Here is a 72,089-nt window from a genome sequence, read left to right on the forward strand (position 1 = left end):
GAAATGATTCAAATGAATGACATAGTCAGTGATCTGACCTCAGAGTCTCCAGTCTGCAGTTTGGACTCTGCAGATAATCACACAGCAGCTTCACTCCTGAATCCTGCAGGTTCTGGTTCAAGTTCAGGTCCAGCTCTCTGAGATGGGAGGGGTTGGACTTCAGAGCTGAGGCCAGAGAAGAACAGCTGATCTCTGACAAACTGCAGCCCCTCAATCTGAATAAAGAATAAAAGAAGTAAATGTAGATGACAGTGAGCTTTATACATGAATGTGTGATGTTGTCCACATGAACACACTGATGTGATCATCATCTGTTCATTCACACATTGAAGGACTTCATAGTGATTCATTCATGTTTTTGTACTTCCTGATCATTCTTAGATTGAAACGTACAATATGTTGAATTTTATTAGAATCTTTACATTTAAATATCTGAATTCATTTCAAATGGACTAAACCCATGTTAAAATAACAGTCAACAATGAAGTCTTGAAGCATTGTGATGCTAAAGTGTTTGTTCAGCATGCTGGTAACTGTAAGAGTGGACTGAATCTATTTGACATTAATATGAGGCTGTGATAGAGCTGTCACCTTTCTCTCCTCCTTTCTTCTCTGAGGGAGAAACTCTTCATCCTTACATTTGGACTTTAGGAGCTCTCTTAAGGACTGACATGCTTTGTGAATAACCTTGATCTTTACCAGGATCTAGTCTTTAATCTAAGCAGAAATGTAGCTGCAGCGTGTTCCAGCTCCAGCTGTCTGCCACTGTGGCTGAAACTTCTCTTCTCCCTTCTGTTGTCCTCGTGCCCTGCTGTCACTCTCCACTCTTCTCAGGACTTTTTTCATTTCAATCTTGATTTGAACCCGTCTGTTGTCGGGATCTGATGCTTTTAAAGCCTTGAACCAAAAGTCTTTTTCATGACAGAAAGCCTGGGCTAAAACCTGTGTGCCAGTGCACAATTCAAGTGTAGCGAGCCCTCACAGGAGTGACAGCAGTGAAGCTGTCGGGTACGTTGACAACACGTCCAACTTATTAAAGCAGTCAAAAAGATAGCACGCCAACGTGAACATCACTGCAAGCAGGAACAAAGAGAGTGTGGAGCAAAGCCAAGTCTCCTTTGCATTTAAACAGCCTCTTGATAATAATTCTGAACGGGCCAAAGACATAACAAACACCACTGCTGTTTTTATTACAGTGGATTACATGCAGAATGGGACTTTGTGTTTTTACAGCTTCTTATATTGACAGAGGGAAATATGAATAGTTGTGAGATGAAACTGTCCCAGCTTTATTTTGTGCTCTAAAAAGTGCTGACTTCATAAACAGAAAGGTGTCAGTGTTTGTCTCTGTCATTGAAAACACATCTTTTTATATATACTATAGGCTATATGGATGATTTTATTTCATTCATTTCTTTTATTGATTGGAGACTCTTTTGGTTATAAGTAAATTTTATTTGATGTTATTTTTGAATGTTTCATTTAAAATGTCATGAAAAAGAAACCTGAGCAGGTGAAGTCTGAACTGTCCATGCTGAACTTAAGACAATGTGTAAAAGGGAAGTTGTAAATGTTCCTGATAAAGAAAAAGAAAGTGTTGCATCAGGTCCCTTACTGGACCCAAAATGTACCCAACCCAATCTTCAGAACTGAGAACCGTACCCAACCCAAATGTTTGTGTAGCGTTACAGCCCGAGTAGAGACACAGCTGATAGTAAAATCATTTCATCAAGTTCTCAACAACTCAAAATGTGAACCATGTTTGAACATCATCCCCCCCTTTTTAAAAGCAGGAATAAGACGGGGGTCCTTCATGTTGTAGCTCACCTCTTTTTATGTCTGATTATTTGATGTTTCTGTAAAAGTCTGACAGAGTTGACTCAAATCTGGGACACAACTTTAACAGGTCCAAATGTTCCTAAAAACAACATTTTAAATTGTCGATGACTATAATAGTATTTTACACCTTTAGTATCAGAAGGTTTTATAGTTTGAAGAGTTTGACTCTTTTTTAAATAGTTTAAAGTTTTAAATTGTTTTCTGCCATCGGGCAGGTTTAGACATGAAACAAAGAAATCAGAACCAACATTTGGGATTTCAAATTAGTTTCATCATAAAAATCTTTTAAAAGGATTTTCATTAAAAAGGGAACAAGTTCATTTGTAAGTGGTATTTTTAAGTTTGTTTGTCTGGGACATGATGTTTCCCAATTCTCAAGAATGGGTGAAATTCAAACACAGTCAACACAGTTTCTATTATATTCATATCTATATTACAGTCAGTGATCTGACCTCAGAGTCTCCAGTCTGCTGTTTGGACTCTGCAGATAATCACACAGCAGCTTCACTCCTGAATCCTGCAGCTTGTTCTCACTCAGATGCAGCTCTCTGAGATGGGAGGGGTTGGACTTCAGAGATGAGGCCACGACGTCACAGTGAGTCTTTGAGAGGTCACAGTTAGAAAGTCTGTAGTGACACATAAAATAGAAAATTAATAGTCATGAAAGAAGCGTTGAAATTCACGTCTCACATCTGATGATTGAAGTTTGACAGGTCCTGTTTGGTCTGATGTGATCATCTGTTCATTCACACATTGAAGGACTTCATAGTGATTCATTCATGTTTTTGTACTTCCTGATCATTCTTAGATTGAAACGTACAATATGTTGAATTTTATTAGACTCTTTACATTTAAATATCTGAATTCATTTCAAATCCATGTTATATATATTTTTATTGTTGAGTACTTACATTACATCAAATATTTCCAACCGTGATCAAAGTCAGAGAAATATCAGAGATGTAACTGGACGTGTCTTGTCTTGGTGGCAGATTAGAGCTGGGAGATATATCCAGTTTTTAAGATATATGGATATATATTCAAACATGATATAAGACAATATCTTTAATATGGATATAGTTCATGTTGCATTAAAATATAGTTCTACACGTCTTCTGTAGAGCTGACAGTTCAGCTATTTCTCATCTCACTGTGTCTCAATCTTCACCCTGCTCCCCTCTCTCTCTCTCAAAAAACTCAATGGATAACAAAGCACTGTGTTTATTGAGGACAGCCAGAATAGTAGATATTTAGCTGACTCTTACTCCCAGCATGCTCTGCAACAGCTAACACATGTTGGTGTGAAGTTTAGGGTGAATAAAAGCAGTCGTCTCCCATTGTTCTCTCTCTTCAAATGCTTCCAGCATCCAGAGACACAAGTCTACTCCTGCTTCACAGCACGCTGCTCTTTGTTTCAATGTTTTGGCGTGCAGGCAACCCGAGGCCTCAAGGAATGACAGTGTTCTGAATCCCCAGCTCGCATCATCCATTGAACGCATCTCGACGGAGATTCTCGGAGAGCGTCTTATTCACAGACCGAATTAAAAACGGTATTTAGAGAGTGTAAAGATCACGTCTGGTTCCATCCTGCAATGAACAGGACAACCACGGAGATCGCCTCGCTCCACAGAGAACACACCGATCCTGCTCATCCTCTGGGAACCGCCGCCGCCATCACAACTCATCTGCACGGAAACAGACTGGAGATCTGATTTCATGGTGGGACCTTTCCCCTCCTCAACCGCAGACAAACGCTTTACAAGTGAGGCTGAATCAGGTCTGAGCAGTGAGCTTTAGAGAGTGTGTTTAATAACTGAGTCATTCATGTGAAGTTGTGAAGATAATATTTGCTTCTTATCTGACCACTGCGTCTCTGGTTTGACTAGTTTAAAAGGTCTTTGTCCGCTGCGTCCCGTGTGTGTTTCTCTGTGAACTCTAGCGTTATATCCGGGTAATATCTTCATGTTCAGGAAGACCAGTGTAAACACTGTCTAACAGAAATTCAGCCTCTGGCTTCTAGTGTTCAACTTCATTATTCACAAGTTGTGCAGGAGTTTCAGAGTATGATCCAGCATCTTCAACACACACACACACACACACACACACACACACACAGACACACACACACACACACACACACACACACACACACACTGTAGTAAGTAAGCGCGCATGAGCTGAATATTATTAAGTGTGAAGCGGTCTGTCCTTGATTTTCAAAAGCACATCAATTTAGTCAGAATTGAGCACACGTCTTAACTGATTAAGATATATCTGAATGGCATCAAAAGTAGATTGTAGCTTTTGTCTGGCACCTGTTAATGATGAAGAACAGTACAAAATAGTGTCATCTGCATAAAAGTGAAATTTGGAGTCCAAACATTTAAATAAATATTAAATAAAGGGGGGGGGGACCATTTTGAGTCAACAAAGGTTTGTAGGATATACCATCAGCCTTAACACTTTGTGTTCTGCTGCACAAGTAGTTGCTAGACCACATGACAGCTTTTGTTTGTTTGTCTGGGACATGATGTTTCCCAATTCTCAAGAATGGGTGAAATTCAAACACAGTCAACACAGCTTCTATTATATTCATATCTATATTACAGTCAGTGATCTTACATCAGAGTCTCCAGTCTGCAGTTTGGACTCTGCAGATAATCACACAGCAGCTTCACTCCTGAATCCTGCAGCTCGTTGTCACTCAGGTTCAGCTCTCTGAGATGGGAGGGGTTGGACTTCAGAGCTGAGGCCAGAGAAGAACAGCTGATCTCTGACAAACTGCAGACACTCAATCTGAATAAAGAATAAAAGAAGTAAATGTAGATGACAGTGAGCTTTATACATGAATGTGTGATGTTGTCCACATGAACACACTGATGTGATCATCATCTGTTCATTCACACAGTGAAGGACTTCATAGTGATTCATTCATGTTTTTGTACTTCCTGATCATTCTTAGATTGAAACGTACAATATGTTGAATTTTATTAGAATCTTTACATTTAAATATCTGAATTCATTTCAAATGGACTAAACCCATGTTAAAATAACAGTCAACAATGAAGTCTTGAAGCACTGTGATGCTAAAGTGTTTGTTCAGCATGCTGGTAACTGTAAGAGTGGACTGAATCTATTTGATATTAATATGAGGCTGTGATAGAGCTGTCACCTTTCTCTCCTCCTTTCTTCTCTGAGGGAGAAACTCTTCATCCTTACATTTGGACTTTAGGAGCTCTCTTAAGGACTGACATGCTTTGTGAATAACCTTGATCTTTACCAGGATCTAGTCTTTAATCTAAGCAGAAATGTAGCTGCAGCGTGTTCCAGCTCCAGCTGTCTGCCACTGTGGCTGAAACTTCTCTTCTCCCTTCTGTTGTCCTCGTGCCCTGCTGTCACTCTCCACTCTTCTCAGGACTTTTTTCATTTCAATCTTGATTTAAACCCATCTGTTGTCGGGATCTGATGCTTTTAAAGCCTTTAACCAAAAGTCTTTTTCATGACAGAAAGCCTGGGCTAAAATCTGTGTGCCAGTGCACAATTCAAGTGTAGCGAGCGCTCACAGGAGTGACAGCAGGGAAGCTGTCGGGTACGTTGACAACACGTCCAACTTATTAAAGCAGTCAAACAGATAGCACGCCAACGTGAACATCACTGCAAGCAGGAACAAAGAGAGTGTGGAGCAAAGCCAAGTCTCCTTTGCATTTAAACAGCCTCTTGATAATAATTCTGAACGGGCCAAAGACATAACAAACACCACTGCTGTTTTTATTACAGTGGATTACATGCAGAATGGGACTTTGTGTTTTTACAGCTTCTTATATTGACAGAGGGAAATATGAATAGTTGTGAGATGAAACTGTCCCAGCTTTATTTTGTGCTCTAAAAAGTGCTGACTTCATAAACAGAAAGGTGTCAGTGTTTGTCTCTGTCATTTAAAACACATCTTTTTATATATACTATAGGCTATATGGATGATTTTATTTCAGTCATTTCTTTTATAGATTGGAGACTCTTTTGGTTATAAGTATATTTGATTTGATGTTATTTTTGAATGTTTCATTTAAAATGTCATGAAAAAGAAACCTGAGCAGGTGAAGTCTGAACTGTCCATGCTGAACTTAAGACAATGTGTAAAAGGGAAGTTGTAAATGTTCCTGATGAAGAAAAAGAAAGTGTTGCATCAGGTCCCTTACTGGACCCAAAATGGACCCAACCCAATCTTCAGAACTGAGAACCGTACCCAACCCAAATGTTTGTGTAGCGTTACAGCCCGAGTAGAGACACAGCTGATAGTAAAATCATTTCATCAAGTTCTCAACAAATCAAAATGTGAACCATGTTTGAACAGCATCCCCCCCTTTTTAAAAGCAGGAATAAGACGGGGGTCCTTCATGTTGTAGCTCACCTCTTTTTATGTCTGATTATTTGATGTTTCTGTAAAAGTCTGACAGAGTTGACTCAAATCTGGGACACAACTTTAACAGGTCCAAATGTTCCTAAAAACAACATTTTAAAGTGTCGATGACTATAATAGTATTTTACACCTTTAGTATCAGAAGGTTTTATAGTTTGAAGAGTTTGACTCTTTTTTAAATAGTTTAAAGTTTTTAAATTGTTTTCTGCCATCGGGCAGGTTTAGACATGAAAGAAAGAAATCAGAACCAACATTTGGGATTTCAAATTAGTTTCATCATAAAAATCTTTTAAAGGGATTTTCATTAAAAAAGGAATAAGTTCATTTGTAAGTGGTATTTTTAAGTTTGTTTGTCTGGGACATGATGTTTCCCAATTCTCAAGAATGGGTGAAATTCAAACACAGTCAACACAGTTTCTATTATATTCATATCTATATTACAGTCAGTGATCTGACCTCAGAGTCTCCAGTCTGCTGTTTGGACTCTGCAGTCCCTCACACAGCAGCTTCACTCCTGAATCCTGCAGCTTGTTGGAGCTCAGGTCCAGCTCTCTGAGATGGGAGGGGTTGGACTTCAGAGCTGAGGCCAGAGAAGAACAGCTGATCTCTGACAAACTGCAGCGCCTCAATCTGAATAAAGAATAAAAGAAGTAAATGTAGATGACAGTGAGCTTTATACATGAATGTGTGATGTTGTCCACATGAACACACTGATGTGATCATCATCTGTTCATTCACACAGTGAAGGACTTCATAGTGATTCATTCATGTTTTTGTACTTCCTGATCATTCTTAGATTGAAACGTACAATATGTTGAATTTTATTAGAATCTTTACATTTAAATTAGAGCTGCAGCTATCGAATATTTTAGTAATCGAGAATTCTGTCGAATATCCGAATCGATTAATCGAATAAATCATGCTTTTGCTTAATTAAGGTTTAACTCGTCTCGGGTCGTCCCTATAAACCTGCTTCTTTGCAGTTACCATGGTAACGCCTGCTTGTTACAACCAACCATGTTTTAATGGCTGAAATAACAAATAGTGTTTTGTGTAGCCTACACATCTGTTACATTTAATTGAGAAAGCATTATGTTCTGTTGAATCAATCACAGATTCAATCATTTTGTCAGATCAGGAAATTGAGAAAATGTGCTTGTGTGCATTCAGCGCGCTCACAGACTACAGAGACTACAGAGTAGTGATGTGTCGGCTCTAAGACTCGGCTCTTTGAAGTGAACGACAGGAGCTGGCTCGTCATTGGAAGCCAGATGGGAGCCGATTAGTTTTTGTCTTGTCTTTTTTCTGTTAAAGCCGGACATCATTGGTGAAGATGTGCGGTTGCGTCTGTGTCCTCATTGAGCAGGGGGAGGGGAGGGGTTATACACACAGCAGACGAACAGGAGAGAGAGACAGAGGTTGACACATCTGTTATGTCCTCCTCGTATTTTTCTTTAAGTTTCGTTTCATTAAAACTGAAAGTAAACACAGTCGCGAGTCTCCCGACGTGACTGCAGGTTTTTTTTTAGAGCGGCATTTAAATGAATCGGAGCAACGATGTAACGCAGTTTTAAGAGGCAGCGTCAATCAAGTTATTTGTTGCAGCAAGAAAGGCCGGGGATGATCAGGCAAAGAGGAGAGGAGAAATGTTTATTTTGAACTTGATTTTTTAGAGAGAGGATTTGATGCAGTGTTCCTTCATTTTGAGACATTGTCACCATTTAGTGTCTATGTGTTTAGGTGAGTGTATAAATAAAAGTGTGTTTATATCAAAAACATTTGATATAATGCATATTTTTACAAAGAATCTGAAGAGCCACTTGGGAGCCGAAAGAGCCGGCTCTTTTTGGTGAGCCGAGCCAAAAGAGCTGGTTCTCTAAAAAGAGGCTGAATTCCCATCACTACTACAGAGAGAAGTCTCTGTAGACAGTGACAGACAGTCTGTCATAGACGTATGTGTATGACAGAGACTGTGAGAGGACGTTGCTATCGTTATGTTAGCTGCAGACACGGAGAGAGTGAACGGAGAAAAGCCGACGGTTTGACCGGATCACGTGTTCCCGACTCGGTCGTATGGATCACGGATCAACTGTGTGCTGACTAAAAGTTAAAAGGGGCGCGCCGCGCTCGTGTGTGTGTGTGTGTGTGTGTTAGCGCTGAAATGTCTGTGTGTCAGAGAGAGGAGCAGGTAGCTGCAGCTACATTAAACATGTTTTATACTCATAGCAAAGTTTTGATGACGCAAAAAAACAAACTTAGCAAAGCCTCGAGGCAGCGAAAATTCCTCGATGAATTTTTGTAATCAAGTTATTGGAGGAATCGTTTCAGCTCTAATTTAAATATCTGAATTCATTTCAAATGGACTAAACCCATGTTATATATCTTTTTATTGTCGAGTATTTACATTACATCAAATATTTCCAACAGTGATCAGAGTCAGAGAAATATTAGAGATGTAACTGGGCGTGTCTTGTCTTGGCAGCAGATTAGGGCTGGGAGATATATCCAGTTTTTAAGATATATGGATATATATTCAAACATGATATAAGACAATATCTTTAATATGGATATAGTTCATGTTGCATTAAAATATAGTTCTCCACGTCTTCTGTAGAGCTGACAGTTCAGCTATTTCTAATCTCTCTGTGTCTCTCTCTCTCTGTGTCTCTCTCTCTCTCTCTCTCTCTCGTCTTATTCACAGACCGAATTAAAAACGGTATTTAGAGAGTGTAAAGATCACGTCTGGTTCCATCCTGCAATGAACAGGACAACCACGGAGATCGCCTCGCTCGACAGAGAACACACCGATGCTGCTCATCCTCTGGGAACCGCCGCCGCCATCACAACTCATCTGCACACAAACAGACTGGAGACCAGTGTAAACACTGTCTAACAGATATTCAGCCTCTGGCTTCTAGTGTTCAACTTCATTATTCACAAGTTGTGCACGAGTTTCAGACTGTGATCCAGCCTCTTCAGACCACACACACACACACACACACACACACACACACACACACACACACACACACACACACACACACACACACACACACACACACACACACACACACACACACACACGTCCATTCTCTACCAGTAACATCCAGTCATAACCATGCAGCTGAGTCAATTTTATAATCTGATACTGATCAACATTTACTCTGCTGGGAATAATCTGTATCAGCTGCACACTAACCTGAGAGAGTCCAGTCTACAGAGAGGACTCTTCAGTCCAGCAGACAGCAGCTTCACTCCTGAATCCTGCAGGTTGTTGTTGCTCAGGTTCAGCTCTCTCAGACTAGAGGACTGGGAGCTGAGGACTGAGGACAGAGCTTTACAGCTTCTCTCTGAGAGGTTACAGCCACTCAGCCTGAAGAGGATTCAGAAGAACACAAATGAAAACAATTACAAACCATAGTTGTTATTTCTGAATAAAGAGAACTACATTTAACCTGGATAGTTATGTGAGCACGTACAGAGCTTTGTTTGAAGCTTTGATCACAGGCAGCAGCCTCAGAAGAGCCTCCTCTGAAGCAGAGTATTTCTTCAGGTCAAACACATCCAGATCTTTTTCTGAGGACAGTAAGATGAAGACCAGAGCTGACCACTGAGCAGGAGACAGTTTATCTGTGGAGAGACGTCCTGATCTCAGGGACTGTTGGATCTCCTCCACTAGAGAACGATCATTCAGTTCATTCAGACAGTGGAACAGATTGATGCTTTTCTCTGCAGACAGATCCTCACTGATCTTCTTCTTGATGTACTCGGCTGTTTCCTGATTGGTCTGTGAGCCACTTCCTGTGTGTGTCAGCAGACCTCGTAGGTGACTCTGATTGGTCTCTAGAGAAAGACCGAGGAGGAAGCGGAGGAACAAGTCCAGGTGTCCATGTGGACTCTGTAAGGCCTGGTCCACAGCGCCCTGGTATAAAAGTGTTGGGTCAGGTTTTTCGCTGAATACTTTAGACCACCAGGATGTTGTTTGTTTCTCTGACATCAGATTGACTCCAGAGTTGATGAAGGTCAGATGGACATGAAGAGCAGCCAGAAACTCCTGAACACTCAGATGGATGAAGCAGAACACCGTGTCCTGGTACAGTCCTCTCTCCTCTTTAAAGATCTGTGTGAACACTCCTGAGTACACTGAGGCTGCTCTGATATCGATGCCACACTCTGTCAGGTCTGACTCATAGAAGATCAGGTTTCCTTTCTGCAGCTGCTCAAAAGCCAGTTTTCCCAGAGACTTAATCATCTTCCTGCTCTCTGGACTCCAGTGTGGATCTGTCTCAGCTCCTCCATCATACTTGAGGTTCTTCAGTTTGGACTGAACCACCAGGAAGTGGATGTACATCTCAGTCAGGGTCTTGGGCAGCTCTCCTCCCTCTCTGGTCTTCAGCACATCCTCCAGAACTGTAGCAGTGATCCAGCAGAAGACTGGGATGTGGCACATGATGTGGAGGCTTCTGGATGTCTTGATGTGGGAGATGATCCTGCTGGCCTGCTCCTCATCTCTGAATCTCTTCCTGAAGTACTCGTCCTTCTGTGGGTCAGTGAACCCTCTGACCTCTGTCACCATGTCAACACACTCAGGAGGGATCTGATTGGCTGCTGCAGGTCGTGTGGTTATCCAGAGGCGAGCAGAGGGAAGCAGTTTCCCCCTGATGAGGTTTGTCAGCAGCACATCCACTGAGGTGGACTCTGAGACATCGGTCAGGGTCTGGTTGTTTTTAAAGTCCAGAGGAAGTCGACACTCATCCAGACCGTCAAAGATGAACACCACCTGGAAGTCTTCAAACCTGCAGATTCCTGCTTCTTTGGTTTCAGGAAAGAAGTGATGAACAAGTTCCACCAAGCTGAACTTTTTCTCTTTCAGCACATTCAGTTCTCTGAAAGTGAATGGAAATGTGAAGTGTATGTCCTGGTTGGCTTTGTCTTCAGCCCAGTCCAGAGTGAACTTCTGTGTTAACACTGTTTTCCCGATGCCAGCCACTCCCTTTGTCATCACTCTTCTGATTGGTTGATCTCTTCCAGGTGGGGCTTTAAAGATGTCTTCTTGTCTGATGGTTGTTTCTGCTCTGTCTGATTTCCTGGATGCTGTTTCAATCTGTCTGACCTCGTGTTCCTCGTTGACCTCTCCAGTCCCTCCCTCTGTGATGAAGAGCTCTGTGTAGATCTGGTTCAGAAGGGTTGGGTTTCCTGCTTTAGCGATCCCCTCAAACACACACTGGAACTTCTCCTTCAGGTTAGATTTCAGTTTACGCCGGCACACTGCAGCGACTGTTCCTGAATAAAGACAGAACTGAGATCAATGAGCAGATCCTGATATAGATCACATGACTATCTGAGTTTAAACTTTAAACCTCTTTGTCCTTTTTCTAAAATATGAAATCTGTTCAGATGTTCTTACTGCTCTGCAGACAGTCAGCCAGCTCCTCCTGCTTCATTCTCCTCAGGAAGTGAAGAGTGATCTTCAAAAATGCCTCTTTACAGCTTCTCCTCTGCTCTTCATCCTCACTCTGACTCTCTAAGCATTCTGGGTAATCTGGACTCAGAACCCTCTGGACTCTCTTCAGCTCGTTCTTCACAAAGGTGACGATGTTCTCCTCCAGCAGCTGGAACAGAAGGAGACACTGGATATTTCCGATAAAGTGGGAGAACTCAACATGTGGTTCATGTGTCAGTCTGAAAGTCAGCTGCTCTAAACACAACAATAACTTAGCATTACATTCTTGTCATGGTAGTTTATGAAATAACACACCATAAAGATGGAGTCCAGGTCTGTTAGATCCTGCTGGTCTGATGGATCTCTGTGAACCTGGGAGCTCTCCTGTTGAACTCTGTGACAGGACATATTACACAAGAAAACAATGGGTCACATATGATGAAGCTCTGAGCCAAGATATGAGTCTTTGAACCACAGAGTCAGAACCTTCACTGGATTTTTAAATCTCACCTTCCATCAGCACCACGTCCATCTTTAAAGTGAATAAAACGACCCATAGACCAGTCACTCTTCATGGACACACAGCTGGGTCCAGGAGAGTCTGGTCTCTGGTCCTGCATCCTGATACAAACAAACAGCTGCTACATGAACAAAGATCATCTTTAATCAGATTGTTCCAGTTCAAACTAGCAGATGGATCATCAGTAATCAGGAGGCAGAGCTGAAGTTCTCCACAGTTCTGTTTCTATTAGAACAGTATCTCACTCAGAATACAGCCAACAGCTGCTGCGGCTACATGGACACAAATAATCTGAATAAAAACGCAGCATGTAAACATGCCAATCAGAACAGACTGATCCGATCAGGCTCATTCTGATGGAGAGGGGGGTTCATGCTGTTGTTGGGATCAGGATCCATGTACACACTGGATCTGATGGTGTCTGCCTGACTGGGGTCAAACGGTCCTGACTGTTGTTGGGATCAGGATCCATGTCCACACTGGATCTGATGGTGTCTGCCTGACTGGGGTCAAACGGTCCTGACTGTTATTGGGATCAGGATCCATGTACACACTGGATCTGATGGTGTCTGCCTGACTGGGGTCAAACGGTCCTGACTGTTGTTGGGATCAGGATCCATGTACACACTGGATCTGATGGTGTCTGCCTGACTGGGGTCAAACGGTCCTGACTGTACATGTCTGCCCCAGTAAAGTGACGTGTTTCCATCAGAGTCTGCTTACAGTCTGTGATCAGAGCTTCATCAATGATCTCTGAGTCATTATAAAGTTTAGTCTCCACTCTTGATCCATGAGGACGACTCTCTCTCACCGGTCTCATCTGGATCATATTTGTGTTTTATGTATTAAAGTGTCGTATTAAAGCCTTTCATACGATTTCATACAACCTTGTTTTATACAAATATTATATGACGGTAAAAAAGAGTCCACTTTGGAGCGATAGTTGGCGTCTTTCCCAGCGAGCTACAGGAACATCTCTGATATCAACAGATTCATTGTAAACTGTTCATTCATATATCAACGTTGTCGTGCTAGCATTAAAACTGATTCTGCTACGTCTGCCTAAAAACATGTTTACCATCAGCTGAGACAAAGGATAACGCAGAGTTAATAAAAGTCAGAGAAGAACTAATACAGCCTGATTTTAAAGAAGCAGCAACTCATGTTTAAATTTTTTAAAATTTTTAATTTTTACCTTCCATCAGCACCACGTCCATCTTTAAAGTGAATAAAACGACCCATAGACCGGTCACTCTTCATGGACACACAGCTGGGTCCAGGACAGTCTGCTCTCTGGTCCTGCATCCTGATACAAACACACTACATTATTAGTTACTGTGAGCAGCAGCTGAGACACTGATGATGATGATGATGGAGTGATGAAGGTGGAGGGATGCTGTGACATGGAGAAGAGTCATGGACAGTTAGAGATGGTGATCTCACCTCAGAGCTTCCTGTTCCTCACACAGAGAGGTTTTAGAGGGAGGGACTCCCTCCTCTGTGTCCTCACACTGATCCATAGCAGAGCGCCCCCTGCTGGAAGAGCTGACCTCTGTCACTATGGCAACACTGACCCAGTTCAGCTGCTGGAGTCACATCCAGTCAAAGACCTTCACCTGTGGAGGACGCACCTTCATCATCATCATCATCATCATCATCATCATCATCATCATCATCATCACTGTCAGTCTACAAACAGCACATCTAACTGCTTCACCTTCATCATCATACCTGCTTCTCCTACACTCTCAAATATTGCACACATACACTGTATGATAGATCAAACACATTCTTCTTTCCTTCCTTTGAGATCACTTTGTAGCTCCAACTGCTACCAACAACCAGCTGACTCTCTCTCTCTCTCCTCGATCGCCCCTAACTGCTACCAACAACCAGCTGACTGTGCTTTGGAACGCTCTCTCTCTCTCCTCGATCGCCCCTAACTGCTACCAACAACCAGCTGACTCTCTCTCTCTCTCTCTCCTCGATCGCCCCTAACTGCTACCAACAACCAACTGACTCTCTCTCTCTCTCTCCTCGATCGCCCCTAACTCGTACCAACAAACAGCTGACTTTGGTTTGGAGCTCTCTCTCTCTCTCTCTCGTTGATCGCCCCTAACTGGTACCAACAAACAGCTGACTGTGCTTTGTAGCTCTCTACCTCTCTCTCTCTCCTCGATCGCCCCTAACTGCTACCAACAACCAGCTGACTCTCTCTCTCTCTCTCCTCGATCGCCCCTCACTGCTACCAACAACCAGCTGACTCTCTCTCTCTCTCTCCTCGATCGCCCCTAACTGGTACTAACAAACAGCTGACTGTGGTTTGTAGCTCTGTCTCTCTCTCTCTCTTGTCGATCGCCCCTTTCCTCGAGAAACCACAACATATTTAGTCAAATTTTTCATTTAATCACAGAAAGTGTTCATATAGAAAAATATGTAAATGTGAAGGCCAAGTCTCCCATTGGTCAGCGTCCTGGGCCCTCCCCCTCTCTGCCCATGCTCTGATCCATCTATGAGCTGAAGCACTAAACTAGTTGTATCTTCTGAATGTCGTCACTGCACAGTCTGGAACTGGGACATGAATCACTGAGTGAAAAAGTCTGTCATCATCTTGTTGTCATTTGATGAATTCTATCATTTTTATTTGAACTCTTTTCTGTCTTTGTTCTGCTGAAACATTTGAATTAATCCTCGAGCATCAATAAAGTTTGATCTTATCAGAGGAGGCGTCACTGCAGGACTTTGAATCATAAAAGGATTAAAAACAACCTTCAAACACGTCCATCAAGTCACTGATTAACCAAGAACACAGTCAGCTGATTGACTTGCAACAACTTCTTATGGATTTGATCAGAATGAGTTTCACTGTAAAAAAGAAACTTTATTAAGAAAAGTATTTAAATCTAAATGATGTTCAGAACAACACTCAAATATTTCAATCACTGAAGATCAAGTGATGAACTCAGTGACAGAAACTTTCCAGAGCGGGCTCGTCTTCAGTCCACCTGTTAGCATGTTAGCATGGTTAGCATAGCCTGCATGGTGACTGAGGATCATTGTGTCTCCTTCACTTCTACTGTAGTCAGAGCAGCTAATGAACCTGGTGGCTAACTGTTAGCTTACAGCTCTTTAGACACTTAAACAAAGAGTCTTAAAAACAGGTAAAAGTGTCTCTTACCTTCAACAGAGAACAGATCTGCGTCACAACATCTGCATGGTTTGTAGCTCTCTCTCTATCTCACTCTCTCGTTGATCGCCCCTAACTGGTACTAACAAACAGCTGACTGTGGTTTGTAGCTCTCTCTCTCTCTCTCTCTGTCTCTCTCTCTCTCGTCGATTGCCCCGATTGCCCCTTTCATATAGAAATAAATCTAAATGTGAAGGCCAAGTCTCCCATTGGTCAGCGTCCTGGGCCCTCCCCCTCTCTGCCCAGGCTCTGATCCATCTATGAGCTGAAGTACTGAACTAGTTGTATCTTCTGAATGTCTTCACTGCACAGTCTGGAACTGGGACATGAATCACTGTGTGAAAAAGTCTGTCATCATCTTGTTGTCATTTGATGAATTCTATCATTTTTATTTGAACTCTTTTCTGTCTTTGTTCTGCTGAAACATTTGAATTAATCCTCGAGCATCAATAAAGTTTGATCTTATCAGAGGAGGCGTCACTGCAGGACTTTGAATCATAAAAGGATTAAAAACAACCTTCAAACCATCAAGTCATTGATTAACCAAGAACACAGTCAGCTGATTGACTTACAACAACTTCTTATGGATTTGATCAGAATGAGTTTCACTGTAAAAAAAAAACTTTACTAAGAAAAGTATTTAAATCAAAATGATGTTCAGAACAACATTCAAATATTTCAATCACTGAAGATCAAGTGATGAACTCAGTGACAGAAACTTTCCAGAGCGGGCTCGTCTTCAGTCCACCTGTTAGCATGGTTAGCATAGCCTGCATGGTGACTGAGGATCATTGTGTCTCCTTCACTTCTACTGTAGTCAGAGCAGCTAATGAACCTGGTGGCTAACTGTTAGCTTACAGCTCTTTAAACACTTAAACAAAGAGTCTTAAAAACAGGTTAAAGTGTCTCTTACCTTCAACAGAGAACAGATCTGCGTCACAACAGGACAGAGTCTCCTGACACCAGGAAATACCAAAGTCTAATAATCACCATAGCAACAGGGAGTCAAAGGTCACAGCTTGATACGTGTTTATTGAAGGAAGCTTGTTTATGGTGTCAGATTGATTCTTCACTGCTTTGATATCTGATATCCTGTGTGATGATAGAAGTTGATGACAGTGTAAGTAAGTAAATGTTATTTATATAGCACCTTTCACAGACAGAGGTCACAAAGTGCTTCACAACAAAGTTTAAAAAAAACATCACACGCAATATACAAAGCCAAGACAATCCAACAGTCCTAGCAGCCCTAAAAGGAGCTCATTAAAAGCCTGGACAAATAGAAGTGTCTTCAGTTCACTCTTGAAGTTGTCAACTGATTCAATAGAGCACAAAGACGGTGGAAGTTCATTCCAGAGCCTCGGAGCAACAACCTGGAAAGACCGGTCACCTCTAGTGCGATAAAGAGCTGGAGGGACCTTCATCAGGTTCTGATCCCTAGACCTCAGAGCTCGCATAGGAGTGTAAGGCTGGATCAGATCATTATATACCGTTCAACAGATGTCACAAATTCCTGTACATGGCATGAAGAATCACATCACCTTTACTCTTTAAATGTCAAACCTCTATTTGAGGAACAATTCCTCATTCTACTGTCACTGAGGCCATACATTATACTTTTGTGATACCTCATATATCGTGTTTCTCTTCAAATCTAGTCATATCTTCTCAGAATAAATCGTAGTCTGCTAACAGCAAAATCATCTCTACAAGATGCAACCAAACTGAACGTATTCACAGAAATTCGTACGATCAATTTGTCAGGATAATTGTTGACTTCTTACAAACAATACAGGCCTTCTTTTTAGCTTTATTTTCATTGAAAAAGATGTCGATAAGGACAATTCATAAGAAATTAAATTTTTATTTTATTTTTTATTTCAGTCTAGATATTGTTGTGTTTATAACCATGTTAATGCTCAATAGTGAATATTCTTGTTTCTTCCTCTAAGATTTTCATCAGTGTATTATTATTATCCAAATGCTTTGGGCATTTAGAAACTTCACCTGTTATGTTGAGTTCAAGTGAACTGGAGTGTTTGTTTCCCATGTTGGTTTGTGCTGCTGCTAAAGCTTTCAATGGAACCCTGCTGGGGAGAAAACAACTGTACCAGTCTTTTTTCTCTGGTGCACTTTGTTTGGACTCTAGTTACAATATGAACTACAGGATCTAAGACTATACTTAAAGCTACCGAGAGGCTACATACATAGACGGGCTAATTTATAAAGTGACATGCTCACCTCGGCTTTGGTCCTGAGCATCTTGTGAGATATGACAGTCCAGTATCTTCTTTGTTTAGCCTATAGGTATTATCATGCCCACTCTGAATTCAGACACCACTACAAACTGGAGAACTAAATGGTTCTCTTGAAAACAAAAATGTGTACTAGGAAAAACCCAAACTGCTTTTGATACACTTTTGATCATTTATCACATGAATATAACCCACATGCACAAATACTATAATATCAGACTATCTATTCTGAGTAAAAGATCCGTAATATCTGTCAATAGATACACATGTAAGTAATACATAATAACATCAATTATAATATAAAGTATACACACATTTTCTGTACACTATCAGCAGCAGAAGTCATATTATTTGAATAAAAACATGTTTACTTGTTTTTTCAGAATGTAACACTGACTGCTGGAACAGAACAAAACAGAAAGTCATAATGGTGATACTATGATGTCATAAGGAGATGATTGGAATGGTTCAAACCATATATTGAGAAGTTTAGCGGCTTGTGGTCAGTTCTTATTTATCACCGACAGAGAGAGACACATTTGAGGGGAGAGTTTCTTTCTGAATTTTCTAAACTTTGTGCTTGAAGTGTGCTTGAAGGGGCTGTAAAGATCTTTAAAGACATGGATTTGAGCATGGACACAGAGAGAGAGGGACTTTTCAAAAGTTTCTCTCTCTCTCGTGAAAAGGAAGACCAAGGAGAGTAGTCCACTGGAAGAGATCGAGTTTCTCTCTCTCTATCTCTGTCTCTCTCTCTCTCTCTCTCTCCCTCTCTCTCTCTTTCTCTCTCTCTCTGTGTCTCTCTCTCTCTCTGTCTCTCTCTCTCTCTTTCTCTCTCTCTCTCTCTTTCTCTCTCTCCCTCTCTCTCTCTCTCTCTTTCTCTGTTTCTCTCTCTCTCTCTCGGTGCATGCTGGGAGTGAGCGGTGTGAGTGAGACGCTGAGCGATTGAGATTTTTGAGTTTTCTTTCTTTCTTAATTTGATTTAATTTAATGTGATTTATTGGGTAAAGGGTTCACTTTAAGTTTATTGGTTAGTGTGTGTGTGTGTGTGTGTGTGTGTTTAATCTCCTGCCGGTGTCTCGCCGGTCGGCGTCTCCAGACGCCATGGTAAATGGAGTCACATTTAGCCACCTCACGAGGAAGCATGGCATTAAGATCAATGCCAGCTTCCCGTGCAGTGTGGAGGAGATCGGGCTGGCTGTGGGGGAGAAGGTCGGACACGGCAGCGTGAAGTCGGCGGCTCGGATGAACAGTGCCGTGGTCATCTTCCTGGATCAGGTGGAGAAGGTGAACCACGTGGTGGAGACAGGCATCATGGTGAAAGAAATGTTTGTTCAGGTGACCCCGCTGACACAGCCGTCCACCAGGGTCATCCTGTCCAACGTCCCTCCGTTCATAACCGACGAGTTTCTGAGCAGAGAGCTTTCCAGACATGGGAAGGTGGTGTCACCCATTAAAAAGATCCTGTCTGGATGTAAGTCTCCGCTGCTGAAGCACGTAGTGTCTCACCGCAGACAGCTGTTTATGATACTTAGGGATGCGGAGCTCAACCTCCGCTTCCGTGTTAAAGTAGATGATTATGACTACGTGATTTTTGCCTCCTCGTCGGCTATGAAGTGTTTCGGTTGTGGTGAGGAGGGACACACCGTGAGTGCCTGTCCGAAAGCCGGGGATCCGGCTCCGCCTGGCCGGGAGGTGACCCCCGGCCCTGTGGCGGGGTCTTCCGCTGCTCCGCCGGTGGCAGCGGAGCGGCGGGAGGCCGCTGCCCCACGGCCCGCGGCCGCAGCGGACACTTCATCTGCTGTGACCCGGGCCGTGGCGTCCGAGCGGCCGATAGAGGAGGCGCGCTCCACGCTGCCTCTCTCCGCTGCTGTGCCCGACCTGGAGCAGGGGGGGTGAGTATGAATGATGTGCACAGTGTGAGTGAAAGTGAGCAGAGAGGAGAGACACACGTTTCAGGTGATGTGGTGGAGGGGGAAAAAAGGGGGGAAAAAACTACAGAAAAAAATGAAGGTGAAGCACAGGGTGTCAGTGAGTCACAGGTAGAGGGGGGCACACAGGCAGAAGGGGACATACAAGCAGGGGGGGACACACGGGTAGAGGGGGACACACAGGCAGAAGGGGACATACAGGTAGAGGAGGCAGGTGGGGGGAGTACTAATCTTACATGGGGGGAGCAAGTTGAGGAGGCTGAAATGGAGGATGAGGAGGAGGAGGAGGAAGAGCCTCTTATAAAGAAACCTGCTCCTAAAAGGAGGAGTACAAGAAAATTAAAATTTGTGAAAAAAAGCAGTAAGAAGGAGGAGGACAGTGAAAGCGATGAGTGTGTCTCTGACAGCAGTGACATCCCTCCTCCTAAAGTCACAAACAACCAGAAGAAGAGATTATACACTCCGGAACATTTTTAATCAGAACATTTAATAAAAAAGTGAACATTGAAGATTATTTTCCAGATCTAAATATGTTCTCAATCTCAGTCTCGCACCACATGAGTAAGAAGGAGGAGCCTGTTTTTGATGACAAGGAGGTCTACAGATTACAAAAACTTGTGTATCGAGCCAACAAGCAACTGGAAGAAAGGAAAAAAAGTCAAAGCCAAGCTCTCCAATGTGTTTTTTAATTAATTTATTGGTTTTTATTTTATTTTTTAATCTCTCACTTATGGATAATTTTAAAGTAGGGAGTTTAAATGTAAACGGAGCCAGAGAGCCCAAAAAGAGAGCAGCCATTTACGAAACAGCCAGGATGAAACACATCGATGTTTTTTATTTACAAGAAACTCACAGCGATGATCGCAACGAGGCCGACTGGAGGAGAGAGTGGGAGGGGGAAGTCATTTTAAGTCACAACACTTCTCTTAGTGGAGGAGTTGGCTTCCTCCTCTCCAAGTCTTTTACTCCGGCCTCACTGGAGGTCGAGCATTTTATCGAGGGGAGGTTGCTTTTAATGAAGGCACGGTTCGACCTTTTTACTGCGGTTTTTATCAATGTGTACGCTCCAACAATCGGTGCAGAGAGGAAGCTGTTTTTACAAACAGTTAATGATGTTTTAAATGGCTGTGCCCCGGAGGATTTTTTATTCTTGGGGGGGGGGGTTTTAACTGTACTGAAAATGCGTCTTTAGATCGCAACCATGCAGAGCCGCATCCAGTGTCCCAACACGTGCTGAGGCAGCTGGTCTGCTCTCACGGCCTGGTGGATGTGTGGAGAAGGATGCATGCAGACTGCCGTTAGTACACATGGTCCCACCTCAGAGAGAGTAGGATCTCCTCAGCTAGGCTCGACCGTATTTATTGTTTTAAGCATCATTTTAATATTGTTAAGATGTGCAGTATTGTCCCTGCTGCTTTTACTGACCATGCTTTGCTTTTATGTCATGTTTTTATTCAGAACATTTTACATAGAAGCGCTTATTGGCATTTTAATTCAGTCTTAACGTTTGATAAACATTTTAGAGAGGTTCTTATTTATTTCTGGGATGTTTTTAGACAGAGGAAGGGAGAGTTTAGTTGTCTTAGGCAGTGGTGGGACCATGGTAAGACAGAGATTAAACTCTTATGTCAGCAGCACACCCTCAATGTCACCAGAGACATCACCAGATCTATGAAGGACCTGGAGACTGATATAGAGGAACTAGAAAGACTGAGCGAGTCCACAGCAAATCGAGGATATATTGAAATCCTCAAAGTCAAAAAGCTAGCTTTAGCAGACCTGTTGGACGGTAAAGTACAGGGTGCACTGGTCAGGTCCCGGTTCCAGGCCATCGCGGAGATGGATGCTCCCTCTAGTTTCTTCTTCGGCCTGGAGAAAAGGACCGGGCAGGGGCGAGTGGTCCACTCACTTTTAACAGACACAGGGCAAAATCTGACTGAGCCAAGCCAGATAAGAAGGCGAGCTGTGGAGTTTTACTCAAACCTCTACTCAAGCAAGTACGAGGAAGAGGAAACACTGATGGAGGAGTTTTGTGAAGGACTACCTCAGGTCTCTGAGGAGACAAACGAACAGCTCAACAGGCCGATCGACATGCAGGAGCTAAAGGCTGCACTGCAGGGCATGCAGGCGCGGCGTGCTCCCGGCATAGACGGCCTGTCTGTTGAATTCTATAAAGCCTTCTGGGACATCTTAGAAAAAGACTTAATAGAAGTCTTTAATGAAAGTCTGGCCTCTGGCTCAATGCCCATGTCCTGTAGGAGGGCCGTCATAACGTTGCTCCCTAAGAAGGGTAACCTACAAGACATAAAAAACTGGCGCCCTGTGTCTTTGATGAGTGTGGACTACAAGCTCCTGTCCAAGGTCCTGGCCTCCAGGCTGGGGAGGGCTATGGAGCAGGTCATCCACCGGGACCAGACCTACTGTGTGCCCGGCAGGTCCATGGTGGACAATGTCCACCTCATTCGTGATGTTTTGGACGTCTCCGGCTCATTGGGCTGTAACACTGGTCTGATTTCTCTAGATCAGGAAAAGGCTTTTGTCCGCGTTGAACACAGCTTCCTGTGGAAGGTTCTGGAGAGGTTTGGGTTCAGCGCTGGCTTCATAGCCCAGATCAAGGTGCTGTACAGGGATGTTGAGAGTGTGCTGAAGTTTAACGGTGGTCTGTGTGCTCCTTTTAGAGTGTGTCGAGGCGTCAGGCAGGGCTGTGCTCTGTCCGGCATGCTCTACACGCTCTCCCTGGAACCCCTCCTCCACAAGCTCCGCTGCAGCCTGCACAACTTGCTTTTACCTGCTTTTAACACTAACGTGGTTTTAAGTGCGTATGCGGACGACATTGTGTTTTTTTTTGACGACCAGAGGGATGCAGACCTTTTAATTAGCATAGTGAACAGTTTTAGCAAAGCATCGGCAGCGAGGGTGAATTGGTTAAAGAGCGAAGCCCTCGCTGTCGGTGAGTGGCGTGAAGGCCTCCCAGTTCTTCCCCAGGGTTTAGTCTGGAAGTAGGATGGTTTTAAGTACCTGGGGGTGTTCCTTGGAACAGAACAGATCATGAAGAAGAACTGGGAGGGCGTCACAGAGAAGCTGGAGGGGAAACTCTCCAAGTGGAGATGGCTGCTCCCTCAGATGTCTTTTAAAGGTCGAGTTTTGGTTTTAAACAACCTTGTAGCATCCCAACTGTGGCACCGCCTAACCTGTGTAGACCCCCCGTCAGGCCTGCTAGCCCAGATCCAGAGGAAGATGGTGGACTTCTTCTGGGACGGTCTACACTGGGTGCCACAGGGGGTGCTGTTTTTAACCAGAGAGGAGGGGGGACAGGGCCTCGTCCACCTGGCCAGCCGGACAGCCACTTTTAGACTCCAGTTTTTACAGAAGTACCTCACAGGGCCGGCTGATCTGGTGTGGAGAGATGTTGCCAGCTGCATTCTCAGACGTGTAGATTTCCTGGGGCTGGATGCTGCTCTGTTTTTTATTGATTCTAAACTTTTAAAACTAAGTGGGCTGCCTCCGTTTTATCAGGGTGTTTTTAAGTCTTGGGCCCTTTTTGACTGTAAAAAGTGCCCAAAGTCTGACTCTCTGCACTGGTTGTTGAGTGAACCATTGATTCACAGGGCCAGGCTGGACATCAGCAGCAGCGTGACCCCCGGCCTTAGGATGGCGCTGCTGAAAACAAAAACCCTGAGTCTGCAGCAGCTGGTGGATGCAGTGGGGCCGGCGCTAGGTGACGCCCGGGGTCTGGGTTCTCTTCTGGGTCTGCAATCCATCCGGGTAGCAGAGAGGCTCCTGGAGCTGTGGCGCCAGAGGCTCTCTGGGAAAGACAGAAGCCAGCTCACGGACTATGGGCAAGGAAAGGCCAGACCAGACCCTGCAGACCCCTTCCCTGACATCTCCCTGAGCCCAGCCCTGGGGGAACTGACCGGCCCCCTGCTGGCTACAGCACACAGTGACAAACTAACACTGCATATAGCAGACAAAAAAAACCTGTACATGAACTGTGTGAAAGCCATCCACAAGGTTGGACCGTCTTACAAAGCATGTGACCGCGCTGAGGAAAACTGGTGCTAAAGACATCAAAAAGAAAAAGAAATGATCATGCATCACAAGGTGTTCTTCTTCTACTGTTTCCTGTTTGCCTTTTCTCTCTTTCTTTTTTCTATGAGGACTCTTAAGATAGGAACTCTAAACATTAACGGTGGAAGAGACAGACAGAAAAGGGGCCTCATATCTGAGTACTCCAATCAGAAAAACATCCATGTTTTGTTTTTGCAAGAGACTCATACAACGCCATCAGATGAGACAGACTGGGGTTTATGGTGGGAGGGTTCTGTTAGGTTTTGTTTTAGCGGACCCCAAAATGCAGAGACAAGGAGAACCAAAATAGTTTTAACCAAAAGATATTTAATGTTCCCAAAAAACAAAAAGAGCAGGCAGTGAGGGCAGGCGGCTGGCTTGACGATCCAGGAGGCACTCTCTCAAAACTAGAAAAGAGACAAACAAGTCCAAAATGTTCACAAAGCGAGAGCACAAAAATCCAACTAGAGACTATCAATGATTAGCTGCATGCAAACATGCCACTACCGAACAAGACGGAATTATCTGGCACAGGAGTAGGGTGACAGCCAGGCTTATATGGAGGGGTTGATTTGATGGAAGACAGGTGCCTCGTCTGCTGCCTGGAGGAGCCAGCCACACCCCCTGCCACTCACATACCTGCAGAGGAGAAAAGACCAGAGAAGGGAGGGGGAGAAAGGACAACACAAACTCACACAGAAAACAATCAAACAGAACTGAAACCTCACAGGTTCCTCATACCTCAGCCACGGAACCAACTTTAGTGCAGGAGTTGCCTTTTTGTTTAAAACTTCTGCAAATGTAAAAATCCTATCTCATAGTGAAGTAGTGAAGGGCAGGTTTTTAATAGTGAGAGCAGAAATAGAAGACTCTGTTTTTGTTTTCATTAATATATACGCTCCGAATAACGGAGCTGAGAGGGTGGCTTTTTATACCCGCCTCCAGAAGGAGGTCATGATCTATAATCAGGATCACATCGTCATCGGGGGGGATTTTAACTGCACACTTGATTTCACTGTTGATAGAATAGGAGAGGAGCCACACCCACAATCATCACACACTGAGCACGGCCATCTCACATCTGGATCTGTTGGACACTTTCAGAGTGAAGCATTCACAGAGCAGACAGTACACATGGGTGAGGGTTCACAGTCACAGGGTGAGTGCAGCCAGACTGGACAGGTTTTATATCTCAAAGACTCTCAGCCCCAGGTTAGTGAACTGTCATATTCGGCCTGTTGGCTTTACTGACCACCATTTTGTGAGTGTAGAGATCATTATTTCACCTGGTGAAAGAGCGAAGTCCTTCTGGCATTTTAATAACAAGCTGCTCATGGACAACGTGTTCTGTAAAAACTTTGAGTCTTTTTGGCATCAGTGGCAGCTAAAGAAAGCAGAGTTTGACTCTTTGAAGATGTGGTGGGAGGTTGGCAAAGCTCAGATTCGTGTTTTCTGTCAGCAGTACACATCGCACTCTTCTGCTAGATTAAAAGCAGTTAAAAATCTAGAGGACAATATAAAAAACATTGAGGAGGGATTACATGGGACTGTAGATCCAACCACTGGGACCCTGCTGAAGGAGAAACGCATGGAGCTGAGCTCCTTCCTGCAGGAGAGGGTGAAGGGAGCTCTTGTCCTGAGTAGTTTTCTCCAACTCAAAGACATGGACGCTCCAACATCGTTCTTTTTTAATCTCAAGAGATCTGTAGCTCAAAAGAAGCTGCTGACCTGTTTTAAGCTGCCAGGAGGTCGAATCACAACAGATCCAAAGGAGATGAGCAGCCATGCCATGCAGTTTTACTCTGATCTGTTTGGGGCAGAAAGCTGCAGCCAGGACTGTTGCAGGGAGCTGCTGGAGGGTCTTCCTCAGCTCAAAGACTCTTCTGGAAGGGGAACTGACTCTAGAAGAGCTCACTGCTGCTGCCGCTCACATGACTTCAGGACGAGCACCTGGAATAGATAGATTATCCACAGACTTTTTTAAGAGGTTCTGGAATATTCTTGGTTCTGACCTGCATGGGGTTTTATTGGAGTGTTGCAGGACCGGATCTCTTCCTGGATCCTGTAAGAGAGCGGTTCTTTCCCTGCTCCCTAAGAAAGGTGACCTGGCGCTTTTAAAAAACTGGAGGCCGGTGGCTTTGCTCTGTGCGGATTATAAAATCCTCTCTCGAGCCCTGTCCAGCAGACTGAAGGACGTTCTGGCTAGTGTGGTGCACAAGGACCAAATGTACTTTGTTCCAGACAGGACTATTATGGACAATGTGTTTCTTGTGAGAGATGTCACTGATTTGTCAAAGGTCCACAATATGAACGTTGGCATTGTGTCGCTGGATCAGGAGAAGGCTTTTGATAGGGTGGATCACTCGTATTTGTTTTCTGCACTGAGGGCGTTTGGTTTTGGTGACGGGTTTGTGTCATTGGTTGGTTTGTTGTACGAGGGTGCACAGTGTTTGGTGAAGGTGGGGGCAGGGCTGAGCCGGCCAGTCCCTGTGCAGCGGGGGATCAGACAGGGTTGTCCCATCTTTGTCCGGGTCCTGCAGCATCGAATGTCCCCCTACAGTTTCGGCATATGCAGATGATGTCAATATTTTTATCTCTAATCAGGGGGATGTTGGGTGTCTGCAGGACACCCTGTCCCTGTGTGAAAGGGCAACATCTGCACGGGTGAACTGGGAGAAAAGTGGTGCCTTGTTGTTGGGGGAGTGGAGGGACCAGGCTGTGCCCAGTCTGACCTTACTGGATTATCTGGTTTTTATGTGTCTGTCCTGCAGGCATGGAGACTGTACAAATTCAAAAGAACAACTGAGACTCCTGCAATGTGAATCTTTGAGGAACCGTTGTTTTTTAACAAGTTCATCAGGACTCAGACTTTGCAGTCAGCCAGTCTCCGGGCCAGCTTCAGAGAGGCGGGCTGCAATAAGCTGGGTCACCTAGTGAGACTGACTGCTACATCTATAGAAGACCTACAAGAGAGGACTAATATCACGTCTAGCAGGTTGGTTAGACGAGTGGTGGAGGAGGTTTGTGCTGCACTTCCACAACCTCTCCAAACTTTTTTAAGAACTGAGAACCTGTGTGAGCAGTGGAGTGAGGACGCTCTCGGGGACGGTTTCTCTTTTCCTTTGTTTGTGTTTGGGCCGAAGTATTTGGCCAAGAAAAAAACGGTACACACACTGTTGAACTTCTTATCCGGCACAGCCAAGCTGGCCATTTGGCTGACCCGTAAAAACAGTGTGCTGGGTACTGGCTGTGTGGAACCAGTGCTGGTGCTGAAAGGACTTGTAAAAGCCAGACTGAAAGTTGAATTTGCTTTTCACCGGATGATGGACAGTGTGCAGGACTTTATTGATGTATGGTGTGTGAATGAAGTTTTGTGCTCTGTGGGGGGGGGGGGGGGGGGGGGGGGGGTATGGAGTCTTTAACCTGCAATATGCTCTTTAAAGGGATCAGATGATCCAGGATCAGATGATCCAGGATCAGGTGATCCGGCTCACTTTGATCCTGTTTGGAACACCCTGATCCAGGTTCAGATTTAAGGGTGATCAAATCCAGATGATCTTTTTTTGTCACTTCTTTTTGATTGGTGAGATCAGCACAATACAGACATTACAGAAGGAGGTCCATTATCCCCCCCCCCCCCTCCATTACCAGGCTCCCCAACCATGAAACAGAGCAGCTGGACAGAGTGAACAGAGTCAGCTGATCTTCAGTCAGCAGTGTTTCTCAGACCAACACATCACACAGAGACACTGAAGAACCAGGAGAGCAGAACCCAAACCCAGGATAGAGAGGTTCAGTGAATGTGGTGTTGAAGGTGTGGAGGTGGATCAGTGTGTCAGAGGAGACTCTGTAGAAGGACAGAGAGCCAGCAGGACAGTCCACATACACTGCTACTCTGTGAGAGACAGACCAGGAGGAGGAGGAGTAGGAGATCTTTGTATCTCTGTCTTTGTGTCTGACATAGTAACCTTCATCAGTGCAGAACAGACTCCAGGACTGATCATTAGATCCAAACACACATTCATTAATGTTTCCTCTCCTTCTGATTCCTCTGTAACTCACTGATACATAAACCCCTCCTCTCCACTCGACCTCCCAGTAACAGTGACCAGTCAGACCAGTCCTACACAGCAGCTGAGTCCAGTCTTCAAATCTGTCTGGATGATGAGGATATGACTGAAGCTCCTTCACACGTGTCACCTTCCTGTTGTTGTCAGACAGTTTCAGTCTTTTGCTCACTGTGTTTGTGTCCAGTTCCAGCTCACAGGCGTCTGATGGAGAGAAGGAGACACAACACAGCTGCAGGTTATCATCTGTTCATTCATCAACAACTTTACTGAGAGTCCATCAAACAGTTCATATTCAGCACTGAATGATGTTTGACACCACTGAAATGTAATCATCCACTTCTAATCAACTTCACATGGAGTTACCATGCTGTAATCAAATCCTCATTTTACACTCAATAACTGTCCATTTAAAAAGTCCTCTTCTGTTTTTAAATCCACTAAACTGTCAGATTACAGACATGATGTGTAAATGAACAAGCCCCTGTTATTTGATTGTTTTCAATCAGCTTTATTTGACTCTGTTTTCTAACATCACATCCATATGAGTGTAAAAATACAGTAATGATGTACATTCAATATGGATGTGGTTCATATAAAGGTGTATGTCCATAGTAACTGTGACTTTGATGTTTGTGTGTATGTTCACATGTAAACTCTGTCATTCTAAATGGAGCTTGTTATACAAAGGTTTCTGTCCATACCAACAATATGACGTGTTTCTCTCTCATTTCAACATCTATCTTCTGACTTGGATGTTTCTGTGGACCTGACATTCAAACTCTGTCATTCTGGATATGACTTTGATAACAACATGTCAGATTTGAACCATGTTTCAAACTTTCAACAGCTTTATGTGACATCTTTACATTCAACACTAACTAAGTACTGAGCCATCATGCCCAAGCACTAACACATGTGACATTCAAGTAGCCCAGCACATGACAGTCATGAAATCAAAGGAGTGAATGCATGAATCAATGTCCAACATCAGGGATGGCTAATGGCCAACAACTGTAGTCAACAGCTGGGCCCGAGCTGGGCCCAACACCAGAGACAAGAAGACAGGGCCTTGCTGGACTGACTCCCTACATGCACTTCAATCAAAGTTTCAATAGAAATGTTCTCACTGTCATGGAGGTATGGCCATGACACATTGCATTGTGGGAAGAAAAGGTGAGAAGGCAGAGACGTTACTCTTGTTGTGATATTCTCATCCCCAGGAATACCATGATTAACAGGATTTTCCAGTTAATGTTGAAAAGCATTAACTCAAACTTTTAAACTGGAAAAACAGATGTCAGAGAGCTCCCAAGGACTTGGGAGAAAGTGATAACAACAGGATGTTGATTAACAAGCTTTCCTACTTTCAGTCAAAGACCAAACCAAGTTATTTATGCTTTGAAAGCTTTCCACATTCCACACTTTGGACAACCTCTACCAATAGTAAAAAAGACAACCAGATACGCTTTGGTCCAGCAGACTGACAGTCTCGGCCTCCCTTTATGATGGTCAGGAGTTCGAGAGTTCCCATTAAACCTGTTGATGTCTTCAGGACTTCCCGGAAAACAGAATAGTTAAACCATTATCTGTCTATTTGATAAATGTATATGTTCGAGTGTCTAAGATTTGAAACCGTGCCTGTTGTTTGTCTAACTGTTTAACCTACTTTTTTAAACTGAGACTCACTGACTTTGGCTCATTTTCTGTGAAGAACATATATCAGAATACATATTTAATGACCACACACCATACACCCCCCCCTACACATTTCTATTACATATAAGATGTCCGGGTCCACTGGACCCGGGGCTAATAGAAGTGTGGAAGTTGATGTTCTGTGTACCACACACAGAACATCAGAGGGTCAAATGTGCGAGAAAAGGACAGCAGACAGTGTTGACAAACAATGTTGCAACTTTGTGTGGGAACCGAAGGTGCAGAAACACAAAAGAAACAGACCTGCAAATCTGCAAAGTATAGTATAAAGATCTGGGCTGCCTGTGATGCCACTTCCTCATATGCTTGGAACTTACAAGACTACACAGGGAAACCTGATGGAGGAGCCCCCGAGAAAAACCAAGGAATGAGAGTTGTCCTCGACATGTCTCAGGGACTCAGTGGACACAACATCACATGCGACAATTTTTTTTTTTTACCTCGCATTAAAAGCCACAAAATGCAACGGGTCCATCAGACCCACAAACACTGGCTGAGTTACAACAACATGAACATTACACAAGGGTTAAAAGGAAACTAACTCAACTTTCCCCTCCAAATGATTTTATGCTCTGTTGTAAAGCCATAAAACTAGACTGACCTTTCATCAGGTCAAGATGACCATCTGGGAGTGATTAAGAAAAACCTACAGTCAACGTCCAGGACATTGAAAAACTCCAATGGTGAAATCTGTATTAAAGGAACGCAGATGCATCTTTTCATATAGCTATTTGAAAATGTCATTTAGAAACAATTAGCATGACTCTTTTTTTTATCAAAATCCGATGTGTAATAAAGGGATTAATAATTACATATTACAATAATTACAATTACGTAATTACATTTTAATAGGAATTGGACGTGGAACAACATTGCCATCAAGTGGACGAAAACAATTGTGGGGTGTGTTAGCTGTGTATTGGTGTAGTTGTACTCTCATAATTATAGATTGTGTTACTTAGTTACAGAAAACGTTATTTAAAGACACTAAGTCTTCACATGTGATTAATCTGCTTTGTTAAAGGTTTTCTTTTACAAATACTATTTTTCAAAACTTCTTAATGAAATGTATCGACGGATGATAACCACTCCTTTAAACCTGATATATTAACCTAAAATATATGATGTAACCTACATTGATGTGAATCTGAAAACAACTGATATCAAATTGAATGTATGGTGATTTACATATGTTTAATCTTATTCTTAAACTTAGTGAGGAATCTAAAACCTTTTCAGTAAGACAACGTCTATACATTCAGGAGAAGGTCCTGAAACTCCCCCTTTTCTTGCCCTGATAAAATCCCTTTACAGAAGTCATACTTTAGGTTAGCAGGGTTTTGTTGGATCTTGGTGCTTGGGCTGGTGCTGTGTTTTTGCTTGTGAGCTGTTAAGCTCTTAAAGGGGCTGACTCTGTCCCATCAAGTCCAGCCAGGCCCAGCAGTTAGAACTCCTGCAGCAATTTTTCTGGAAGACGAACTCGTCTTGTCTTCATCTAATTTTTAACTTTTCCTTCAAGGCAAAGTTTATTTTATTTTTAAGGTTTTCGCCGTAAGAACAATTCCTACTGAATTAATTTTAATTGCAACTTTTCACGCGTAAATCTTTGGATTCAAATCTTTTCTTGCACAAGCAAGGCCTTTTCAAACTTTTCTTTGGCTCACCGCATGTTTGAACTACAATTTCCAGAACTGGATTAAAATCGAGATGGTCATGAGATTAATCTAAGAAGGAAATTGAACTTTCAAAGACTTTGTTTATATTCACTTGGGACGCTGAGACAACGCGAGCCAAATCACCATCCAGAATTCTCACCTTGAGCCCCAGACTCAACCTCCTATCTGGCTTACTACGGTAGCTGATGGACTTGCTGAAAACGGCTTATTGATCCAGCAGAGAGAATACCTGTGCAAGATCCATATGAAGTTGGGAAAGTCTTCAAAAAGTAAGATTTGCTCTGAGCTTGTGTTGAGAGAAATATTGGTTGTGTCTTCTTAAGTAATCCGAGTCCAAATTAAATCCCAGATTCTTTCATCCAGTTTATTCTTTATTCGTTTGATGTCTAAAATACTTCAAACAATATTGCGTTGTATTTCGTTACTAAACATATAATTTCACTATACGAGTGAAGTTTTATATATTGTGTTCGAGGTATAACATTCCATGCTCACAATACATCAGTATTGCATCTCCCTGCCATAACAATGTATTATTTTTATTTTGTTTTATATTTGTTTTGTTTCATTATTATCATTATAAACTTAACATAAAATTCAGTACTGTGTTCCGTGTCTCTCTTGATAAGAAAGTGCTCTAGAATTCACACTTATGATATGGGATTGATTTAATTAATAACTAAGAACTAATTAATTATTCATTATTAATATAGTTATTCCTGGAAAAGCCATGTGGTGCCCTATCAACGAAGAACGTATTAGACTTATGTTTAATGCACTTGTTAGACTTTTACATATTTCTGTAGCATCCTATGTGAGGCTAGGAAATATTGTCTAATCAATTAATATATGCAACACTCTCACATGGATTATGGATACTGCTGCTCCTCACTGAATCACTGAGTGACTGAGATGAAGAGCAGAGCTCTCCTTCAGTTAGCAGAGCTCTGCCTCCAAGTCTCTCTTCCTCTCAGTCACTCACTGATTTGTGTACTGAACGTACTGAAGAGAACGCTCGGGGAAAATACATGGGATTGTTTTTAGCAGCTTTCAGTTTCCACTAAATTCTCAACTCATTGCTTTATGATTCACCAGCAGCTGTTCTCAGTACGATGGAGAGCAGAAGGAAACGTTGGGCCGTGTTTCAGCTTATTCAATTCTGATTCACAGACAGAGCTACTGAGAAGAACTGAACACTTTACTGAACTGATTCTACTGATTCAGTACACTGAAAAGAACTGATTCTACCATCACGTAGACATATATTTATCATCTCTACTGACATTTTCTTATTCTCTTTGTAATATTGAAGTTATAGAAAAAACAAAGAAGAAGGAGCTCAAGTCAAATCAATGAAAGAGCAGCCTTGTGTTCTTATTGGAGGACTTATCTGGCTGTCTAAGCCTGTACATTGGAAGGTGCAGAAAGGGCCATACACTTTGAATGCTCAAGTATTGAAGGTTGTCTGCTGTGAGCTATAAATAAGATTCAAATGGTCCCGGGTTCCAGGTAGCACCTTGGTTCAGGGGCATTACTTCCCTCTTCTCATGATTCAGCTTGTAGCCTGATATTGTAGCATACTCCTCTAACACTGTGAGCAGCTGAGGCACAGACTTTTCTGGCCATGTAATGTAAATGAAGAAATGGTCAGCATATAAGGAAAGGTTCACATGTTGTGCTCTGTATACAGCATAGCTCCCTGTTAGAGTGAATTGCCACAGCACGGGGTTCAATGACCAAGTCAAATAAAAGAGGGAGAAAGAGGACAGCCCTGTCTGAAATGGCTTGGACACAACTCCATTTGTCTAAACCTGTGTTTTAGGAGTCATACATGATTTGAATGTATTTGATAAAAAAGCCCACCAACGGTCATTTGCTTCAGCGTGTGAAAAACATGTTCCCACTCCATTCTGTCAAATGCCTTTTGTGCATCCATGATATAATGAAAGTAGGATCTTCTGAGCATTGAACAAGTTCCATGGTATGGATTCATGTTCTGATGTTATCTGCACTCTGTCACTGTCCTCTAAATCCTGTCTGCTCTTTGTGGATGAGCTGTGTCATCACGCCCTCCAGCCGTACTGCCACCACTATAGACAACATTTGAAAATCCACATTTGGACAAAGGTTGACAAGAATCACATCATTGTTTGTCCTGAGACATCTTGGGAAAGACTTTGATGCTGGCCAATTCTCTGCTTGGTGGAAGTCTTTCTTTAATCATCTCCATCATTGGTTGAATTTGCTTGTTCTGGAACTGGAACTTAGCGCTCAGCCATTCTTTATTTTCTACAAGACAATGGAGTAGGGAGATCAGCCTCCAGATCTCGGACGGCTTAAAAAGCAATACAGCTGGATATCATCAGCAAATAGGTGGAAAGAAACATCACCAAACCTCGAATGATCTTTCCCAGAGGGATCAAATACAACAAAAACAAGACAGGACCCAAAACGGAACCTTGAGGCACTCCACACAGCAGGTCCGCAGACTCCGACCTTATTTGGTTAGCTGCTACACTGAAGCTACGTCCAGATAAATATGAGGAGAACCATTTTAGAACTGACCCCGACAGTCCAACTTGATCCCTCAGTCTTCTCAGCAGAATCTGATGGTCTACAGTGTTGAAGGCTGCGGACAGGTCCAAGAGAACCAGAACAGTGGACTTTCCAGAATCAGCAGCCATCATAATGTCGCTGGACACTTTCAGTAAGGCTGTTTCCGTGGAGTGTCTGTTACGGACACCAGACTGATGGACTCATGATGTTGCTTTGATCCAGGAAAAGGGTCAACTGTTCACAGACCACCTTCTCAAGGATCTTTGACAGGAAAGGATCCTTTCCTCACTTTGTGTTACTTCCATCATCCAACAAGTGCTGCTGTGTTCTGATGAAGAGAAATGAAAACACTCACACTTCCTCAGACCAGGTTTCAGTCTGTGCAATCCACCATGATCCAACCTGGAGGAAGAAACCAGATCATCATCTACTTCATCCATCTTCATTTAAATCACCATCAGACAAGAAGCAGAGTTCATCATTCAGAAACAATGAGACAGCTTCTGTGTGTCTGTCTGTACCTCAGTGTCTCCAGTCTGCAGTGTGGATCCTCCAGTCCAGCAGACAGCAGCTTCTCTCCTCCTTCTCCTGGATGATTGTAGCTCAGGTCCAGCTCTCTCAGGGGGGAGGAGCTTAGAGCTGAGGCCAGAGACGCACAACCTTCTTCTGAGATCAGACAATATGACAGGCTACACACACACACACACACACACACACAGGTCCATTCTCAGCTGTTTTACCAGTAACATCCAGACATAACCATGCAGCTGAGTCAATTTTATAATCTGATACTGATCAACATTTACTCTGCTGGGAATAATCTGTATCAGCTGCACACTAACCTGAGAGTGTCCAGTCTACAGAGAGGACTCTTCAGTCCAGCAGACAGCAGCTTCACTCCTGAATCATGCAGGTTGTTGTTGCTCAGGTCCAGCTCTCTCAGACTAGAGGACTGGGAGCTGAGGACAGAGGACAGAGCTTCACAGCTTCTCTCTGAGAGGTTACAGCCACTCAGCCTGAAGAGGATTCAGAAGAACACAAATGAAAACAATTACAAACTATAGTTGTTATTTCTGAATAAGGAGAACTAAATTTAACCTGGATAGTTATGTGAGAACGTACAGAGCTTTGTTTGAAGCTTTGATCACAGGCAGCAGCCTCAGAAGAGCCTCCTCTGAAGCAGAGTATTTCTTCAGGTCAAACACATCCAGATCTTTTTCTGATGACAGTAAGATGAAGACCAGAGCTGACCACTGAGCAGGAGACAGTTTATCTGTGGAGAGACGTCCTGATCTCAGGGACTGTTGGATCTCCTCCACTAGAGAAAAATCATTCAGTTCATTCAGACAGTGGAACAGATTGATGCTTTTCTCTGCAGACAGATCCTTACTGATCTTCTTCTTGATGTACTCGACTGTTTTCTGATTGGTCTGTGAGCCACTTCCTGTGTGTGTCAGCAGACCTCGTATGTGACTCTGATTGGTCTGTAGAGAAAGACCGAGGAGGAAGCGGAGGAACAAGTCCAGGTGTCCATGTGGACTCCGTAAGGCCTTGTCCACAGCACTCCTGTATAAAAGTGTTGGGTCAGGTTTTTCCCTGAATACTTTAGACCTCCTGGATGTTCTTTGTTTCTCTGACATCAGATTGACTCCAGAGTTGATGAAGGTCAGATGGACATGAAGAGCAGCCAGAAACTCCTGAACACTCAGATGGATGAAGCAGAACACCTTGTCCTGGTACAGTCCTCTCTCCTCTTTAAAGATCTGTGTGAACACTCCTGAGTACACTGAGGCTGCTCTGATATCGATGCCACACTCTGTCAGGTCTGACTCATAGAAGATCAGGTTTCCTTTCTGCAGCTGCTCAAAAGCCAGTTTTACCAGAGACTCAATCATCTTCCTGCTCTCTGGACTCCAGTGTGGATCTGTCTCAGCTCCTCCATCATACTTGATGTTCTTCAGTTTGGACTGAACCACCAGGAAGTGGATGTACATCTCAGTCAGGGTCTTGGGCAGCTCTCCTCCCTCTCTGGTCTTCAGCACATCCTCCAGAACTGTAGCAGTGATCCAGCAGAAGACTGGGATGTGGCACATGATGTGGAGGCTTCGGGATCTCTTGATGTGGGAGATGATCCTGCTGGCCTGCTCCTCATCTCTGAATCTCTTCCCGAAGTACTCGTCCTTCTGTGGATCAGTGAACCCTCTGACCTCTGTTACAATGTCAACACACTCAGGAAGGATCTGATTGGCTGCTGCAGGTCGTGTGGTTATCCAGAGGCGAGCAGAGGGAAGCAGTTTCCCCCTGATGAGGTTTGTCAGCAGCACATCCACTGAGGTGGACTCTGTCACATCAGTCAGGGTCTGGTTGTTTTTAAAGTCCAGAGGAAGTCGACACTCATCCAGACCGTCAAAGATGAACACCACCTGGAACTCTTCAGACCTGCAGATTCCTGCTTCTTTGGTTTCAGGAAAGAAGTGATGAACAAGTTCCACCAAGCTGAACTTTTTCTCTTTCAGCACATTCAGCTCTCTGAAAGTGAATGGAAATGTGAAGTGTATGTCCTGGTTGGCTTTGTCTTCAGCCCAGTCCAGAGTGAACTTCTGTGTTAAGACTGTTTTCCCGATGCCAGCCACTCCCTTTGTCATCACTCTTCTGATTGGTTCATCTCTTCCAGGTGAGGCTTTAAAGATGTCTTCTTGTCTGATGGTTGTTTCTGCTCTGTCTGGTTTCCTGGATGCTGTTTCAATCTGTCTGACCTCGTGTTCCTCATTGACCTCTCCAGTCCCTCCCTCTGTGATGAAGAGCTCTGTGTACATCTGGTTCAGAAGGGTTGGGTTTCCTGCTTTAGCGATCCCCTCAAACACACACTGGAACTTCTTCTTCAGGTTAGATTTCAGTTTACGCTGACACTCTGCAGCGACTGTTCCTGCTTGAAGACAGAACTGAGATCAATGAGCAGATCCTGATGTAGATCACATGACTATCTGAGTTTGAACTTTAAACCTCTTTGTCCTTTTTCTAAAATATGAAATCTGTTCAGATGTTCTTACTGCTCTGCAGACAGTCAGCCAGCTCCTCCTGCTTCATTCTCCTCAGGAAGTGGAGAGTGATCTTCAAAAATGCCTCTTTACAGCTTCTCCTCTGCTCTTCATCCTCACTCTGACTCTCTAAGCATTCTGGGTAATCTGGACTCAGAGCCCTCTGGACTCTCTTCAGCTCGTTCTTCACAAAGGTGACGATGTTCTCCTCCAGCAGCTGGAACAGAAGGAGACACTGGATATTTCCTATAAAGTGGTAGAACTCAACATGTGGTTCATGTGTCAGTCTGAAGGTCAGCTGCTCTAAACACAACAATAACTTAGCATTACATTCTTGTAATGGTAGTTTATGAAATAACACACCATAAAGATGGAGTCCAGGTCTGTTAGATCCTGCTGGTCTGATGGATCTCTGTGAACCTCGGAGATCTCCTGTTGAACTCTGTGACAGGACATATTACACAAGAAAACAATGGGTCACATATGATGAAGCTCTGAGCCAAGATATGAGTCTTTGAACCACAGAGTCAGAACATTCACTGGATTTTTAATTCTCACCTTCCATCAGCACCACGTCCATCTTTAAAGGTCATAATAAAACCTTTAGACCGGTCACTCTTCATGGAGACACAGCTAGGTCCAGGAGAGTCTGGTCTCTGGTCCTGCATCCTGATACAAACAAACAGCTGCTTCATGAACAAAGATCATCTTTAATCAGATTGTTCCAGTTCAAACTCGCAGATGGATCATCAGTAATCAGGAAGCAGAGCTGAAGTTCTCCACAGTTCTGTTTTTTTAGAACAATATTGTTAAAAAGGCCCTACTGAGTTGGATTGTTCCGTTTTCCCCCCATGACTCGGTTGAGCCCATTTCTCGGTGAAGCGCTTTACAGATGCTGGTTTTTGCTATCACAGTTATTATTTTGTGTGCGATTTTTGATGTGCGATTTTGTGTGCAATTTGATTGTAAGTATTTGTAAGATGTGACATTATGTGACATGAGTATTTTATGTTATATTATGTCTTGCTGTCGCATGGTAATGTTCAGGTTAAGTTAAGTGTCAAGTTATGGAGTTTGCTAAGTTGCTAACCAGTTAGCTTGAACATGTTCTATTAAAACCCAACAAGGACACGTGTTTGCAGACAGCTATAACAGCACGAAGTGCCACCTTGTGGCCGTAATGCGTACCTGCACTTGGTTTAATGTAATTCTTTATTCATCTTACAAGCAGAGAAATTTACAATTTGTGGAATGTGTGGTTACAATAATGTGGAGCTGACTGCAGTTCAATGCAGCAATGTAATGTCATTTCATGTTTTATTATTGCAGAAACCACACACACAGACAGTTATAGAGACCTAAATGTGAACATCAACATAATTAGGAGAATTACAACAATAAAGAAGATTTAACAAATAAGAAGACTTGAGTGATTTGACCGTCACACAGTGGTGGATTGACGATAAGGACAAAGTCATTCAACTATTTTTCAAGTATCTCACTCAGAAGACAGCCAACACTGTGTCTGTCCTCACATTCTTCAGACTGATGAAATCAGCGTTCACAGAAGATGACTCAAACAGAAACACAGCTCAGAAAGATGCCAGCAGGAACAATAAAGGTTAGAAGTCCAACCTGCATTTTCAGAGAGAAAGAACTCAGGCTCGCTACAGACACATGTTCATGAAGATACTACCAGTGACCACCAGGGGGGCAGAAGGAAAATCTCAACATGATGATCCACAGGACAAAGACTTATAAAAAAATGATTACAGATCAAATGAATCCTCAATAAGGCCCACAACTGAGACTCAGAACGTAGAGTAAGATGACCATGAATATCATGAATACAGAGCTTACTGTAAGTCCTCAGGATACAGAACTGATCCAGATCCAGGACCTGTCCTTAACAAGTTCAGGGACTTGAGCCTGGAACTCTCTTCTGGGACAAAGTCTTCAGACTGACACCACTTCAGAGGGGAATAACTGCTGCTTGCACCATCACAGTAGTTTTTATCTTGTGATGATGTTGATCAAGACAGCAGAGTCAGTCCAGTATCTGGATCCAACTGGGTTTGTAAAAACCACTCAGGAGCTTTGAAGATCTTTGTCTACAGACTTCATAATCCATCTGCTCACCGGAGTCCTGCCAAGATCACTGGTTCAGTATACCACCATGACATCCTGCCTAATGGACTCAAGGGGCCTCAGCTGGACTCAGGTACCCTTCACTAAAACATGGATCAAAGTATTAAACTATGTGGTCCAGGAGGAAATGGAGTCAAATATCAGTTTTTGGGGCCCGACAAATAAACACAGAACCCGGGGCCTGTAGCCACTTTTCGGAACCTGACAAGAGTTATTTGGAAAGAATAGAAAGAGGCTTAAAGAACATCTACTCCCAGAAACCCCTGCAATAGTTCACACCTACAGTCATGCACCAATGTAGTGGCACCCCTGGAATCTTTCCAGAAAATACACCATTTCTCCCAGTAATGGTTGCAATTACAAATGTATTTATTTCCATGATGTGCATTGGAAGACAAAGAAGCAGAAGGAAAAAGCCAAAATGGACATTTAAAAAAAAAAAATAGGCAGGACAAAATTGTTGGCACCCTTTTCAAAGTGTGGGTAAAACATTTTACTTCAAGCAGGTGATGTTTGTTTAATCTCAGCTGAGACAAGTAACAGGTGCTGGTGTGGCAGAGCGGGCGTGGGGATTTTGGTTTTAGGGGATGCTAATGTTGAACAATAACTGACAATGCCACCTGGGGGATCTTTGACCACCAGCAATTCTTGTCTGGCAATATCCTTACCACACAACTGAACATGCAGCTTGAGATAACCTACATATGGTATAGCCAAACCATTAGCAGCACTCAGATTTAACCAGTTCCAAGATCTGAGTGTGTCGAAGCCCCACGGTTCAAAATGCTGTGTAAAGAAACTTGCACTTATAGTGGACACCATTGACCCGGTGTCAACCAGACATGGGACTGACACACCACCCATGAGCACCGCTAAGGTTGGGCAATCTGCCACCAAACTTTCGGGGTTATCGATTGCAGACTCTGAGCCTCTGAACTTTGGCTCAGTAGTTCAGGGGGTGAACATTTCCCTGGTTCTGGGGCCACTGCCTACCATTGGAACTGGGGCGCATTGAAGCAGTGACTGGCAGTAGAGCAACAGACTCTCCCTCAGACTCTCGAGCAAAGTGGCCTGGCTTTTGACACCTTCTTCAAATGACTGTTTTCTTTTGATTTGGTTGGGTTCTCTGGGGGTTGTTTAGGGTAGCCAGACTGTGTGTAAGGTGATTGATTTGTTCTTGCTGATTTTTAAGAATGTATTTTAGTTCACCTAAGTCAGCACTAAAAGAGTTAGCTGCCTGGCTATAGCTGGGATGGCTTTAACTGCTGCTGTTTTGTCCTTTGTTTTCTTTCAGCCACTGAGCCACTATGTTTAGAGGCTAGCTACCCAGGGTGAGGTCCCTCCATTTCACATGTGAGTAAAGAGCACTGGGTCACTAATAGAAGGCACTAGCGTTTTGGTTTGTTGTGAGGTACTTAAATGTACATAAATGACTACAACCTTAAAGCTACATAACTCCATCCTCCCAGCTCATTCTCAACGTGCTGGACCACCACATGAGTCTTCAAACAAAGTCAGGAAATAAACTTGACTTTTCAGAGCTCACCTTCCATCAGCACCACGTCCACCTTTAAAGATCATCATAAAACCTTTAGACCGGTCACTCTTCATGGACACACAGCTGGGTCCAGGACAGTCTGCTCTCTGGTCCTGCATCCTGATACAAACACACAACATTATTAGTTACTGTGAGCAGCAGCTGAGACACTGATGATGATGATGATGATGATGATGATGATGATGATGATGATGATGATGATGATAATGAAGGTGGAGGGATGCTGTGACATGGAGAAGAGTCATGGACAGTTAGAGATGGTGATCTCACCTCAGAGCTTCCTGTTCCTCACACAGAGAGGTTTTAGAGGGAGGGACTCCCTCCTCTGTGTCCTCACACTGATCCATTGCAGAGCGCCCCCTGCTGGAAGAGCTGATCTCTGTCACTATGGCAACACTGACCCAGTTCAGCTGCTGGAGTCACATCCAGTCAAAGAGCTTCACCTGTGGAGGACACACCTTCATCATCATCATCACGATGCTCTGTGTCAGTGAGCCATTATTGGATGATAATATTCTATAATAGATATAATATGTCACATGTGAGGACACCTTTAGTTAATGAATCACATGACTGTACAACACTGGCTGAAGGTTCCCTGAACATTGATCATTTGGACATTCATGACTCTTCTATCATTTCTGTCATTATTAGTTCATATTTTGATTTGGTTGAACTCCAACATTTACATTCTCCTGTAAGTCTTGTGTCAGCCAGGCAAGCAGGGGGCCCTCCAGACAAACTCTGAATCACAGCAGTGGCTCAAAGTTTTCAATGACAGTAAGAAAGCTCTCTTAGTACCCGATCACACTGAGACGTTTCTCTAGAAAAGCGGCTCCAGATAAATCCTGGTTTTCCTTTGGAACAGCGCGGGTTCAGGCGCTCTTCTTTAATGCTGTCAGACACATTTTACAGCAGTTTGTAATGCTCATCACATTTAAAACATGTGAGGCCCGCATTATTTCAGCCATGTTCTTGGACACTAGCCCCCCCTCACATATGATTTTAAACATGTGATTTATCATCTTGTTCAGTCAGACTGGTAGTTATTTCTGTACAAAGGCAGTGTCATATTTTAGGTGGAATATCTGTGGATGGATCAAAGAAGTATCACACAGGCACTTTTGGGGCAGCTCAGGGCAGCACAGGGGTCTTTGATGCCATGCGTAGCTCAGTCCACCCAGATGTCCCAGAGTCACGCTGAGTTGATGTGTTTGTGTCTCTGGGTTTCAGACCAAAGTCAAAGAATCCTAAAAAATCCCATGCACGCTTGGTTTTTTGTGTACAAGTGTGCAACAAACATTTTCAACTCTTCTGATCAAGCAGCAGAGTCGCATCGCATCAATGTCACTCAAAGCAGCCAATCAAATCCAGTCGGAGGTTTGACCTCCACTCTTTATGACATTTTCCCCTCCTGCTCTAGAAGCAACTTTGACCCTGTTAGAGGGGAAACTTTAATAAACTTTAATGTGCAGAAGAAGCTCTCTGCTCTGTGCTGATCTCTGCTCTGGGTGCAGACAGACCAGTGTTTGTGTTGCTTGGCAACCGTCCAGTTTCAGAGAAGTAGTGGAACCAGTTGATCTGATGGAGTGATTATTTTTAGGCCTGACTCCACGCCCTCCCTCTGCTGTGTGACACTGTACTGTTAGCATGTTAGCATAGCCTGCATGCTAGCTGAGGATCATTGTGTCTCCTGTACTTCCACTGTAGTCAGAGCAGCTAATGAACCTGGTGGCTAACTGTTAGCTTACAGCTCTTTAGACACTTAAACAGAGAGTCTTAAAAACAGGTCGAAGTGTTTCTTACCTTCAACAGAGAACAGATCTGCGTCAGACCGGGACCGAGTCAGAGTCCAAACTACTGAGAGCAGGAAACAGCAGAGCTGGTTCATCAACATACCACACCCTCCATTTCTCCCTGAAGGAAATTTGACTCTTTGATTTGAAGATTCAGGACAAGAAATCAAAGTGTTTGTGTGATCAGAAGCAGCAGAGATCGTCTTCTTGTTGAAACCTCAGCTGTCAATCAAGAGAAGAACATTCAGACTGTCTTTACAAAAAGACACAAACTGGACTCAATCCACTGATTCCATCAATGTGGTGCTGTAGTCAAATATAAGAATTAAACTCATGTCTACAAATACATGTGAAGTTTCAGTGAGAACTAGATTGTGTCCGTTCAGATTACATGTACACAATGTATTCATGTGTTGAAAATGAGTGTGTGGAAGGAGGAAGTCTTATTATGGATTTGACCATTGAAGAAAGAGAAGCTGATGGAAACATGAATAAAAAGCGATCAAACTAAACATGTTGAATGAATGTAAAAATAAAGGTGTACTAGGAGCATTTCAGATGTTTCAGCTTAGACACAACAAGCATAGTTAAAGTCATTGAGCAGTCACAGCTCACTGATAAGTTCCCACTGGCTGCCTATACGCTGGAGGAATGGTTTCTCTTAAACACCATATCTGTTTATCAAAGTAGGTCAAGTATCCCTTCAAACCAGTTTGTGCCTTATTGTTATGAACCGTCTCCTCTTGACTTATTTGTTGAATTATTCCACATTTGAACTGTTTTTTAAAATGCTTGCTGTTACATGTCACAGTCTCTTTTCCTGTCGTCTCATTGAATTGTCTCCTTGTTCTTTATCTTTTTTTTTCAGTTCTGCTTGACCAAGGCTATGAGGATGTCAGGCCCTGCCCAGCTACAACTTTTAATCATACACATTCTGTTTATTTGTTGGATTTCCCCTTGAGATGATCCATCTCGTTTTCAAGAATACAAAAACACAATCAGTATAATTGAATACAGACACAGTTACATACAATGTACACACATAAAGGCTCTCGCTGACAAATCCCGCCCATAAACCCACAGCACCCTCACAAAACCATCAGAGGTAGATACACATGACAAATTATACAATCAACAAGACTAAGATCTATTATTATGGCAGCAAGATTGCATTAGAAGCAGGAGTATGATTTTCTAACAGTTTCTCTTGGAGTTATAATCAAAGAGACTCAAAGTCATAAGTGAACCCTACCAGCTGGGATTCCTTTTACAGTAGAAGAGCTTTTGGCTTTAATCTATCACAGAGTTTTACTGTTATGGACCTGGACAAAGACTTTGATCACCAATTCTTCACTCTAACATCAACTGATATTATTCAGGACAAAGACACAGTCAAAGTGGTTCAAAGTGAACCTTCTGTTCTTCTCACATTGAGCCCCATCAATGAACCTGCTGCATCCTCCACTCCTGACTCCATGACTCTGTCTTTCCTGGATAACAGTTCCTCGGTTAGCTCATCTGACACCATCATTCTAGCACAGCCACCAGAGCATCCATCTGAACCATGGCCAACTCATGTTGTGATACCCACCTTTTCATTTCATGTTGACATCCTCCTTCAAGCAGGACATGTGGCTTATGAAAATGATGGCTCCCTCCTTCAGAATCCAAGCATGAACTCTGACATACTTGAGAAACTTGCTGAGCAAATATTCCACTTCACTGCCTATCCTACTGCTCCTCAAATATTGGCAGTTGTAGAAGCTCTTATAAAAAAAGCCTCCATGCCATAGAGAAGCTGGCAGCTCATTTTCAGGCATGTACAGGTGACAGCAGCGCCTGAAACACAAGATTGCTCATTACTGTTCCAAAATGAGAAGGCGTGAAGTACCTGGTCCTGAGCTTGATATCACCAAGGAAATCCCCTGCTGAGAAAAATCCTGCAAAAAATGTCAAGAGAGCAAAGAGGGCGGAGGTCAACCACCTTCCTCCACACCCAAGTGGAGAAAGTAGGGACAGTGTTGAGATGGAGAGACAGCAGCGTCTTAAGGAAGTCAAGGTCAGGAAGTCCAGAAAAAACCTGTTCCTGTTGAAGGCATGAGGTTGTGGGTTGAAGTCCAGCAGCCATGAGCTCAAAGAGAGATGGCCTGCTCTGCGTTGTGAATGTGTGCTAGATGAATTTGTATATTATATAGTATATATATATAATGTTTTCTGTTCCTTTAAGGCTGTAACAAGAATGTATTTATGGACATATGTTGTGTAGGATTCCTGTATCAATGCATGAACATGAAGAACCTTTAAACAGACTTCTCTCTCAAAGTTCAAACCAGAGGCCAAATGTTTCTCTGTCTCCAAGTTGATGATTTGAAGAAGTGGCTGCTTGCTGCTTTTCACCCTGACCTGCATTCAAAACGCCTGTAGAATTCATGAGTCACTGATTTACCATGAACTACTGTCATACTTCTGAATCCTTGTCATTTCAGATCAAGGAGGAGTTTCAGAGAATAACTTGGATTTATCTGGAGCAAAGCTTCATGTCCAAACTGGACCACTATACAGCCCAGCTTACTGCCCTGATGAGAGCAGGGGAGGTGTTGACCAGGCTGAGGCCCCATCTGGATCAACTGAGTCCGCTCTGTTGGATTTAAAGGCTTCCTGTTTCACACACATTCTGTCCCTGTCCTCCACAACACAAATTCTCACTCTGTGTAACATCCTTCTCCTTCTCTGCTCTTTGAAAACAAACCACTGCTCACTGCACAGGTATTCATATCTTCTGACATGATGGTTTCTTGTGTACAAGGATTGTGTGGAACTGACACTATTACTCTTTTCACAGAACCCAGGCACTGAGCTGAGACGTGACGGACTCATACCACACCTTGGTGAGAAAGAAGACTGCCTGCTAAACCTGCTTACCTCTTCATTTCTAAACTCACTTATACCTGGCTTTGAAGTCACACTTCACTATGTTTTTGGTAGAGAAAGAAACAACAAACACAGAAAGGTTTCATTGTTTCATGAAATAACCTTTGAGTGAAGAAACTTTGACTTTAACCAGAAAAATAAACTCAGTATTCATGCAACCCATTTGAGCTTGTCCTACTAAACAAATACATGTAAATACATGTATGCTTCACATGTCTGTGTCCTTGTTTTACACATCAGTCTGTTATCACATTGTTCTTAGCACAGTATCATATCAAATAGCTGAAGAGCTTTACTTGAGTACCACATGTCCAGGTGATTTGAATCACATGTTGTTCTGCATCAAAGTCGTATTTTACCACCAAATGTGAAAACTTTTACTCAGGCATGACTATAAGATACTTCTTACAACACTTCTTGTAATAGTCTATAGAAGGCCACGTATAGTTTTGAATGTTCTGCAGGAGGACAGTCACAGTGATGCCACTCAACACATAGTCAAGATCCTGGTGGTCCATGGTACTGATGGAGAAGAACCAGTAGATGTTTCCATTCTTCTTGAAGGGAAGGAGGTATTGACAGGATGCAGCAGCACAGCCAAAGCTTGCACGTTGCTTATGGGACTGATTGATGCCCTCAACCTTGCATAGCCCTCGGCTCTGTGCTACACCTTTGAGCTGCTTCAGGAACTTTTCCTGGACCTGAATGGGATAAAGCTGTCACCAAAAGTACATGCTTTCAAGTTGAAGTTGCTGTCTTAAATGCTCTTTCCAGGAGGTCGACACAGTGCAGTCTAAGCTGGCCAATCCTAACTCAATGGTGCAAATGAGTGGAGGAACATCAATGAGTGTCACAGTTACAGAGACAGTGACTCCATGGACCCTCCACTCACACACCACATTTTGCTTTGAAATGAATGGTTCACTGTAAAGCAACACAGATGTGTGTCTAAAGGGGCCTTTCAGAAAGAAACTCATGGATGTCACACAACTTTTTACAACTCACCACACAAAATCTGAAGTACTAGTCATCAGTCCCCCATCACAAAGACAGTTAATTACTGCACACCTCGGAGAACTAGTCCAGTATGCGTGAAGCCCTCAGCCAGAAACCTGAGGGTTGATATGAACTGATATTAACAGGTCATGGGGACTGGACTTGGATTTATCTTCACTGACTGGGACTTGAGTTCTTGGGACTGGAGACTTGACTGGGATTAGAGGTTTGCTGACTCTGTACTGTTCACACTGTAACTAAATCAGATGTTTTTTTTTCTTTTTACTATAATAGTTTCCTCCAAACTATTCAAAAGAAGTGAATGATACTTTGACAGTGTGTGTAGCTCTGGTGTTCACTTCTGTATAACTTGGTATTTTCTCTGATACAGTAACATAACTGTATTGAGCTGCTTCCACAGATTAACCACAGGACTGATTGGGCCGGTGACCTCTGACCTCTAGACGAATGGAAGAGTCATTCTCCTCTTAGCAGAAAATGTGTAAAAAGCAGTGTAAAAGATCAGCTGACTGAGGCTTCTCTCAACACTTCAGAGAAAAATCCAACCAGCACTGATGTGACTGTTCAAATCATGCAGGAGTCGCAGGTTCCACTGATATTGGTTTAATGACAAATCCTTGAAAGGGTGTACACACACATTTAAAGGAATGTGTAAAGAAATCTGTGTGTGTGGTTTCTGAAAGGAATAAAGAAGAGAAAACTTATACAAAGTGTTAAACTCATAAATTCTTTATAGAATATGAAACTAAATAATATAGTCCAACAAAACATGCTTAGCATTAGAAATAATGTTAGAAAGGTGCACTTGACATTCAAATTAAGCAGAGGCTCATCATGACCTTGAGACCATCGCTGCATCAACCCACGTGGTCTTAAAGGTCCATATTAACATCAAACACTAAGCAATTAACTCTGAAAATGATGATTTATCGCTGACTAACTTTTAAATGTACTTATAATTCAATGGACTCACACAAAACATAAACTCAAACTAAGTAGCACCCTTTTCTCTTACGTTGTTACTCTTAAAAAAATTAACTCTTAACTCTCCGGTCTCTCTCCTTCAAACACTGCCAGACACTACAGAGTCTGAACCTACCACTGTTGGAGGGAGGTTTAGAACAGTCCAAGTGGAGCTGGCCTTTTTAACACAGTGAAGCAGCAAAAAGGAAGCTCGAGAGAGAAATGATACCAGAACAAATATTCACACAATTGAAGGGTTTGTTTCTTGTTCAGTTGTCATTGAGATTTTACTGATTTTGTATTCTGACTGCAGGATTCTTATTGAGGGTTAAAGGTCTTCAGTGAACTCAACCTGGACCTGATCTGACGGTGGTCACTCTGCATCAGGATCTGCTCAACTCATTTTCTTTACCAAAGAGACTTTAGACTGTTGACACAAAATAACACAAGTAGATGAAAGTCTCTCTCACTCTCCATCAGTTTATTTATTACAAGGATACACATGAGCTGTGTGAAGAACTTGAGCTACCCAACACAGCAGCCTCCAAGGAAACAGAGTGACAGAAAGAAGAGAAGATATCAGGAGAGAAGAAGGATCCTTACACTCTAACTGTTTCATATAAAGCCTTTACATTCAAACATCATAGCTGCTCCCAACTTACTGCTTCATATGTCAGCAACAACACATCAATGTCAACAAAGTAGAGACAGGCTTCTGTTAATAGAACTGTCTTATATCCCTTTATAACAGCTGTTATACATCTGTTAGTCAATACATACTGATGAATACACATTATTCATGTTGTTCACTTGTATCACTTTGGATCTTTTACCATTGAACAGGATTAGCATTTCTCTCCAGTGTGAGTGATCATGTGTCTGGTGAGACATCCCTTAAATCTAAACCTTTTCCCACACTCAGAGCAGCTGAAAGGTTTCTCTTCAGTGTGAACTAACGTGCTGGGTCAGATGTACCTTAGAACTAAACATTTTCCCACACTCAAAGCAGCAGAAGGCGTTTCTCTCCAGTGTGCACTAACATGTGTCTGGTCAGACTTCCTCTTTGGGTAAATCTTTTACCACATTCGGAGCAGCTGAAAGGTTTCTCTCCACTGTGAACCACCATGTGTTTGGTTAGGTCTCCTTTTTGATTAAATGCTTTACTGCAAACAGAGCAGCTGAAGGGTTTCTCTCCACTGTGCACAAACATGTGTGTGGCCAAATTACCTCTTTGGGTAATTCTTTTACCACACACAGGGCAGCTGAAGGGTTTCTCTCCACTGTGATATAACGTGTTTGGTCAGATTATCTGTTCGTTTAAATCTTTTACCACAGTCAGAGCAGCTGAAGGGTCTCTCTCCACTGTGAACCAACATGTGTTGGGTCAGATTTCCTTTCTGAGAAAAACCTTTACCACACTCGGAGCAGCTGAAGGGTTTTTCTCCTGTGTGAATGAACATGTGTTTGTTCAGATTTCCTCTATGGGCAAAACTTTTACCACACTCGGAGCACACATGAGTTCTCTTTATTTTCTTATTTTTCAAGTTTAGCTCTGTCAGATTTTCTCTTGTCTCATGCCAGTCATCACTGTGATCAATCTGAGGTTCATCAGAGTCTTCAGTCTGGACCTGAGTCTCAGGTTCATCAGAGTCTTCAGTCTTGACCTGAGTCTCCGGTTGTAAACGTCTCTCTGGATCTAAGTCACTCTCTGGCTCTGCCTCTCCACAGTCCTCTCCATCAGCTCCTGTTTCCATCTGTTCAGTTTGTCTGTGATGAAGCTGTGAGGACTGAGGTTTCTCTTCATCATCTTCACTCTTCACAGAGACAGGGGTGAAGGGGAACTTGGTGGTGTCAGCCTCCTCCAGTCCTTGAAGCTGACTGATCCACACTTTCTCATGTTCTTCTTTAATGTGTTGGGGCTTAGTGTCCTCCTGGTCCAGAATGCGGCTCCACTCCTGCTGCTCAGGCTGAAGCTCTTCTTTATTCACCAACAGCTGCTGGACATCTGCAGGATACAGGAAACAAACATTAACCACACTGGGACTGATGTTTGAAAATTAATCGAGACAGACAGACTCCAGTAGATCCAAAATGTTTAAGTCCTATAGGTCCAGGCTAAAGAGAGTTGAAGTCCAGCAGGTCCAGACTAAAGAGTGTTTAAGTACAGTAAAGTCAATGATGTTTTTAGCAGGAGCTAGCTGCAGCTAACACTGTGACTCTGTGTTCGTCTTTGGACGTTAGCTAAAGGCTCTGTTCCCTGAAACACGTTTCCAGCAGTGGGAAGAAAACCTACCTGCTCTGTGCAGCTTGATTTCAGGTGTTAACATCACCTGCAGCAGTTTTCTTTGTCGGTGGAGCTCCTCTTCGTATCCACTTGTTGTTGTTTGTTCTGATATATCTGTGATAACCGCAGCAAGCAGCCGCCGTCTGAAGAGCTCTTTAAGATCCTGAAACCCGGACATCTGACCCCACATCCAAGACGCCCAGAAGGAAAAGTCAAAGCTTGATCCAAAGACAACTGGACTGGTTGAAGATCTTGAAGACGTTTCACTTCTCCTCCAGAAGGCTTCTTCACTTCTAAACTATCTGGAGGACGGAGCTAGAAATATAAGCCTCTGTGGATCATTAGCATACCGATGATCAAGGATGACTCCCATCAGAGTCGTTAGCTGAGTCGTTGACCTACTTACGCCTCGAGTCATCACCTCCCCCAGTCATCTGTGGGTCGTTGGGGTCACATGTTCCAAGGTGGGACTGGGCTTCAGTTGTTTTGGGTGAGAATTCAAAACAGCATTGTAGGTAGGTGAGAGACGGTGATTATACAATTCACTTAGCAACAACAACATTTTATTTCTTTTATTTTCAATACTTTATAAATCCCAGAGGGGGAAGTTGTGGTTCACACTTTGTTGTTGTAGAGTCATGCTTCTCACACACACAGGCCTGAATCTCCATTATTGGAGAGATGTCAGTGCGGCGGCTGCCCCACTGGAAGCATTGGAAACCCAAATCCCTACAGACTGAGCAACTGCTGACCCTAAACGTACATCAGAGAGTAAGTACAACACAAGCAAGGATCTAGAAAAGAGGAAACAAGCTCTTCAGAGCTCTAAGCACAACAGAAACCATCTTAAAGTCATCGCCACAAAGAGAAACCATCATCATCTATGGAGAGCATCGTCCTCATTAAGGTCAGAGGTATTCTTGAAAGAGCTGGGTGTTTAGCTTTTTCTTAAAGGTGCAAACAGACTCTGCAGATCAAATGAAGTGTGTTAGTTTGTTCGACCACCGGGGGGCGACAGAGGAGAAGAGTCCAGTTAGATTCTTAGGACCCGATCGATCGATCGATCGATAGATAGATAGATAGATAGATAGATAGATAGATAGATAGATAGATAGATAGATAGATAGATAGATAGATAGATAGATAGATAGATAGATAGATAGATAGATAGATAGATAGATAGATAGATAGATAGATAGATAGATAGATAGATAGATAGATAGATAGATAGATAGATAGATAGATAGATAGATAGATAGATAGATAGATAGATAGATAGATAGATAGATAGATAGATAGATAGATAGATAGATAGATAGATAGATAGATAGATAGATAGATAGATAGATAGATAGATAGATAGATAGATAGATAGATAGATAGATAGATAGATAGATAGATAGATAGATAGATAGATAGATAGATAGATAGATAGATAGATAGATAGATAGATAGATAGATAGATAGATAGATAGATAGATAGATAGATAGATAGATAGATAGATAGATAGATAGATAGATAGATAGATAGATAGATAGATAGATAGATAGATAGATAGATAGATAGATAGATAGATAGATAGATAGATAGATAGATAGATAGATAGATAGATAGATAGATAGATAGATAGATAGATAGATAGATAGATAGATAGATAGATAGATAGATAGATAGATAGATAGATAGATAGAGTAGTGAAGGTTGGATCAGACGCCTTTCATTGGCAGAGCGTAGAGGGCAGAGGGAGTGTAGAGCTGGATTATAGAGTTTAGGTAAGGAGGAGACGTTTCTGTGACTGTGGACAGTGGAGTGCAGAATCCTGTCCTGAAGAGCTGATGAAGTATGTTAGTTTTTGATGTTGTAGTAAGTAGTTAGTGATGTAGTAACAGCTTACATAACTGTGTAGATAATGTGATCCCTACCAAACAAACACAAATATATGCTCACACTAACCCTGGGTTCCTCCTGAGAGAAAGGAAAACGCTTTGAATTGAAAAAGAAAAAACCTTTCAAACGACGCACAGACGACTGGGGGAGGTAACGACTCGAGCTGAAACTAGCTCAACGACTCAGCTACCGACTCTGATGGTCATCCACAGAGGCTCCGCCCACCAGATAGTTCAGAACAGAAGAAGCCTTTCAGAGGAGAGGACAAACATCTTCAAGGGGTGCATCTGAATTACAAAGTGCCAACACAGTCAGTAGACAGTCCCTACTCTCTGTGCTGTATCCTGTTAGTATCTACTGTTCAGTTTGAGAGAGCCAGGGCCATGAAAACACATTTCAAAGTTTACACCTCCAGGGATGAACAGGGGGGAGAGACGAGGAGGAAGTCCAAGGAGGAGTTGAGTCAGACACACACAGTAGGTTGATATTTGTTCCTCCTTCGTCTGATTCATTCAGTGTAGAAGGGACGTCATTTGTGTTGCCTGAACCGGCCACATCCATCCTGGTTTTTTGTTGAACTTGGTCAGAGGGGCCAAGTGCAGCTGGGCCACTCTGACCAAGTTCAACACGTCATGGTCCATCTGATTCCTTCATACAAGCAGGAAGTAAAGCTCTGTAAGCCTGTTGTGAGGACATGAAAGAAGTGGAGCAGTGAAGCTGTGGAAGAATGAAAGGATCTGCTCTGTGTATCTTAGCATTAGAGGAGTCCAACGTTTGGCTTCAACATGTCAATCTCCCCCGAATATTACCAGTGTCACGCCCTCCACCTCTGCCAGTGAGTAGTGGCAGCTCTCTCCCTCTTTCCCTTTTTTCTCTCTCTCTGCTCTTAGGAGGGCGTGAACTCGGCTGGTGGTGTCAGGACGATCAGGTGTGGCGAATTACTGATCAGGGGATGAGACGCAGCTGAGCGGAGTTAGTGGCTGCAGCAGTTGCTTTTAAGGAGCCTCCAGCCTGCTATCCAGTGCCGGAGTGTGTTCAGTAACAGTTAGTATTTCGACCGCTGCACATGCCTTGCTTCTACGCTTTGCTGTTCAACTTCTAATAACCTGTTCTTCTGTGCAGTTGGATCCCCTGCAGCCACGGAGCTCTTCTACTCTGCCGACTTCACTCACAGCACGGAGCTACTCTGCAACCACCTCGGATTCGTCACGACAGGTCATCGGCAGTTCAGACACCACCAGCCTTGCTTCCCCCTCCTTTAGTTAATCTCAGCTAAGTGTTAGTTTTTTAGACTTACAACTCGACTCGCGTTTTGAGTCCGTTGTTTTGCCTCTGCTTTGTTTGTAGCATTAGCTTAACTCGTGTTAGCACGACGCTTTAGTTTATCTTCGGCTGTTAGTCGCTCTTTGTTTTCGTCAGTTAGTTTGTTATTCCTCGCCTGTTTTATAGGGTTGAGTGTCCTCAGTTGTGGTGTTTATTTTGTATTTGTAAATAAATTTATTATTTTGTACTTCGGTCCTCCGTGTCTCTCTGTTCTGCGCTTGAGCCTCAACACGTCCCGTAACAACCAGCCCTTTACTCTTTGTTGTTCTGAACTCTATCAGCTGTGAGTTCTGTTCCTGTGTCTGGAGGAGAATCAACATTTAGGAAAGAATTATCTGTGCACTCTATTTTCCAACTCCCAGAACAAATGTGCCTTCTTGATGTCCCATGTTGTTTTTCAAAGCCTACATGGGATTGAATGATTACAGCCACTCCTCTCCGAGCTGTGCTACAGGAGCTATAGTATACCTGGCTCTTAGTGCTTTTCTTCACTTTCTTATCTGCTCAAATGTGTTTCCTGGAGGAACACTACATCCCCTTCATCTCTCTCCATCTGGAGCCACCTCTTCTTCCTCTTTGCTACATGATTCAGTCCATTCACATTCAATGAGATCATATTGAAGTCCAGGTATGGAGGGGGGTAGGAAAGGTGCTGGGTCAGATGTGGGGAGGGAGTATGATGAGCCGCCATGACACACAGAATGTTGATGGTTGCCGTGGAAACAGCAGATGCGGTCCTGCTGTGATAAAAACCTCATGTAAATTATACTCGGATACATTAGCTGGTCTATAAACATATTCTGGTCCTCAGGTCACTTTCACCCGTTCACCTTGACTACGGTCTAGTCTGAGTTGTGAGGGGAGCAGAGTGACCTCCAATGATTGCTCTTCTTTTTGTTAGTGTTTGGATTGAGAGCCCCCTGCTGGCAGAATTGACATGCTGTGTGTTGAACACAAACAAGCTGAGAGTTTGTGTCACAGACTGCCACAGACACACAGGTGCAAAGTGACTGCTGGCTCTCTCCACTTCAGACACACACACAGTGTGCTGAGAAGCTCTCATTACATCCCTCCTTAAAATGCTCATTCTTTTCACACCTCTGTTCAATGTAAACTTTGATTCATCAAGCTGTTTGTAAGAGTGCACCGATTGATGGGCATGTGACCAGAAGCGGACAGTTTTCAGCCTGCTCGGTCCTGACCGGTGAGCAGCCGGTCCTAATGAAGTATATCCAATCAGACGAGCCGTTACACGGCCCACACAGAGACACTAACAGAGCAGCTCACACAACAAGCTAACATGTGGACAGTGCAGACATGAGATGTCCATCAGCAGAGGAGAAGAAGGTTCAACATCCAGAAGAAGAAACACAGAAGGTTTCCCTCCTCACCTCTCTGTCAATGGTGGATCCACACGTCTGCACAGCCCGTATGTATGTGTGCTCCTGTTGTCTCTCTCTGTCTGTCAGGCTGGGGGAGCGCAGCACGTTAACATCATTAATACTCCTGTAATATCTGTGGGGAACAGAGGGACACTTGAATGATTAAAGCTCAGTGTGTGAGTGTCTTATTCAAGTAGCTGTCACAAGGCACAAGCTCAAACACAAGGACAACTCACCTGAGTCATCCTCTGCAAGAGACAACCATCCATCCATTTTCTGCCGCTTATCCGGGGCCGGGTCGCGGGGGCAGCAGTCTAAGCAGAGACACCCAGACTTCCCTCACCCCAGACCTCCTCCTTACACAATGTTAATTTTTCACAATTTCATGAAGTGCAAATGCATTAAAATTTCAGTTTATATTTAACAGGGGCCTAAATTTCATCCCCACAAAGGGCAGCAATAAAAACCTCAGGGAGCAAAGCAGATGGGACATACAACTATATCACAGACGATTTAAATTGGCTTCACATTTCCAAAATAAACGAGACACAGAGCCCCTAATTTACCCCACCTTCCACGTGGACTCCCCCTGCTGGCACACTACCACCAGAGCTCACTGCCCTCATCACAGCTGATATCACTCACTTTGATCAGCACTTCAGGCTCAGTCACAACGAGCCAAACCTCAGCCCTGAGGAGGTGGCTGCACTGGAGGAGCTGAAAAACAACAAAAACATTGTTATCAAGCCAGCTGATAAGGGCAGTGTAGTGGTGATCATGGACAGGGAACAGTACCTGTGGGAGGGATATAGACAACTCAACAATCAGAAATATAACTCTAAATTAGACAGACCAATTTATCCGGACACAATTAAATTAATACAAAAAATTATAGACAATCTTTACATTAAAAAAATTATTAATTTTAAGCAAAAGAGTTACTGCTGGGCACACCTGAACCCAGGCCCAGGATCTTCTATATGCTCCCTAAAATACACATAGGATACATGTGATACATACATAAGGATCCTGCAAAATGGAGTAGGCCGCATGAGATCCCTCCAGGCAGACCTATTGTGTCGGACTGCAGCAGTGACACCTATAACACGGCTGAATATATTGATTTCTTCAGCTACATCAAAGACATCATTTTGTTGAAATTATTAGGAGCCTCCACATCCCACAAGACGCCATGTTATTCACCATAGACATTGACAGCCTGTACACAAACATTGACACACAGGAGGGCATACAGGCTGTCAAAAACACATTTTATAAATTCAAAGACAAAAAGAGGCCAGATAAAGAATTAATTCAATTATTAGAGATAAATTTGACTCGGAACGATTTTGTTTTCAATTCAGACTTCTTCCTCCAAATTAAAGGCACAGCCATGGGGAAGAAATTTGCCCCGGCGTATGCCAACATTTTCATGGCTGAGTGGGAGACATCAGCCCTGGCCTCCTGTGAAAAGAAACCCCTCCACTACCTCAGATATCTGGATGATTTCTGGGGTGTCTGGTCCCACTCGGAGGAGGATTTCAAATCTTTTTTACACACTCTGAACACTCACAACAAGTCAATCACGCTGAAATCCACCACCAGCTTCACCTCTGTTGATTTCCTGGACACAGGAGTGGGGTTCAGAGAAACAGGCAGACTGGATGTGAGGGTGTTTTTTTAAAGAGACAGACACTCTCGCTCTGCTCTTTAAAACCAGCCACCATCCCAAACACACCTTTGCTGGGCTGGTGAAGTCTCAGCTCCTGAGATTTCACAGGATCTGTAGTGACAAAGGGGATTTTCAACAGGCCACAAAAACGCTGTTCTCGGCTCTGGCCACAAGAGGGTACCCTTGCTCTTTTTTAAGAAAGACCTTTCAGGAGAAAAGGCCTGCACAGACCTCTCCAATCCTCCCCTTTGTCACTACATTTTCCCCGTCAACTGTGAAGCTTGTTGGAGTAAATAGGAGTAATTTTACCTCCTTTATGGCAGGCACAAATGTGCTGCAGGAGAGGAGGATTATCGCAGCCTACAGGAAAAATATGAACCTCCAGTCCTACCTGGTAAAGGCAAAACTCCCACCTCTGTTGACCTCTGCAGCCAGAGGTCACGGGCTAATTTTTAAGCAACAGACATGGCTGCAAAATACAGACAAACAATTTTTCAGTGTCAGCTGCGGGGAGCCCTCTCACCAGGAATTGTGTTTACCTGATTACCTGATCACCTGTGGGGCAAAGTATGTGGGGGAGACAGGAAACACAATGCTGGTGAGGTTCACCCAGCACAGACATATTTTGAGGAAAAATGAGACTCAGAGGTGTCGTGGAAATTCTTCTTTGTGAGGTGGAGAGTTGCTAAGTCTCAGAAGAAATTCATACTTCGGCGTTTGAATCAGATCTCTTTAATCACGCAGCGTGGAGAGGAAGTAGCAGTCTGCCGCATTCTCTCTCGAACCTTCACATTACAAATCCTTATATGCAATACAGAGAGAGGAAGTGACCTTACAGTTAATAAATGGTGATCTTTACATTACAGTGGTTGTTTGAAGTTTACTGTATCCTGTCCTCTGGAGACAGTGACTCTGGTCACTGGTGATCAAACCAGCTGATAAGGGCAGTGTAGTGGGGATCATGGACAGGGAACAGTACCTGTGGGAGGGATATAGACAGCTCAATGATCAAAAATATTATTCTAAATTAGACAGACCAATTTATACGGACACAATTAAATTAATACAAAAAATTATAGACAATTTGTACATTAAAAAAATTATTAATTTTAAGCAAAAGAGTTAACTGCTGGGCACACCTGAACCCAGGCCCAGGATCTTCTATATGCTCCCTAAAATACACATAGGATACATGTGAAAACACACCTTTGCTGGTCTGGTGAAGTCTCAGCTCCTGAGATTTCACAGGATCCGTAGTGACGAGGGGGATTTTCAACAGGCCACAAAAGTGCTATTTTCAGCTCTGGCCACAAGAGGGTACCTTTGCTCTTTTTTAAGAAAGACCTTTCAGGAGAAAAGGCCTGCACAGACCTCTCCGATTCTCCCCTTTGTCGCTACATTTTCCCCGTCAACTGTGAAGCTTGTTGGAGTGATTAGGAGACATTTTACCTCCTTCATGGGAGGCACAAATGTGCTGCAGGAGAGGAGGATTATTGCTGCCTTCAGAAAAAACAGGTCCGGTAAAGGCTTCCGCCTCTGTTGACCTCTGCACCCAGAGGTCACAGGCAAATTTTTAAGCACCACACCTCACACCAGGAATTGTGTTTACCTGATTACCTGTGCCACCTGCAGGGCAAAGTATGTTGGGGAGACAGGAAACACAATCCTCAACTCAACTTTATTTATAAAGCGCTTTAAACAGCCATGGCTGTGACAAAGTGCTGTACATCCATGAAGAGCACAAACATAAAACATAAGTAAAACACTAACAGGGTTAAAACAATACAAACACTAAAAACAATAAAAACAATAAAACAAGAACAGAGTCTCATGCTGGGTTAAAAGCCAAAGAATAAAAATGTGTTTTAAGATGAGTTTTAAAAATGGACAGTGAGGGGGCGTGTCTTATGTGCAGTGGGAGATCGTTCCAGAGTTTGGGACCGGCAGTAGAAAAAGCTCTCTCCCCTCTGAGCTTCCGCTTAGACCTGGGTACCTCCAGGAGCAGCTGGTCAGCTGACCTGAGGCACCGGGCAGGAGCGTAGGGATGGAGCAGCTCAGAGAGGTAAGGTGTCATTTGTCAATATTTTTGCCATTTTGTTGATAAAATAAAAACACCTTCAGGTATCCGGTCACACCTTCCTTTTTTCAATAGATATAGATTCACTTTACACAAAGATAGAAACTCCACTTGGTTTAGCTGCAATTAAACACCTCTTCAATAAACACCCAGACCCATCCAGAACCGACAGCCACCTCCTACAACTTCTGCACATCACCCTCACCCGCAACGACTTCATGTTCAACAATCAGCACTATCTCCAGCTGTGCGGCTGTGCGATGGGCCGGAAATATGCGCCAGCCTACGCAGATATTTATCTGGCCCACTGGGAGGAAACGGCTTTCACCAAACTCACCACCAAACCCCTCCTGTATTTCCGGTACCTGGACGACATCTTCGGCCTCTGGGACGGCACACAGCACGACTTCATGACCTTCCTGGACACCCTGAACGCACACCACCCCAAAATAACACTCAAACACAACATTTCCACATCAGCAATAGAGTTCTTGGACACCTGTGTCTTCTTCCGTGCCTCTAGTGACCAGTTCAAAACACAGGCCACCAAAGTATATTTCAAAGACACGGACCGCCACGCACTCCTCCACATGTCCAGCTATCACCACAGGCACACGTACAGAGGTCTGATAAAATCCCAGCTGATATGCTTCCACAGAATCTGCACCTTCCCGGAGCATGTGGAGGAGGCCACCAGCACCCTCTTTAGTGCGCTGAGGCCCAGGGGTTACTCGAGACGCTTCCTCAGAACCATCAAGGCGGAGGTTGGCCGGACCTTTCATCGCACAAACAAAAACCTTAAAGACGTTCTGGTTCATACAAATTTAAATAAAAGTGACCAAGATAGGGAAGCGACTCAAGGCTCAGACATTGGTTTTATCCGTCTCCCCCACATTTTTAACCCCTATGCCAGAGTCGGTACCAACCCGTGGCAGGCCTTAAAACCTACAACAACTAACGCAGTCTATGCTATAAGATGCAAGGCCTGCCACAGACTCTATGTGGGGGAGACCAGAAATGACATCACAGCGCGCATTAGACAACATTTTTATCAGATTAATAGCGGGAATGGCGCCACTGTCTTGTATGCACATTTTAATTTTCTTTCATTCTACTGGTCTTAATGAGAAATATTAGGGTGGATCCATTTCCTTCTTTTTTAATATAGTTTTTAGTGGTTTTTAGAAATGCTGAGCCCCTGACCTCCCGGGGCCTCTCCTGCAGGTTTTAACAGGCCGACCCTCTGTGACCCTACTTCTTCTCTATGGGATCTTAATTTATTTATGTTTTAATATTATTTATTGCCAGTGTGTCTCATGCATGGTCTTAATATTACAAGTTTTCTGAAATATGATGTTTAAATATGCAAATAAGGCATTATTTAATGAAATAAACGCTAATTTGCATTCATTGGGGGGATATAAATCTGAACATTGGAAATGGCCAGGTTCAAAATTATTTTTTCATTTAGTTAACATAGTAGATACAAAGGGATTTACAGAGGGGATTTTAGATATGTCTTTTTATCACTTCATAAATCAGAAAATACTATCAACAGACCTAAAAAAAAAAATTAAAAAAAAAAGATTTTCGCCCTGTTTTTAGGAATATATTGTTCCATAAATCAGGCTATGAATGATATATCAACAAACCCCTCTGTAAATCCCTGCAGAGTATACCTAGGAATAAAACTGGAAAGTTTGGTGCATGTAAGTGCTACTGAAGTGGAGATTTATGTGACGGAGTATGAGAGAAAACCCATTTTGAGAAAACAGCGTTTAAAGATTTACATTGTAAAATTTCACACATTTCTAAAGGAAAACATTGCTAACAAGCAAAACAACTAGTCAGTACATTGGTTATAGCAATGTAGACCATGTCTAGCACATGGACAATAACAAATGGCTAAAACAGCACTGCCATGTCAGGCTTTCAACTGTATACAACCACAGAAAAGCCCAAATACAGACACACTAATGAGCATCAGCTTTATGTCCATCAGAAGACTAAATGTCCACACAGAACTCAAAGTTCACCTATGAGTGTTTACAGGCTATAGTTGTACATTCCTACTCCATGTAGGCTGTATGTATCCTCACTTCAATGTCCTGGAAACAGACTCATGATCAGGTTCATGTCCTTGGTTTTTGCCACCAAATAGAAAACCTGTAAAAGTAAAACTGACCAACAATAATTGAGATGGCACTTTATTCTATTTCTATTCTATCCATAAGAAATAATTTTAAAAAAACAGGCTACTGTTATTACAGTGCTATAATATGTTACACAGAGTTTCCAACAGAATGACGCGTGGAGGACGCGCTTGGGGTGGACGAGCGCAGCTCGCAGCTGGACAGTGCATTTATTGCAATCAATGTCATTCTTACCATATTTTTGACTTTATTTCATTTGTTTTATGAAAATGTTGAATATATGTTTGTAAGTAGTTTAAAATGATGCTCTAATGCGCACAATGCAGAGTGAGTTAGGGTGCGTGTTTGTGTGAAACGAAGAGAGAGGGGGAAAGAGAGACTATCAGGCTGTGCGTGACACAGTCCCCTGAGAGTATTAAATATAAACTCTGGAGCATGTTTTGACCCTGATCTCACACAATTCAGACAAATAATCAAATAAACAAAGCAGCTCATTCAATTGTGCAAACATCAACGAGTGTGGCGTGCGCGTCACTTTTATATCTAAATCACCCCCCCCCCCCCCAGCTTACGTTCAGAAGCGATTCCGGGGGGGCATTTCACGGGGTAATGCATCACAACTTGTCCTCTTACATCCCCTTGCAAGTGACAACTTTTGTTTTCTTTTCACTAATTTACAGGAAGATATTTTGACTCATTCTCAAAAGGTCCCGCGGAGGCTAAACAAGGAAGAGTCAAAGTATACCATGTGATGCGTCTGAACGAATCACGTTATCAGAAACACATTACGTTCTTAGCATTAAACCTCCCGTTAAACTTTCACGACTGGTTGCTGGTAGAAAGGAAGTGTCCTTATTTGGATTACATGGTGTTGTGCAGGAGAGAGAGAGCTTTACAGAGATATCAGTCATGACGGGCATCAGAGAGCAGCCGTCACACAGCACGTCCCGTTAGAATGCTAACTTTCAGACAAATTTACACGAAACTTAACGCCGCGACCAGACAAAATGTATTAAAATATACACAAATGTATTATTTGGATAATTTCTTTATGGTAGTTTAAAAGATTACATGTTCAGGGACTGAATAAGCCCAAAATCTCAAAAATGATCAGTGCATAAAAAATGGCTGTTTTTGCCTGCCGTGTCTCGCCTTAAAACATAATATTGCTTCAAATGTTAATGTCTCACTCACACACACACACACACACGTACTCACACGGTCATACACACTCACACACATACACACTCACCTTACAGAGAGGGGATTAAGTCCCAATTCAAATGAATTGAGAAATATTAAACCTTTCAACCTCCTTCAAAACCTCATAACTTTGGCTGTGTTCTACTTAGAGACTTCATTTTGCTTTAAAACATTAATCAATGTTTCCACTATTTATACCAATTCACCAATTTCCTTGAACCTTAACTTTTTTAGTTTTCAAACAGGGCCATAACTCTTTAACAGTTTGAACTCTTTTTGAATGGGTGTGTGTCCGGTGGAATGTTTTGGTGGAGTGGGTAACATCAAACACTAAAATGTGCTTTGATGTATAATGGGTTTTCAGATAGTGTTTTGATTGGCTACTTTCATTGTCTTGACAAACAATTTTCACATAGCAACATAAACTTTGACCAATCGTGTACAAACGGTCTGTCCTGCTCTCAACTGCTGAAAGGCACCTGTCAGTCTTTGATCATCCATCGAGAGAGAAACAATGGTAAGGAGAAGATTTTCTAATTATAGCCTTTATGCTAGAAATGTTAGCTTATTGTCTGATGTGTATATATTATTGTATATTCATTGCAAAGAATATATTACAGATTAAGATATGTAATATTTATATGTCGAGAAAAATCCAAGAAAACAAAGTTAGAACTTAAACTTAAAATTAAGCAAGTTGTCACTCTTTTGACTTCACTCAAACACTGGTTTGATTTTACAACAGTCCAACGTAATCTTCCTAACAGCTCAATATATTAACTATTTATATTAATTGCCACATTTTATGTAACAGAGAGGATTGTATTATGAACGAGTAAATGTGGAAATACACAGACAAGCTAGCATATTAACAAAGAGTTGATTCAAGGTCATATCCATCTATGTGGAGGTCATCTTCACAGCCATTGGCTAATTACATGGTCTCAGCAAAAGACTGTCTCACAAAGTACAGTAAGACAAGGCTCTGGGTTCTGGCAAATAATGATGTCGCATAGTAACAGTAGCTTTGGCCAATCACCCCCCCCCCCCCAAAAAAAAAAACAAACAGCCAGGCTGGCTGCTGTGAATTAGTCGTGAAGAATTCACAAAATGGTGGAGGTGTGAAGATTTTTTTCTTTGGACTTTGTTAACATTAAATTAAGATATTATTAATTATAATTAATTGTTTTAATTATTTCTGAATTGTATTTTGTTTTTCTGTCTAATTTTAGTATAGCTGCACTGTCTTCTTTTACTGCTCTGTGTGCCTTTACATTGCCCCCCAGGGACAAATAAAGTTTATTTGAATTGAATAGATCATTAAAATGACATAATAAATGATTACAACTTCTATTGTTATTATTACAGTATGTATGTTGAAAGCGAAAGTTTTCTTTTTTAACATAAATTCTTTCTCTTTTCTCATGTAGATGAAGATAAGTGCCGTTTGCGATCAAAGACAGCCTCCAAATTTTCAACCCCCACCCCTGCACATCGTTTTTTTATTGGACACCAAGGTACATAAAACCTTGTCATGGGCTTTTGACGGAGGGGTTGTTGTCCCCTCTGTCATTAAAACAAACAGGGTGGCCATTATAAGCGACGGGGAGGTCATCAAGAAAATCACTTTTTCAGACCTCTAGTCTAAAATATATTCTTGGGATGGGATATGTAATGCGGGGGTATTGCCTTTATGGGACCGTCCCTCCATATGGGATCAACGTGACCGCGAACACGAGACTATTTAAAACGTGCCCTATACCTGTTGGAAGACAACTGATGGAGGAGGGTCGGCAAATAATGAGCCCACTGAGCCCTGAGAAGACGTGGGCCGAGATCAGGGGGCTGCAAGGGCTCTTCTCCCTGAAGGGGACGGTGGTGGAGGTCAGTTTAACAAACACACAGAAACAGACACACACACTTGCACAGACAGACGGATAGGATTTTGTTGATATTTGTGTGGTAATTGTTTAATACCAACAAAACATTTCTTCCATTCAGTTGTCCAGCCTCAGACCAGTCACTGTTGGTCGGGACAGGGTCCCCATGAGGGAGATTGTCCTTGAACAAGTAAGTTAGAGTAATAAATAGTGTATAGTAAGAAAAGGGCTTTCAATCTGTCTCTCATTGACCCTGTGTCTCTCTGTCACTCTCAGCCTCTTATTGTTTATTGTTAGCAGCAGAACAGCTTCAACATTAGAGTGAAATAGAGAGAATCGAAGCACCTGTAATGTACTGATGGAAGTCAGAGTCATCATTTCAGAGATGGAGAGAAAATGTGCAAAGATGTCTTCAAGGAAAAGGGACATTAGGAAGGAGAATGCAGTAGACAGATACTTAGCATCACTTTTGATAAAAATTGTATTATTTGGTGAAATGAATGTTTGGCCTGTTTACATAACTCATTTATCCTACCATTGTGGAATGATTAACATCATTCAAATGTTTCCCATTTAAAATGTACGCATACTGGAAAAAAAACCCATAAATCACAATCCTGTTGTTCCATTTATTTATTAAGGACAAACACAGTTGAAATCAATCTGTGGCGGGAGGCAGCCCTTTTTACTGTGGTGGTGGGTGCCTGGGTGACTGTCACCCACCTGAAATGTCGGGACAGTGCATTTGGGGTGAAATCACATTCCACCCACTACACGACCATAGTGGTAGGTTTTTATTAAGTTTCTTATGTAGTTGTTCTTGATTTTACGAGGAGGAAATGGAGCTAACAGACTCCACTCCTCTGATTTTTGCTCATGTCTCATTTCACCTTTTGATAAAAATTGCACATTTTCTTCACCTTCAGTTTTAACTTGCGTTTATTTCTTGCCACCAGGAGGCCAGCACCAGCCAGGAGGCGAACTGCCTGGGGGCCGACGATGTGCCAGGGAAGCCGGGGTGGCTGAATCTTCTCTTGGAGACTGGGGAAATGCCCCTTATCTCAGAGGAGATGGAGCAATTTACTACCCCAAATGAACATTGTGCCTTTCCCGGTGTCTATTTTGGTTAAAGGGGGGGTGGTGCAACAAGTTCTTGTTGGAGGGAAAGAAGGAGAGGAAGAGGGGAAGGAGGGAGAGGAGGAAGAGGGGAGGAATATGAAGAGGGGGGGCAGGTGGAGGAAGAAGAGTTGTAGGGGGGAGGATGTGGAAAAAGGGATTATTTTTTTTATTGATGTTTGTAATTTTTATTTTGAAAGCAGTTCATTTGTTTTAATTATTGTTCTTGATTTAAAAAAATGTGTTTTAATTTTCATGTTCAAAATAAATATTGTTTCTTGGACAAAGTGACTGTACAATTAAAACACAACAACTTCAACCACGTAATATAAGTAGCCTATTAGATCTCTCTTTCATTGATCAATCAATAAAATGAATTGTCTTATTTTCTTTCCTAATGTAGAGCACTTGGTTCCCTCCTTTTAAAAGAGATTGACTCAATCACGGAGCATGTCCTTACCTAATGTCTATATTACTTTTGTGGTAAGACGGGCTTTGGAGGCCTGTGTTGGGTGTACTTTTACCTGTCGCTCTGGTCTGGTGGACCATTTAAGCGCTGTGCCTGATAAATTTCTAAAAGTGACTGTCTAACCAGCGTTTGGGTTGCAGCCACGCTGCAGGCCAGGCAGATTGCTTTGCATTGTGCACTCCTGGCTCACATTAGCGGGTAACCTGTTGCTCAACGCGCCCCCTCCATCGGCCATCCAAGCCCTGGACCGTGCGCTTTGAAGCACTTTCAGCGGTATGTTTTCCCCATTTTTTTGTAGCTCCTCAGGTTTAGTTTAGTTAGTAATCCAAATGTATGTTTCTTTAGGTGTCGTCAGTGGTCTGCAGTGGCACTGGCACGTTGCCTCTGCTGCTTTGCCCTTTACCTCCGTCGTTTGGGTGCTTGCGCTCTGCGCATTCGTGTCTCCAAACCTGACACTTTGGTTTGAAAACTATCATACTGTTCAGCTTTTTCTGCTCAAGTGTGCTATGACTTTTCACGTTTGTACTAATTTTACTTTTTAAGTTATTTCACTTTTTCCACCAAATTCTGCCCCATTCAAATGAATGGGAAACGTTTCAACTTTTCCACCTCTTCTTATGCTTATGGTATTTTTCCTGCTATTTCCTCTGCTTCGGCTGTGGCTCAGTTTGTGACTCTTCGCCTTTCACTCAGAAGGATGAGGGTTCGATCCCCTGTTCCTCCGAGCAACACTACTCTTTCAACCGTTTGTGCTACTTTCACCGTTCAACTATCATTCTGTTCAGCTTTTTCTGCTCATTATGGCTATGACTTTTTACTAATTTTACTACTGTTTTTTCTGCTGTTTCCTCTTCTTCTGCTTCTTGTATTTCTGCTTTTGCTACATCTTCTTCTTCTTCAGATACTTTTACTTCTTGTTTTAGTTTTGCTACTGTCTTTGCGTATGAATGCATGTGAAGCATTCACACGCATTTTCCGCTGGGAAATGCAAATTTTCTAGTTCTGTTCAGCTTTTTCTGCTCAAGTGTGCTATGACTTTTCACGTTTGTACTACTTTTACTTTTTAAGTTATTCCACAAAATTCTGCCCCATTGAAATGAATGGGAAATGTTTCACTCAGAAGGTTGAGTGTTTGATCCCCAGCTCCTGCGATCAACACTACTTTTCAACCGTTTGTGCTACTTTCACTGTTCAACTATCATACTGTTCAGCTTTTTCTGCTAATTATGGCTATGACTTTTCACGTTTGTACTACTTTTACTTTAAGTTATTTCACTTTTTCCACCAAATTCTGCCCCATTGAAATGAATGGGAAACGTTTCACTCAGAAGGTTGAGTGTTCGATCCCCAGCTCCTGCGATCAACACTACTCTTCAACCGTTTGTGCTACTCTCACCTGCTACTTTTACTACGTTTACATTGTTTTGCTATCTTGTATATTTTTTAAACTATACCTCCAAATGTTTGCTGATGTTTTTTGCTGTCTTCCACGTTTTTCAATGTGTGTGTATGTGGTGGGACACTTTTACTTGTTGTACTAATTTTACTACTGCCAGCTGACTGCGGTTACTCTTGATTGCACCTACACACACGTTCCTGCTCTTAACTGAGCTCTTAAAAGTGCTTCGGTCAGTCTTTGGTCATCCTTCAAAGCAGGAACAATGGTAAGGACAACATTTTCTAATTATAGCCTTTATGCTAGAAATGTTAGCTTATTGTCTTATGTGTATATATTATTGTGTATTCATTGCGAAGAATATAATACAGATTAGGACATGTAAAATTTATATGTTGAGAAAGCTAGAATTTAAAGTTGAAATTAAGCAAGTTGCCACTCTTCTCAAACACTGGTTTGATTTTACAATAGTCCAATGTAATCTTCCAAACGGCTCAATATATTAACTATTTATCTTAATTGCCACATTTTATGTAACGGAGAGGATTGTATTATGCATTTTTACAGGGGTGGCCAACCCTTGTCCTCAAGAGCCACAATCCTGCATGTTTTAGATGTCTCCCTCTTCAACACACCTGATTCAAATGACTATCTCGTCATCAAGCTCTGCAGAAGTCTGATAACGATCCTGATCACTTTTATGTTGAAAGCGGACGTTTTCTCAAGTTGTTTTTTTTAACAAAATGTCTTTTTTCTTTACTCTCATACAGATGAAGATAAACGCCGTCTGCGGCCAACACCATGGCCCCGATTTCACTCCCCCACCCCTGCATATCATTTTTCTTTTTGAAAAAAAAAATTGAAAACACTTTCATGGGTGTTTGAGGGGGGGGCGGTTTTCCCCTTGGTAAAGAGAGAAAATAGGGTGCTCATCTTGAGTGATGGTGAGACCATCAAAAAGGTGACTCTTTTTGAGTCCTCAAAATTGAAATTACAACTTGGTGTGGGTTATGCCCTCCGGGGATATTCCCTTCATGGGACAGCCCCACCATACAGTTTAAATATCACAGCACAGGCAAGGCTTTTTAGGAGCCTTACTTTTGAGGTGAGCGCTGACCTCAGGGAGCAGGGGCAGCTCCTACTCAACCCTCTAAGCCCAGAGAAGAGTTGGGCAGAGGCCAGGGGGATGCCGGGGCTGTTCACCCTGAAGGGGATGGTGGTGGAGGACACACACACACGATTTTTTTAATACTTGCGTGTTAAATGTTTAATACCAACAATATTTCTTCCATACAGGTGTTCACCATACGAGCAGTCAGCATGGGTAGGGACAAGGTCCCCGTCAGAGATATTGTCCTGGAACAAGTAAGTTAGATATATTATATGAAGTAACTGCTCTGAATCTGTCTCTCATTGACCCTGTGTCTCTCTGTCACTCTCAGCCTCTTATTATATATTGTTAGCAGCAGGACAGCTTCAGCATTGGAGTGAAATAGAGAGAATTAAAAGCACCTGTAATGTACTGATGTAAGTCAGAGTCATCATTTCAGAGGTTGAGAGAACATGTGCAAAGATTTGAATAAAAGGGAAATTAGGGAGGAGAATGCAGCAGACAGCTATATATAGCAGCACTTTTGATAAAAATGCTTTAATTATTTTGCAATGGGAATGTGTAGCCTGTTTAGGTAACTCATTTATCCTATCATTGTGGAATGATTTACATCTAAAATGGGTTGTTGTTATTTAAAATGTATGCATACTGGATCAAAGCCCCATAAAACAGAATACTATTTTTCTATTTATTTAAGGACAATCACAGGGTTGGCGTCACTCTGTGGAGGGAGGTCGCCCTATGCCCTGTGGTGGCTGGAGCCTGGGTGGAGGTCACCCACCTTAAGTCCCGAGAGTCGGGGTTTGGGACTAAATCTCACTCTACTCAATTTACGGAAATTCTGGTAGGTTTTTATTAAGTCTCAGCCAATTAAGTATAATTAGCTGTTTAACTAATGTTTATTTCTTGCCATCAGGAGGCCAGCACCAGCCAGGAGGCCAAATGCCTGGGGGCGGACACCGTGCCAGGGCAGCCGGGGTGGCTTCACCTGCTTTTGGAGAGTGGGGAAATGCCTCTAATTTCTGAGGAGAAATGGGGGCTATTGTTTCCAAAAATTACGTCGGTCCCTTTCCCTGTTTTTATTTAGCTCAAAGGGGGGGGTGGTACAGGAAGTGATTCCATTGGAGAAAGACAAGGATGGAAGAGGGGGAGGATGAAGAGGGGCAGCTGGAGGAAGAAGAGGTGTATGGGGAAGAATGTATTTTTTTTTCTTATTGATCAATGTTTGTAATTTCTGTTGAAAGTACTTCGTTTTAATTGATTGTTACTGATTTAAAAAAATGCGTTTGTTTAATTTTCGTGTTAAAAATAATTGTTTACTTGAACAAAGTGACTGTACAATTAAAACGCAACAACTTCAACCACGTAATATAAGTAGCCTATTAGAGCTCTGTCTTTCATTGATCAATCAATAAAATGAATTCTTATTTTTTTCCTAATGTAGAGTACTTGGTTCCCTCCTTTTAAAAGAGATTGAATCGATCACGGAGCATGTCCTTACCTAATGTCTATTACTTTTCTGGTAAGACGGGCTTTGGAGGCCTGTGCTGGGTGTATTTTTACCTGTCGCTCTGGTCTGGTGGACTATTTAAGCGCTCCCATTCCCATTCATTCCCCTTTGACCTCACGCTCTTCCTGGTCCTCCATATTGGCCGCCTTGTCCTCCAGCTTCAGGTAGATCCCATTTCATGTCCAAATGCATAAAATAATCTTTCCAAATCCCACCGCTGCGCTCCGTCGCTCATTTCTGAGGATAAATGGGGGGGATTTGTTTCCAAAAATAATGTCGGTCCCTTTCCCTGTGTATATTTCGGTCAAAGGGGGGGGGGGGGGGGGTGGTACAGGAAGTCATTGCAGTAGGGAAAGACAGGGATGGAAGAGGGAAAGGAGAGGAAGAGGGGGAGGATGAAGAGGGGAAAAAGAAGGGGGAGGACTACAAAGAGGGGAAGCAGGGGCAGCTGGAGGAAGAATAGATGGAGGGGGAAGAAGGAAAATAATGTATATATGTTTTAAATGTTTTTTATTGATCAATGTGTTTAATTTTTATGTTGAAAGGAGTTATTGTTCATTTGTTTTAAATAATTAAAGATTTAAATAATTGTTTAATTTGTATGTGAAGTTTATGTTATGTCAAAATAAATCGTTTTTCTTGGACAAAGTGACTATACAATTAAAACAATAACTTAAACCACGTAATAATATAAGTAGCCTATTAGAGCTCTCTCTTTCATTGATCAATCAATAAAATTAATTGTCTTTTTCAGCTGCCACACTTTTTATCGCTTTGGTTTTGGGCACCCACCGGCATAAATCGGTTTATTTAGTCTTTGCATATTAATCTTTCATTGCTTGGTTCTCTTTTTAGTTAATCGTTTACATTTTCTAGATGGACTAAAGTCTCCCGAACTTAAATTCCTTGTGTGTTCAACATACCTGGCCAATAAAAGTGATTCTGATGTTTGACAACAAAACAACAACAAAACTTTCGCATGTTTACGCGTTGTTTTTTCTGCCACTATTTATATTGAATATGTTCTCATTGACACTACAACTAGTTTCGTAGCAGAGCGGCAGTATGTAGCGCTGTCGCTCAGGAAGACGGGGTTCACGACCCTCATACAGCAATGTTTTTTTTTTTGTGACCTTGTCAAACTTACGGCCCACGGGCCGGATCCCTTTGGGAAGAAAGGGGACCATTTCAAAACATATTTTCACTACATTTTATCATCCCACCAGCATAATCATATATAGGTCTAACAGATTATACATACCTTTTTATTTATTTTTTTAGAAAGATAGACGGATATAATTCTATAGATAAAACTGTTGTGGGCAAAATGCAGTAATGATGCCAACCGCTACTATGTGTTAACAAATATAGTAGCAATGTAATAACTTTAATTTATAAATGTCAAACTTCTCAACAAACATCTTCAAAATGATCTCCGTGCAAAAAAAGACAAAACACGAAAATACTGTGTGCATGGCCTCGCTGTCAGTGAATTCCTTTATTCCGAGGGACATTGAACGCCTCGCTCACAGACTGCTTCATCTGCACAAGCGCGTTAGAGTGTCACTCGTCTCTGGATTTTTTGCGGTAAGTGTTGCAAAGACATCTCTCTCCTTACTATTTAAGACTTTCACGGTACACAAACACATCCTGGGTTTTAGAAATAAGGCAGAATATTCTCTATTACCGACTGTTACCGTGGAGGAAAGGGGTTGTTAAAATATTGTACATTACAACCGGAGAGTTCTACTCTTGCGCTAATTAGCTTGTGGCTAGCTGCCAATGAGTCAGCAGAGAGCTGAACTGTTAGTAACATCCGGTACAGCGGGAAATGTTTCTCTACACATGATGCCATTTGTTAAAGAGCATATTGCAGGTTTAGGACAAAACTTAACTACCGTATTTTCCGCCCTATAAAGGCGCACCTAAAAACCTTAAATTTTTTCAAAAGCTGGCAGTGCGCCTTATAATCCGGTGCACCTTATATATGGATCAATATTGAGGCGCAACAGGTATTGCAACTACGGTAAGCAGCCACGGACGTAGAAGAAGTAGTGCGCGATGCATGCTGGGATATATAAAAACGGCGTTTCATTCGTGTGTTTGTTTAAAGACCCTGAAATGGCTCCTTCTAAGAGACACGCTTACAACGCAGAGTTTAAACTCAAGGCGATCAGTCACGCAGCAGAACACGGGAATAGAGCAGCAGCGAGAGAGTTTAATATCAACGAATCGATGGTGCGGAAGTGGAGGAAGCAAGAGGATGAGCTGCGGCAAGTAAAGAAGACTAAACAGTTTCTGCGGGTGCAAAGCGAGATGGCTGCAGTTAGAGACCGGGTGGCTTTTTTCACACAGCTCCGTCCCTATTGATCTGCGACTCCATGCGCGCGCACATATCACCGATTGTGTCAAAAAAACAAGTGAAGCACACTAATTCAGTGCTCGCCGTCATTCCGGGTGGATTGACAAAAGAACTCCAGCCGCTAGATGTTTGCGTCAACAGAGCATTCAAAGCTAGACTGCGAACTGCGTGGGAGCAGTGGATGACAGAAGGCGAACACACGTTCACCAAGACGGGGAGACAGCGCCGGACGACGTACGCCACTATCTGCCAGTGGATCGTAAATGCCTGGGCTGATATATCAGTCTCAACTGTGGTCCGAGCTTTTAGGAAGACAGGAATTGTCACTGAACTGCCAGACAACAACAGCGACATTGACTCGACTAATGACAACTTTGATGAGGTGGAGCCGGGCGTGTTGGATGCCACACTCGCCCAGCTGTTTAATTCGGACACTGAAGAAGAAGAATTCGAGGGATTCGTAGATGAGGAATGAACTGATAAAGTGAGCTTTACGTGTTTCTTTTGGTGTGTTTACAGTTGAACAAGGTTGGTCATATTGTGAATATGAACATTAACGCGTGATATTTGAGTTATTAGTTCTTAATCAATAACTGCTTTTTTTGAGTTATTGTTTTACACTATTACGAGTGTTACTATATTGTGATTGCACTAACGTTTAATTTAGTGTAACAGCATCAAAATGTTTTTTACGCGTTTACTGAGTGGAGGAAAAGTTCCTCTCCACTATGTGAGATAAATGTTGCAGTACATGTTTTACCTTGCTGTTGTTAAAAGATAAACTGTGACACGAAAATACCGTACTAATACGGCAGAAAATAATAAAACAGTTTATTCAACTTTAATCTGACTGTTTTCATCATTCAACATTTTTCATTTCAACATTCCCTTTAGCGCAGCACCATCCAATGGATGCATTACGTAACCCAAGCCTCTACTGTAGCGGTGCGCCTTATATATGGAAAAAGTTTTAAAATAATGTCATTCATTGAAGGTGCGCCCTATAATACGGTGCGCCTTATAGGGCGGAAAATACGGTACAGGAAAAAGCATTCTAGTTGCTCATTGTCTGTCACGATTCATATTTGAATGATTGGTCATTTGCTTTTTGGCTGAAGTTTACTCTACTCAGTACAG

The 72,089-nt window shown here is 42.7% G+C and overlaps 2 protein-coding genes and 1 long non-coding RNA gene across 3 annotated transcripts in view; all 3 read right to left on the reverse strand.

Annotated features, from left to right (window-relative positions):
• LOC306818930 (uncharacterized protein) overlaps positions 1 to 13,942 on the reverse strand; it is a 358,920-nt gene extending 344,978 nt beyond the window's left edge. The window contains exons 1-9 of the mRNA XM_079336665.1: positions 13,663 to 13,942; positions 13,415 to 13,525; positions 12,210 to 12,320; positions 12,015 to 12,093; positions 11,664 to 11,868; positions 9,736 to 11,539; positions 9,456 to 9,629; positions 6,713 to 6,886; positions 4,462 to 4,635 (exon numbers count right to left, since the gene is read on the reverse strand). Of these exons, the coding sequence (XP_079192791.1) occupies positions 4,462 to 4,635; positions 6,713 to 6,886; positions 9,456 to 9,629; positions 9,736 to 11,539; positions 11,664 to 11,868; positions 12,015 to 12,093; positions 12,210 to 12,320; positions 13,415 to 13,525; positions 13,663 to 13,739 (2,909 nt within the window). The 5' untranslated portion in view covers positions 13,740 to 13,942. The remainder of the gene's footprint in view (positions 1 to 4,461; positions 4,636 to 6,712; positions 6,887 to 9,455; positions 9,630 to 9,735; positions 11,540 to 11,663; positions 11,869 to 12,014; positions 12,094 to 12,209; positions 12,321 to 13,414; positions 13,526 to 13,662) is intronic.
• Positions 13,943 to 27,106: 13,164 nt separating this feature from the next.
• Positions 27,107 to 37,337, reverse strand: LOC306818938 (NLR family CARD domain-containing protein 3-like). The gene is made up of 8 exons (XM_079336676.1): positions 37,272 to 37,337; positions 37,077 to 37,155; positions 36,726 to 36,930; positions 34,798 to 36,601; positions 34,518 to 34,691; positions 34,197 to 34,364; positions 34,031 to 34,077; positions 27,107 to 27,928 (listed from the first exon to the last, which is right to left on the reverse strand). The coding sequence occupies exons 1-8, from the start codon at positions 37,334 to 37,336 to the stop codon at positions 27,381 to 27,383; spliced, it is 3,090 nt and encodes a 1,029-aa protein (XP_079192802.1). The 5' UTR covers position 37,337; the 3' UTR covers positions 27,107 to 27,380.
• Positions 37,338 to 59,525: 22,188 nt separating this feature from the next.
• LOC306818992 lies at positions 59,526 to 61,086 on the reverse strand. The gene is made up of 2 exons (XR_013778458.1): positions 60,509 to 61,086; positions 59,526 to 60,448 (listed from the first exon to the last, which is right to left on the reverse strand). It is a non-coding gene; the product is annotated as an uncharacterized lncRNA (long non-coding RNA).
• Between the last annotated feature and the right edge of the window lie 11,003 nt (positions 61,087 to 72,089).

This window comes from Symphodus melops (assembly GCF_947650265.1).
Source record: "Symphodus melops genome assembly, chromosome: 23".
In the NCBI taxonomy this organism is placed as follows: domain Eukaryota; kingdom Metazoa; phylum Chordata; class Actinopteri; order Labriformes; family Labridae; genus Symphodus; species Symphodus melops.

What these genes read in the sequence shown, in the direction of transcription:
- LOC306818938 (XM_079336676.1), bottom strand. Translation starts at nt 37,336, where the DNA reads ATGAAGAGTGACCGGTCTAAAGGTTTTATTATGACCTTTAAAGATGGA. An exon ending in GGACGTGGTGCTGATGGAAG is followed by an intron (nt 37,156 to 37,271) that starts GTGAGAATTAAA and finishes GTCCTGTCACAG; the next exon opens with AGTTCAACAGGAGATCTCCG. An exon ending in ACCTGGACTCCATCTTTATG is followed by an intron (nt 36,931 to 37,076) that starts GTGTGTTATTTC and finishes CTTCTGTTCCAG; the next exon opens with CTGCTGGAGGAGAACATCGT.